Source organism: Lynx rufus, unplaced genomic scaffold (genome assembly GCF_022079265.1).
Source record: "Lynx rufus isolate CCGP_SWC_20201006 ecotype Redwood Valley unplaced genomic scaffold, mLynRuf1.p SCAF_6, whole genome shotgun sequence".
NCBI classification, from domain to species: Eukaryota; Metazoa; Chordata; class Mammalia; order Carnivora; family Felidae; genus Lynx; species Lynx rufus.
In genome coordinates this window covers 128,595,532-128,667,620 of record NW_025814878.1, presented here as the reverse complement: position 1 = coordinate 128,667,620, position 72,089 = coordinate 128,595,532, and the positions used below count along the sequence as shown (strand labels likewise).

General features: G+C 41.3%; 1 protein-coding gene across 2 annotated transcripts; it reads left to right on the top strand.

The window, feature by feature from the left end:
* The first annotated feature begins 20,414 nt into the window (after nt 1-20,414).
* On the top strand, nt 20,415-63,741 carry MAK (male germ cell associated kinase). Of its 2 annotated transcripts, XM_047102191.1 has the most exons (11): nt 20,415-20,468; nt 21,135-21,256; nt 25,702-25,781; nt 28,605-28,737; nt 32,184-32,355; nt 33,316-33,483; nt 39,760-40,065; nt 44,691-44,863; nt 47,818-47,966; nt 52,992-53,123; nt 62,183-63,741. In XM_047102191.1, exons 1-11 carry the CDS (start codon nt 20,415-20,417, stop codon nt 62,335-62,337), a joined length of 1,644 nt encoding a protein of 547 aa, XP_046958147.1. In that variant the 3' UTR covers nt 62,338-63,741. The 2 variants fall into 2 exon arrangements, 1 of the variants encoding a protein (XP_046958147.1); XR_006966178.1 differs by lacking the exons at nt 20,415-20,468; nt 21,135-21,256; nt 25,702-25,781; ... (4 more) ...; nt 44,691-44,863; nt 52,992-53,123 and having other exon boundaries at nt 47,878-47,966; nt 62,183-62,265.
* Nucleotides 63,742-72,089: the final 8,348 nt, after the last annotated feature.

The following is a 72,089-nucleotide window of genomic DNA, read 5'->3' as shown; positions in this document are numbered from 1 at the left end:
CTCCCCCGTTCATGCTCTGTCTCTCTCTGTCCCCAAAATAAATAAACGTTGAAAAAAAAATTAAAAAAAAAAAACGAAGTGGAAAGAAATCCAGCAAAATATTAAACAGCAAAACACAGGAAGATAATACTTATTTTCTCCTTTTAAGCTGGCCCCGAGTTTTCCAATTGGTTTATATTTGAGAAAGCGAACATAAATGTTATCTTTTTTTAAGATAAAATTTTAAGTGCTTCTAATGCAAAGCAGTTGCTCAGGAAAACAAATCCAAGAAACAATTTGTTAGGAATATCTCTACAAAAACGTAACTGAATCAAACCTAAAAGATGTAGCACTTACCAAACGGTACGCTCTTCTGGAAAACTGCAAATTCCTTTTTTAGAACATGCACTGCTCAAGGACAGAATCTGCATCTTTCATTCATTCATTCATTCATTCATTCATTCAACAAATGTTTACTGAGCAGGTACTACGTGCCAGGCACCCTTCCAGATGTTAGAGAAACAACAATGAACACATCACACGAAATCCCTGCCCTGTGAAGATTATAATCTGGCGGGGATGGAGGGCAAAACAAGCAATAGGCACAGTGAATAATTAATTATATCATATATTACAAGGTGGTAATGTGCTATGAAGAAAAATAAAGCGAGTGGGGTCATTCTTAAAATTATGACCATGTAGAATTTGCTTTGACTTTCGTTAAAATTTGACCATGATCTTATATAGTTGATAAGTTTCTTTAGAAAATAATTTCATTTAAATCTAAATCATTTGAGGTTAGCTGGATCAGAGTTGGGAGCTGAGAAAAAAGCTAAACAGGACAGCGTGGTAAAAAGCGTATTGAATCAGGAATGTTCTGATCCCTTTGTCATTCGTTGAACTTCAGGGCTACACACTTGGCATTGAGATTGAGGGAGGGATCGAATAGGGGGGCTGGATGTCCCCGCACGCTGAATTCCAGGGTGACAGGGGGAAAGCATGGAAAGATGGAGCAGCTAACTTCAAATACTGGCAGGGTCAACATGTGAGAGACAAAGTAAGTCTTCTCTATGGTCCTGTATAATTAAGGAATGCTTTCAACTGAAAATGGAAGTGAAAAATCAAGTGAGCAAGCAATATGAGGAATTTTCTGGCTCTTACAGTTGAAAAGACCAAGAATAGATTCAGGGAGAGCTTTCTGCAGGTGCTCAAATGTTGTTGTCTGGAAATGGTCTCATTCCATCTCATCTCTGCATTCGACTGTGTTCATTTTCAGCAAGGACACGCAGCAAAGATGGCCCCCAGCCAGTCTGGGCCCTCGTTTTATGCTAAGGATGCATCGCAGAAAGGGTACCTTTTCCCCAGTATCTCAGAATCATGTGCCCATCTACGTAAGCCAATCTCTGAGACTGAGTGGCTTCACATGACATCCCGGAAGCTGAACCACAGTGACAAAAGGATCAAGGTGTCTCCCCAGGGGGATATTGACGGATGCCTGACAGGAAGGAGTAAATGCTAGACAGGCAAAAACAAGGGATCCACTGCAGATCATTCCGGGTAAAATTCGGAGTATGGTCAGGAACTACAAAGTAACATGTTGCCATTCAGTAAAAGGACAATGTAAAGCATCGGAACCATCCCAAATTGAGATTGCAGGAGAGACTGAGTTCTGTCATAGGAAGTTCAAAGACTTGCATTTCTAAGGTTGCCAAGGTTTCAATCAATCCACTGAAGCAATCAATCCATGGATCACTTTGTTATTGGACACTGCAAAGTCTCCCTGTCTCTACTGCTGTTGCGCTTGTCCATTCTACCATCGTATCTTAGCCATTCAAGGGCAAATGCCTCCTGACGAGCCAGCATCCCTACTCCCCGCTTGCCCCCCTACGATTCATTCCCCAGAGAGAAGCCAGAGGAAATACCCGTTTACTCACTCAACAAATATTTATTGAACACCTGGTGTGTGACCGCGACTGCTTAAGGGACAAATCCATTGTTGGCCAAATACATAAATCTCTGTCTTCAGGGAGCTTCTGTTCCAGTGGGAGAGGGAGAAAGAAAACAACGTAAGCCAGTAAAATGTATATTAAATGGTAAGAGATGCTAAAAAGAAAAAATAAAGCAAAGTGCATGGAGTATTAGCAGGGAGGTAGTTGGGATGGTCCGGGAGCACTTCATGGAGAAAGTGATTTTTTTTTTTAAGTTTTTAAATATTTATTCATTTATTTTGAAAGAGAGAGAGAGAGAGATGATGATATGATGATGATGATGTTAATTGTAAGGGCCATGACAGATATTAAGGACTGACTAGCAGGAGCTGGGCAGTATTTGAGTTCCTCTAACAACTTTCAAAGTTATGCATCATTAGCCCATTTCACAGAAAAAAAAAAAAACAAAAACAAAAACATGGAGTATCAGAGATCCTACATACTTCGCCCAGAGAAAAATAATAACCATTGTCAGTTAGAGGTGGTAGAGAGATTAAAACAAAAGTGCATACCTTCAACCAAACCAGGCGTCTCCACTGAAATATTCATCCCTGAGGCCACCAGCAAATTCTAAATAACAATTCTAATGAACACATTTTATTCCGTCAGCAAGATGTATCCTAAAGTATCAGAAAAGCCTAACTAAGAAAGGTTATTTTTTTTTGGTCTGGGAATTCTTAAAAATTTTTTCCATATAAATTAATGGTAATTGTGTCTTTGTTTTATGCCATTTCGGCTTAACTTTTCAGGGGAACACTCTACCTTTGTATAGCAGGGGAAACCTGTATTGTGGGTCATATTTTCAACTCCAAAAATTATTATTACTAATTATGAATAACTGTTATTTTACACGGAGAATGCTTTTACATTTATACAGGCGTCAGTTTCTTTGCTCATATTTTCTTTTTGCAGCTGAGACACAGAATCGGAAGCAGACTCCAGGCTCCCAGCTGTCAGCACAGAACCCCACGCGGGGCATGAACCCAGGAACAGTGAGATCACGACCTGAGCCGAAGTCTGACGCCCAACCAACTGAGCCACCCCGGTGCCCCTGTGGATTCATGTCTTTAATCAGTTGTAGAAAATACTCAGCCATGATTTTGCAAAAGTTGCCTCTCTTCTAATCTCTTTATTCTCTACTTCTTAGACTCTAGTTAGATATATATTAGACTTTCTTGGCCTTTCCATCCTATCTCTTAGTCTGTCATTAAAATCTCCTTTCTCATCTCTTTGTGCTACATTCTGAGTGGTTTCTGCAGATTTTGGACCAGTTCCATAATTCTTTCTTTGGTTCTAATATGCTGTTTAACTCACTTGTTTGTTTGTTTTTTTTTAAGTATGTTATTAATGGTTATGTTTATTTTTAACTATTTTTTCCTAATATTCCGGCTCAACTTTTTGTTCATTTTTGTGATTCTGTATGCTTTCTTGTATGCTTTGCCTGCATAGCTATTCTATACTCAAGCTGATATCTCCAATGTCTGAAATCCTCGAAAGCCTAAATATATTATTGCTTTTTTTGCTAATGTGCATTTAAGGAGCTCCGTTTTTCATGTGGCTATTGGCTGGTATTTTTGTGAAAAACCTGGACGCCTAAACTGAAGATGCTTTCTCCAGAGAAGGTTCATGTCTATTTCTTCTGGGATTTAGATGATGCTACTGCCCTGGGACCATTTTGGCCCCTTCCCAGTTTCTCAGGTTGATTTTCTAGTGTCTGGTTCAGTTCAGCCCCATGGCCACTGGTCCACAGCTTCGTCGTCTTGTCGCTGTGCTGAAAGTGAACCTGCCTTCGGGCCAGTTTTGCCTTCACATATATTTACTGCTTCTAGTCGAGGATCAGGTACCTCTTAGAAGGAGTTGGGAGTGCTTGGTGATCTTCCATTCTTCCTACTGCAACGATGAGATAAAAGTTGTGTCTTAGGCATGATGGAGTTGTTTCAAATCAAGAGGGCTCTTCAGAGGATCTAGTCTACCATCCCGCCCTCTTCTTGTTTTCCCTCCTTGCTTCTTCTTTTTTTTTTTAACCTACCTTTTTTCATTCTGAAATATCTTTTTTTTTTTTTTTTCCGGGGATCTGCTACTTCTCTGAGTTTTCTTTTTCAGTCCTTCTCACTCCCTCACCTCCATTTCTCTTCCCCACTCTTTCAAGTATGGGGTTTTCCAGAATGCCAATTCTCTTTCCTTCTCAGTTGATCTCATCTACATGCTTGGACTTCAGCTGTACTTTTAGCTCTGACATAACCCTAAATGATACATCTATATTTCAAATTACCCTCTCATAACCCCCATTTGGATTTTCCTCAAACTCAAAATTTTCAAAACTGGCTTTATGATCTCCCTCATATTCCACCTACAAAGCTGCTTCTCTGCCAACATTTCTCAACTTACTTTTGGACGCCACTATCCACCACTCACCTAAGCCAGATGGTCCTGTTAATTTTAACTCCTAAATAGCCCTTGAATTCTCTTTCTCTTCTGTTCTTATCATCACTGCTGTAGTTAGATCTTCATTGTTACTTCCTGATGAGTTGCAATTGCCTCCTTTTCTTTCTCTTGCCTCCAGATTCACTGCTGAAATTTGCCTGACCCAATGCTGCTTTTGTGATCTTTCTGAAATGCAGATATGAATGTGTCACTCATCTGTGGAAGATTCCTCATCGGTTCTCCCATTAATGCATGGTAAATCTTAGGTTTCATAATCGGGCATGTGAGACCTCCATGATCTAACTTAAAAAGCTTTTTACTTTCCTGCCTATTTTTCTTTAAGCTGCAAGAAGACCGTGAGCATAAACAAGACCATCTTGTTTACTTTGGCTAGTGCCAAGCCCAGGGCTGATAACCTCACAGATAATTACTAAATGGGTACATCACTGCCTCATCTCAATCCATCTGATTCATGGACCCTTTTTCCTAGCCAATCTGGACATTTATTTGCTATAACAAAAGTCTGCCCTCCTCGCACAACTGTAGGCTAATTACTATTTACTCTTTTATTCACACATTCATTAGTCTATCTTGGAATCACCACTAACACTGTAACTGATACATCGAAGTTTCTCTGAATGAATAAATGAAAACAAACTTAGCAGTGTGGCCTAGGAGGTAACACATACATGAAGCATTGACTAATATAAAGGACTGTACTCCAAGAGCAACTTTTCCCCCAGGTGGTATATGCATAAACCAATATAACTACAGGCAACCTGTATCTTTCTCCTGCCCTCTCCAAGTCCGAGAACCAGATTTAATGAATCAAATTCTTTTCTGGAATGAATCCACACAAAACCAAGACAAAATAAAGGGCAAACCAACCTCCTACAAAGCACTGAAAAGGTAATCAAGACTTTCCCAAGCCCCAAATACAAATGGCAGAGAGCACTAGCTCACTCAATAGGCGCCCAGGTGCGGACGGAAGCCCCGCCCCAAGGGAGGCGGGGCCTGAAGTGCGGGGCGGGATTTGTCCGGACCGACCACGCCCTCTCTGGGCGGGGCGTAAGCAGGCAGACCGCGCAGAAGCCCGCGCACCCCCGCGGTTTCCTAGGAGACGAAACACACAAGGCGCCAGAGCTTCACAAGGGAGCCTACGAGGTGAGCGGCCGGTGCGGGCAGGTAATCCCTAGCGGGCTGCGGGGCTGCCACCCTCCGTCCGAGCCCAGCCCCAGTCTGTCCGGCGAGGCCTGCCCGGCATGTCCCCTCCGCGCCCTGTCCTACGAGGGCCAACCTCCGCCGAGAAAAGGGGCCTGGACACTGGTAGGGGGAGGGACGGCGGGGAGGAGGATCCGCGAGCGGGGGTGGAGCGGGAGGGGTCCTTCTGCGTCTGCTGCGATCCGTGCTCCCCAGGCCCCCCGGACCACTTTTCCGCGCTCCTCGACGGCGGGGAAGGTTCGGGGCGGGAGGATGACGGCGGGCATCCGTCGGTCTGAGGGACTCGGCCCCCAAACCTCTCCCTTACTCCCCCCCCCCACAACTCCCCCAGTCTCCACCCCCAGTCTGGAGGGGAAACTGCTTTCACGAGTGAGAAGCGGGATCGGGTCTCGGGAAGGCAGCCGAATTGAGTTCCGAACGACTAAAATTAAAAAGGAGGTAGAAGGAAACTGGGTCTAAATTCCGCCCTCATTCGTGCACCCCAAGGGACTCCCAGGTAAAAGCGGGATCCCGGCGCAGGGCCCCAGGACGGACCCCTTTCCCCGCACACCCGCAGGACCCCCGCCCCAGGAGGCTTTAAATCCCTGTTAGCGAAAAAGGACGAGACTCGGCTTAATGAAAACTTTCTTCCTGCAGATACGATTTTCAAATTTAGGGACAGAGTCGGGGGCGGGGAAGGGGGGAGCAACAAAACTGATTTTAGGGGCTTGTAGTTTCCGTTCTCAAAGGGATTCATTATATTCAAGTGATCATTTTTAATGAGCAGACACCTGTCCCGAGGACAACGAAATTCTCATAGAGTCAGAGTTATGGGACTTCCTTCATTCAGAAAACTCATTCTGTCAAAGCCTCGGAGGAGGAGCGAGTTACTCTCCAGCCTTTTGGTTTTCCTCTGTGACCCCATCCGCCAGTTCACCGCGGCGACTGGGGAAGGGAGAAACTCCCTCTTCCTCCTCCACCCCCAGGCGGCCACTTAACTGCCCCAGCAAAGCTGGCCTTGGGCAAGGATGCTCGATCTCCGCGTTGGGGTGGTTCTTTGTTTTGTTTAGTTTAATTTGGGAATACCTTGTGAATATTAGCACACGGCACGATTTTTTTTTTTTAACCCTGGCAGCTTTGTTTTCCCATTGTAAAACTCTCCTTTTAATTTCTGTAAATACGTGTCTTACTTTGAGATCCTTTCTTTTCCTTCCTGTTTTGCTCTTCAAACAAGTTAGTGATTTTTAAGACGTTATTATTTTTTTATTTATTTTTTTAAATATAAGTAATGCCAGCCTTGGAGTGATAGAATTACAGTAGGTTCTACAAAGACAAGTGGCAGACTTCCAAAGGTTATCTGTTCAGTGATTGGCAGACAAGTTTTACCCTCCATTTGCCCTCTATGTTAATCTTCTTTAATCCTATCTAAATCCCTGTTAGCTGTCAGAAGCTCCTGAGAATACAGCTTAAGTTTACAGTAATTGTACACTTAAATAACAATATGAAAACTATAATGGGAGAGAAATTATAAGGGTATTTACTTAATGTAGGTCTGTAATTGAGCCTCTAAGTCTTTTTCTTTAAATCAAAATATAAGGTTTGCTTAGCCGTAGAAAGTCACTAAATATCGTAGCCTTATTGTAAAAAATTCCAAGTTCCTAACAGTTCTGTTAAATAAGGATCATAGTTGTATTACATTTACTTGTGTTCTGCCTCGCTGTGTATATATATATATACATATGGAAATATATACACAGTTTAACCCTTGAACAACACAGGGATTAGGGGTGTGAGCCCCCAACAGTGGAAAATTCTAGTATAACTGAATCCCCCAAGACCTAACAGTCCACTGTTGACAGAAACCTTACTGGTGACATAAAGAGTTAATCAACACATAGGTTGTACGTTATATGTATTGTGTGCTGTATTCTTCCAATAAAGTAAATGAGAGAAAGGAAACCATTATCAAGAAAATCATAAAGAAAATACATTTACAGCACTGTATGGTATTGATCAGAAACAAATCTGCATGTAAGTAGACCTGTGCAGTTGAAACGTGTTCAAGAGTCAACGCTACAGATGGAAATATTCACATACATAAGATGTCGTGTTGATACATCTCTGTCTTGCAGGATTAGTCTTCTATAGATGAACAGAGAAGAATAAATGTAACCTACGGAGAAATATTATTGTGTGTGAACTGGGGACCATAGGCAATGTATGTTTCTTAAGTTATATCTATTGCTTTTGACTAGTAATTCGTTTAGGACCTTACTATGCTACACCGATGAAAGCAGTTGTTTACGTGCTATCAGTCAGTAGATACATGGGGGAAATTATTTTAAAAAACAAGAAAAACCTTTCGCCTTGATATCTGTGCCTCTTTCCATCAGGCCATTGTCTTTGTATTTTCAGGGAAGATAAGGGGACAGTTGAAATGGTCAGCCTCTGACTCTGGAGAACTATTTATTTTCCAATTCAAATGACCCAAAGAGGCCTTTCTAAAATTTTATGTAAAGGTTAAGCAGGGCTCAAACTGGACAGAGGCTCTGAGAGCCACCAATCAGACCTTTTGAAAATCGATGTGATAGCCATAATCTTCGTCACTCACCCCATGGCTGGGAAATGGCCAAGTCCCTTGTTCATTCTTCCCTGAATGTAAGCAGACCCTATGGGATAGCCACCTTCACTTGAAATAAACTGTTCCCAGGGCCGCCAGGGTGGCTCAGTTGGTTAAGTGTCCGACTCTTGGTTTGTGCTCAGGTCATGATGTCACCATCGGTGAGATCGAGCCCCACGTCGGGCTCCAAGCTATCTGCTTGGGATTCTCTCTCTCTCCCTCTCTGCCCCTTGTCCCACGTGCATGTGCTCTGTCTCTCAAAAAAACAAAAACAACAACAACCCCCACACACACAGAACCAAAACAAACAAACAAACAAACAGTGTTTCTAGTGTTTATTTGGAACGTGGTTGGTTAGGCTTGGAATGCAGTTTCTATAGCTTCCATTCCAAAAAACGGTTGGGGTTTCCAGGCCAGTGCAGAAAGTCATCAATGAGTGAATGATCTGTAATGCTAATAACACCGGTGATGGTGGTGGTGGTTGGTCTTAACAGTGGAAGACAAAGGAAAGGAAAGATTAATTCCACTTTTGGGGGTTAAGTCACCGCGAGGGAGAATTTTAACTATTGTTTCTTGCACACTCTCACCTCTGCCTTTCTGTTCCTACCCGGGCAGCTCCCTCTTTCATTCCCTTCTCATGCAATATGTCCTTTTCCAGAATTGCCTGCGTTACTTCCTGCCCATCAGACCTTCGGTGCTTGTCCTCAGTGAGGTATTAACATGAAAGAAAAGATGATGCTGCTATCCCATTGAATTTCTGAAGTAAGGAATTCATTCTCGTAAGGGAGCTCCACTTAGACTGTCTTCCTCCTGAACTCCTACTTTCTTTTCCTTCACTGTTTCTGGCCTGTTATTTTCCAGTGTCCTTCCGAGCATGGGGCCAGATGCAGGCTCGGGGTCTAGTAGGGTAGAGAGCACCACTAGCAATTTCCATTCAGTAGCATCTGGATGTTTTAGGGTAAGGAACTGGGTTAGGAATCTTCAGGTAGAGGTGGGGGTGGGCAGCTTTCATTGTGGGGCAGAGTCTGCATGGTTTTGAGGCAAAGAGGGGCAGGGGTGGTTCCTTGAGCTGCAACAGTGATTGTAAAAGCCAGTAAGAACGGGTTGTTTAGAAGTTGGGGACCACCCTACAAAGAACAAACAGCCTCAAGCCTAATGCAGTTACTAGACTGACTCCATCTTGGATTCTCTGATTATAGACACATTATTTTATAGATTACAATCCTACTGATACAATGAATATATTCTCTACATTGTTACTCAACCAGAAGCCATCAGTCAACTTACAGAGAACACTTTTCCTTAAAATAGAGAGAAGTGTATGTCTTCTTAAATAAGGTAACTAGAAAAGGTGTCAAGCAACATAACATAATGATATGTTGCTAATGATATGTTGCAACCGCTAATGTTCAGTTGATAATGAACTGCAAAATGCTGATTTAATAACATTCTAAATGATAAGAATAAATACATTTTAGTCCACGTTTTGTTCAATCATAGTACATGGTACAAAACAAACAACCTTGGAGCTCCCAGCTGGCTCAGTCAGAAGAGCATGTGACTCTTGATCTCGGCATTGTGAGTTCGAGCCCCATGTTGGGAATAGAGATTGCTTAAAAATAAAATCTTAAAAAAAAAAAAAAAGATCTTTCAAATATAAATTTCCTTATACAGATAAAGGAAAAATCAAGAAAAGCAAATACATGTTTGTGTCAGGAATTGTGCAGGAGTGTTCACTCTACATTAATGCCATAATTTTTTTTTTATTTGAGAGAAAGAGTGGAGTGAGGGAGAGGGGCAGAGAGAGAGAGAGAGAGAGAGAATCTCAAGCAGGCTCTAGGCTCAGCACAGAGCCTGACCTGGGGCTCAATTCCATGACCCTGGGATCATGTCCAGAGCCGAAATCAAAAGTCAGATACCCAACCGACTGAACCACCCAGGCTCCCCTAATGCCTTAGTATTCCGAATCCATGTATAGTATAATGTAAAGACCACTTACAAAAAACTTCATTTTTAGGCAAATGGGGAGTCACTTGTTGGCATCCATTAAGCCCAGTAGCTCAGACTTAAGCTGAGGAAGGACCTCTAAGTAGATATGGAATCTACCACTACTGCCGTGATCTCTTTTTTAAGATCCTGGCTTCAGAGTTAGCACGACCTACATTAATTCGCACGTGACTTTGAAGGGGTTATGATCTACATGAAGTAAGATAAATGGTAAACAAATACACACTCCCTGTTATTTAAAAGCCCCCCAGGGTTCTTCCCACATTTCCTGTGGACAAATACATTCCTGTCTTGGGAAACAACACCATTTTATTGTCCTTCCCTGCACATGTTTGTTTCTTTTTCCCAAAAGTCTTCTTTTGGAAGCCTTGGGTGCTTTGCCAACTATGACATGTCTCTGTGGGTCCTAAACTTCTGTACATTATAGAGAAATGATTCCTATGATTTTATTTGGTGGAAATGAAACAGTGTTACAGTGAAAGAAAAGGAATCTTTGAATGAAGCACCAAATTGTAACAGGCATTTTAACACCAACTATTTTAATGGTGCCCAGCATTTTATGATCATCTGCAACTAAGCATATAATATTCTGTTATACAAGCTGTATAACAGAATGACAGATTTTTTTAAGTGTTTATTTATTTTGAGAGAGAAAGAGAAAGAGCACAAGTGGGGGAAGGCCAAAGGGTCACAGAGAATCCCCAGTAGGCTCTGTGCTCTCAGCAAGGAGCCCTACACAGGGCTCGAACCCACAACCCATGAGATTAGGACTTGAGCTGAAATCAAAAGTCAGATGCTTAACCAACTGAGCCACTCAGGCGTCCCCAAAATGAAAACTTTTTAAATAAATTTGTAACAATGTCATGCCATTATAGCCTTCATTTATTTTAGTGGGTGTACTTTTCAGATATTTTTCTACAGCTAGATTAAGATGCTGTTTGGGAAGTGTTACATAACATATGGTATATTCACCATACGACTTAAAAAAAATTTTTTTTAATGTTTCTTTATTTTTTTTTAATTTTTTTTTTCAACGTTTATTTATTTTTTTTTGAGACAGAGAGAGACAGAGCATGAACGGGGGAGGGGCAGAGAGAGAGGGAGACACAGAATCGGAAACAGGCTCCAGGCTCTGAGCCATCAGCCCAGAGCCTGACGCGGGGCTCGAACTCTCGGACCGCGAGATCGTGACCTGGCTGAAGTCAGACGCTTAACCGACTGCGCCACCCAGGCGCCCCTAATGTTTCTTTACTTTTGAGAGAGACAGAGATAGAATGCAAGTGGGTTAGGGGCAGAGAGAGAGGGAGACACAGAATCCGAAGCAGGCTCCAAGCTGACCCCAGCACAGAGCCCGAGGCCATGCTCGAACCCACGAGCTGGGAGATCGTGGCCCGAGCCGAAGTCAGACGCTCAACCGACTGAGCCACCCAGGCGCCCCAACCATATGACTTTTCTAAAATGTGCAGATTCCTGATTCCGAGTACAGCTGGCCCAGGAGTTTCACATAAGGGATCATGGGCCAAGTAAATGTGATGCAAAAACTGATTCAAAGAATGGATATAGAATAGATGGTGATTTTCCGGTGCCTGATTTGGAATAATATAGGTTATATTCAGTAGAAAAGGAATCATACAAATTCAGCCAGTATTTACTGAATATTCATGGGATAAATAACACAGTGCCATGGAAATGAAGATTTTATAAATGAGTATTAGCAGTCTGCTTCCGCGAACTCCATTCCACGTAGCACAAAGGACTGACTGACAAATGGTTAGCATACTGGCATACATATTATAATTCTTCCCCGTGCTTAGGTTACCAGGAGATGTTTGAAGAGATTCTTTAATGAAAATTCCTTTTATTCATCTTGTTGTTTTCTTTCTTCTATAGGGTGTTCATAAGAATGAAAGCACCGTTTCCTTGCCAGATTCCTTATTCCTGTATTTCATGAACCTACGTAATCTTGGGCAAGAGCCTGTGTTTAACGATGACACAGCTGTCACCAGTGTAGCAACAACAGTCCAAGGGAAGAAGACGGATAAGGAAGCACTTACGTTTATATTCAACAAGGGAGTCGTCTCAGTCAACAAGTTGTGTTGCATGATTTTTCCGAGATGAACCGATATACAACCATGAGGCAGCTGGGGGACGGCACGTATGGAAGCGTTCTGATGGGCAAGAGTAACGAATCTGGGGAGCTGGTGGCCATCAAAAGGTACCGTGCGCGACGCGGCCGACTTTGAACGTCCGATCTTTCTTTGCCTTTTCTTTAGAGAGAGGTCTAGCTCGGACCCCATGCTTGTTTGGCTAATGCGGACTGCCATTCTGGAGAAACACTGCCAAACGGGATTCCCCACGCACATTGTTTCAGTTTTCTGGTTTGTCCGGCTGCATTAATGATCGAAAAATATAAGTGCTCTGCTTTTTATGCATGAGAAATATGAACTGAAACTGAAGGCAATGTTTGGAAAGTGTTTAGAATTTAAAGTTGAGTACAGAGTAGAGCATATGATTGCTTTAAATTAATAGGCCTTGAAAGATGGTATTCATAGGACCAGTCGAGTTCTGAATGGCGTATGGTACTTTCCTAAGCTTACCAATGAGATAGAATTAACTATTATTAACTTAATCATCTTCTTTTTTTTTTTTTAAGTTTATTTATTGATTTGGTGGGGTGGGGGCAGGGTCAGAGAGACAGAGAGGATCCCCAGCAGGCTCTTACGCTGTCAGCACAGAGCTGGATGCGGGGCTCGAACCCATGAACCGTGAGATCATGATCTGAACTGAAGTCAAGAGTTGGACGCTCAACCGACTGAGCCATCGAGGCGCCCCAACTTACTTACCTTCTTAAGCTATCATATTTCGTATCTATTATACGTAAAAAAATTACTCCAAAGCTTAGTGATTTAAAACAAGAACAAACCTTTATTAATTCACACTTTGTGTGGGTCAGGAGTTTCGGGGGAGCTTAGCTGGACGGTTCTGGCTCCAGGTGTCTCATGAGTCACAGTCATCCGAAGGCTGGACTGGGACGGAGCGTCCACTTCGAAGGTGGCTCACTAGATGAGATTCTTAGGGCTGCTATAAAGAAGGAGCACAGACCGAGTGTCTGAAACAGCAGGTTGCCTTCTTCACAGCTCTGGAGGCTGGAAGTCAGAGATGAAGGCGTCAGCCGAGTTGGTTTCTTCCGTCACCTCTCTTCTCGGCTCCCAGATGGCCGTGTTCTCCCTGTGTCCTCTCAAGGTGTCCTAATCTCCTTATAAGGACACTAGTAATATCAGATTAGGACCCACCCTAAAGACCTCACGTAACCTTAATTAATTCGTTCAAGTCTGTCTTTTAAATACAATCACACTCAGTTCCTGGGAGTTAGAACTTCAACGTGGATTTGGTGGGGGGAAATGTAGCCAATAAATAGGCTGCTGTAACAAAGCGGAAGCCACAGACTGTGCGGCTGAAATGAGAGAAGTGTACAGATTTTCAGTTCTGGAGGCTGGAAGTCTAAAATCAAGGTGTCAGAAGGCTTGGCTCCTTCTGAGGGCCATGAAGGAAGGATCTGTTCGCGGTCCCTCTCGTTGGCTTCTAGATGGCATTTTCTCCCTGTCTGTCTTCCACATGATCTTCCTTCCGTGCATATCTCTGTGTGCAGATTTCCCCCTTTTGTAAGAACACCAGTCACACTGGAATAAGTTCCACCCTAATAACTTCATTTTACCCTCACTGCCACTGTAAAGGCCCGTTTCCAAATCAAGTCACAGTCTGAGGTGCTGGGGTTAGGACTTCAGCATATGGGTTTGTGTGCAGGGGTGGGCACGGTTTAGCCCAGAACACTCACTCACTGGCTGAGAAGTAGCCTCTTCACATGGGCCTCCACAGAGGGTTGCTTGAATATTCTCATGACGTGGCCGTCGCCTTCCTTCAGAACGAGTCTTGGAGACCAATTGCCAAATCAGCCAAGTGATGGCAATCTGAAATTTAAATGCTTTAACAAATGCTCATTAAGCGTTAAAAACTCTAAAATGTCATGATCTAAAACATTACATGTTTAAGGAAATAGTTTTATAAAATATTGACAGTAGCCATTATTATCAAATAAATGTACAATGTACCATAACTGAAATGAAATATTTACCGAATGGGCTTAGTAAAATTCAATACCCATTCGTGACTGGGAAAAAAAAAACAAAAAAACAAAACAAAAAAAAAACCTCTTAGCAAATAGGAATAAAAAGAAACTTCCCTAACTTGATAAGACTTATACGCTGCATCATCTTTATGTCGAAATATCAGAAGCATTGCCAGTAGAGTTGGTTTTAAGGCCAGACTGCTTGCCATATTTCTACTAATTAAGATTGCATTGGTGACCTAATTAATGCAATAAGAGAAAAAAAAGGGGGGATAAGTATTAGCCAAAATGAGATGAAATCATCCCCATTTGTAGATTAAATAATTGTATGCACTCACACAAATACTTCATTATATGTAAATTTATATATAAAATGTTTTGAAAGACCTGGAAAGCAACACATACAACTCACGAAAGCTGTGGCCTCCGGGAAGTGGGTAAAAAATGAGGACGGAGATGAGGTCCGGTGGAATCATCCAACATTATTACCGGTGTTGGTTTTATTTTACAAAATGCTCATCGTGTCTTGCGGGTGGCAAAATCACGTGTGTGTCTCACGGTCCCAGTTCGTAAAATGGGGAATGAGGCCTCACCTGCGTAGATCTGAGTAGAGCCTTGAAAGCACTGAGGCGTCTAAAACTGTAAGAAGTCAAATTCATTTGAGGGCTGAGAAGAGGCCATATGCATATAATTTAGGAATGCTTTGGGGTTTGAAATAAAAAAAAACCTAACCAAATAACTTAAACAGGCATTTAACTTAACAAGTAACTTAGAGATTTATTTCTCTCACATAATAAAAAGTCTGGAGGTAGGCAGCCCAGGGCTAGTAGCTTGTGCATGCTGTTTTCACAGACCTAAGTTCTGTTGTCTTCAGGAAATAGGCGCCTCACCTCCATCCAGAAGACGTCTGGTTACTTCTCATTGGCCGGAAGCGTGTCACATAGAGCACCCGGCTATTCGGGAGGGAGGCTGGGAGGCTGAGTACTTCGCTGAGCATTTTGTACCCTGAGCTGTGTTAGTAAAGAGGAAGGAAAGAGCGGCTTTTCGATAGTCAAACCATGTGCTAGACCGTGTTCCTAACTTAAGTAAGGACACAGCAAAAATGAATGAGAAGGAGGAGGAGTCATGTGGAAGGCTTGAGAAAAAGTTAAATGTCCATTCAGCACATTAATTGTTAAGCTCCCACCACACTGGTGCTCAGGCCAAAATGGGAATGAGATAGATGAGTCACAATGTAAGTTAGGAAAACCAACAGATTGGACAAATTATGACATAAAATATGGTAAGTCCTCTGATGGGGGAATAACGGGTCCCAGGGGAGCACAGAGAAGTGATGCTGGAGAAATATGCTGGAAGCTTCCCATAGAAAATGAGATCTCAAGAGTGAGGGGAAAAAAATACCAAGAAAAAGAGGAGGGAGAAGAATGCTCTAAGCAGCAAGGATAATATGTATGATGGCCGGGAGGCAAGAGAATAGGAAGGCTTGTGTGGGCTGCATAGCTGGAAGAAGGGTAGGTGGCCCGAGTGTAGGTTCTGAGTGTGGCAGAGGAGGGTCATGAGGCTAAAGGGTGAAGTCACAAAGCCAGGGCAATGAGTTCGTGTAGCTTGACTAGAAGGCGATGAGGGATTTTAAGCAGGAGAGTCAATACGATCCAATACTGCTGTAGAACGGTCCCTTTGGCAAAAGAGCGGATACTTGATCAAAGAGGTCAAGGCTGGACATGAGGGGACCGGTCAGGAGGCTGGTGTAGTCCTCGTGGTTAGAGGTGGTGGTGACCTGATCTAGGAAGATAGCATTGGGTATGGACAGAAGTGGAAGCACTCAAGAGACATTTAGGAGCCAGGCTCTGTAGAAACTGGTGACTGGGCATGGCGGAAAGGAGGAAAGCATGTGGAAGAGTCCGGGCTCACTCCTGGGCTTCTTGCTGAAATGCCTAGTGGTGGTGCCATTCTCCATGACAGGGGAAATCACAGGCTTAGCGGTAAAGCTGGGTTCACTTGTGGACATAATAGTTTTAAGGCGCCTATAGGTAACTGAATATTTGCATTCAAAACAGGTCTGGGCTGGGGCACCTGGGTGGCTCAGTCAGTTGAGCGTCTGACTTCAGCTCAGATCATTATCTCATGGTCTGGGAATTCAAGCCCCGTGTCGGGCTTTGTGCTGACAGCTCAGAGCCTGGATCCTTCTTCAGATTCTGTGTCTCCCTCTCTCTCTGACCCTCCCCTGTTCATGCTCTGTCCCTCTCTCTCTCTCAAAAATAAATAAACGTTAAAAAAAAATTTTACATCTTATTGGCTAGAAATGGATCACATGTATTATGGATCACCTTGTATTATCTGCTGCCATTTAAGGAAAAAGAAAGCTGCAACACAATTCATTCTCGTGGTTAGCAGTAAGATCCTCTTATCTCGTTAAATGTAAACTATTTATTAAACTCTCTACTTTTTAAGGACTTGAAAGGCAATTCTATTTCTGAGGGTCTCCTGTTTGTGGGATAGTTCCTCATGAGTCCATCTGTGAGCACAGAAATTCATCCATTCATGTAGTAAATATTTATTGAGCACTTACTGTATGCCAAAAAACTGCTCTAGGCATGTGGGGGTGTCCCCAAGGAGCTTACATTTGAGGAGAGGGGAGGACTCAACATCATAAGTAAGTATTCGACAGTATGTTAGAGGAGATAATAAGTGCTATGGAGAAAAAGCAGAGTAGGAGCAGTGACCTAACAATAGTACCATCCTTTTCTTAAGAGGATGAGTTGGGCTGGGGCACCTGGGTGGCTCAGTCGGTTTAGCATCCAACTCTTGGTTTTGGCTGAGGTCATGATCTCACGGTTTGTGAGTTCAAGCCCCACATCAGGCTCTGTGCTGACAGTGCAGAGCCTGCTTGGGATTCTCTTCTCTCTCCCTCTCTCAGCCTCTCCCCTGCTTGCATGTGCTCTCTCTCTCTCTCAAAATAAATAAACTTTAAAAAAAAGATGATTAGTTGGGAATAGATGATTAGATGGGCATAGCACCTTAATGAGTATAAATGAAATTCTGATTCACTAAGGATATTTTAGAAATAATAGCAGTGATGCCATTCATGTCTTATTGTCGCTGATCACAGATATTGGCAAAAAAAAAGACCATCCAGTATTTACTAAGTGCTGAACTAAGCAGTTATAATAACCTTTTCATAGGCAGTGGTTTCTACTTTGCAGCTACAGAATTTGAGGCACAGAATCGTCAATGGGCCATCTGTACAAGGTCACACGATCCGTAAGCCACTGCGCAAGGATCTGAATCCAGCAGGGCAATGCCACAGCCCACATTCTTAAAAAAATTTTTTTTTCATTTTATTTATTTTAGAGAGAGAGAGACAGAGACAGAGACAGAGAGAGAGAGAGAGTTCACGAGCAAGGGAGAGGGGCAGAGAGAGAGAGAGAGAGAGAGAGAGAGAGAATCTTAAGCAGGGTGTACGTTCAGCACAGAGCCTGATGTGGGCTCAGTCCTACAACCCTGGGATCATGACCTGAGTCAGAATCAAGAGTCTGACGCTCAACCGACCTAGCCACCCAGATACCCCATAGGCCACATTCTTAGCTACCATGGCGTGCTGCGTTCATTTACTCATTTCCTTACCCTTGTGTATGACACTCTTGTAAGGGCTCTGAATAATTCCTACAGGAATTAGTTTAATCAATAAAGACGACTTAAGCTTCCTGAGAATCTTCTAGAACATATCAGTAGGAGATTATACTACTAAATGAAAGCAGCAAGGCATATAGGGTCTTTATTTTCATAATCCAGCCTTGTAATTTCTATACACGAGGAAACTTTTTTTTTAGAACGTGCTCTTCTTTCTCAGTCCCATTTTGCATGGTGACTAAAAATCTGTTCATATACAAATACAACTTCTACCTGCAGTGTATATAGTGGAATTATTTTGTTGCCTTTATTACTTTATTACTTCTGGTATATTTATCCCTAATGGTAACACTGGGATGGAAGAGGGAAAGTAAAGAACAAAATTCAAGAAAGCTATTTCTGGGCAACCTACTGAATGGGAGAAGATATTTGCAAATAGTATATCTGATGAGGAATTAATACCCAAAATATATAAAGAACTTATACAACTCAACACCAAAAAAACCAATCCAAATAAAAAATGGACAGGGGACCTGAATAGACGTTTTTCCAAAGAAGAAATACAGATGGCCAACAGACACACGAAAAGATGCTCAACGTCACTAATCATCGGGGAAATACAAATCAAATCCACAATGAGATACCACCTCACATTTGTCAGAATGGTTCAAATGAAAATGACAAGAAGTAATAAGTGTTGGTGAGGATGTGGAGAAAATGGAACCCTTGTGCACTGTTGGTGGGAATGTAAACTGGTGCAGGCACTGTGGAGAGCAGTATGGAGGTTTCTCAAAATATTAAAAATAGAGGGGCGCCTGGGTGGCTTGGTTGGTTAAGCGTCCGACTTCGGCTCAGGTCGTGATCTCACGGTCCGTGAGTTCGAGCCCCGCGTCGGGCTTTGTGCTGATAGCTCAGAGCCTGGAGCCTGTTTCAGATTCTGTGTCTCCCTCTCTCTCTGCCCCTCCCCTGTTCATGCTCTGTCTCTCTCTGTCTCAAAAAAAAAAATTGTTAAAAAAAATAATAAAAAAAATTAAAAATAGAAATACCATACTACTTAGGAATTCGATTACAGGGTATTTACCCCACAAAAATGAAAAACACTAATTCGAAAAGATACGTGCACCCCTGTGTTTACCACAGGATCATTTATAATAATCAAGATATGAAAGCAACCCGTGTCCCTTGATAGATGAATGGATAAAGAAGATGTGGTATATATGTATGTGTGGGTGTGTGATAATTATAGATATATATATATAACGTATATATATAATTTATATATAGTATATAATTTATATATATAATTTGTATATAGTATATAATATATATTTTATATATATGTATAAATATTATATATTAGATATAATTTTACATGTTATTGTATTTTATATAATATATATTATATTTTATATAAGCATATATTATTATATTTATGTATTTTATATATAATTTATATATTTTGTATAATAACTTATATATAAGTATACATAAATATACTTATATACTTATATACATATACTTACACTTACATAAATTTATATAAATTATATATATAAAGTGATAATTATACACACACACACACACACACACACAGAGGAATATTACTCAGCCATTAAAAAAGAATGAAATCTTGTGATTTCCAACGATGTGGATGGAGCTAGAGAGTACTATGCTAAGCGAAATAAGTCAGAGAAAGACAAATGCCATATGATTTCACGCATATGTGGAAATTTTTTAAAGTACAGCAAAGGGAATAGTCAATAATACTGTAGTTACATTGTATGGTGACAGATGGGGACTACACTTATGGTGAGCATTTCATAATGTACATAATTTTCGAATCACTATGTTACATACCTGAAACCAATACCACATTGTATGTCAACTGTACTTCAAGAATAAAAATTAAGAACAAAATCTTTTTGAAAAGAAAGCTATTTCTAAGGTTTGGTTACTTCTGAATTTTTATTGACTTGAATTACTTAACTTTATGGGCTTCCTGTTTAAAGCTGGGGTAATGATACAGAATTTGTCAGATCAAATTATTTTACTACACTTGCTCCCAAAATTTATGACTTCCTTCCCCTCTCCACCTCAGTGTTTCATATTTATCTGTTGAGTTCTAGAAAGAGATTTGGAAGAGGCTCTGTTAGAAAAACACAATCAACTGATTAGAGACATGCGAGAATTCACCCAGAAAGGAAGATTAATGGTAATACTTTCACCATTGTGTTTAAAGCAGAATTTCAGGTACGACATAAGTGTGAACCTGTACCAAACAGCCTTGAGATATACAGAAGGGAGGTGGCTCCCTTTTAAGGAGGAGGAAGAGAGAGATCATAGCTTGCCCAAAATGGAAACTAGAGTAAGAAAGCCAACAGTGTTATTGGTGTTGGAAATCCTGTCCCTGTACACTAAACTTGTCTTATTTTATTTCAGGATGAAGAGAAAGTTCTATTCTTGGGATGAATGTATGAACTTGAGAGAAGTTAAGGTAAAAAGCCTACGGATGGAAAGAACCCAAGGAGGCCTTAACTCTGCCTCACCCTGTCCCATTTCTGAAGATGGCTGCTGAAGGGGTTGTTCTGTTCTTTGTAGGAAGCAGTCCAAAGATAACTGTATTTCTTACGTTTTTTTTTTTTTATCTTCCTACGTAAAGTAATTTCTCATTCCCCATCCAAATGTCAGTGGAGAACAGAAAATAACTCTACCCTCATATTTGAAAGTATACACTCTCACTTTTAAAAGAGCACTTTCCTTCATGCTATCAAAGGAAAGACAACTTTTAACAACTACAAACCATTTCTTTCTATGTTACGCTGTATGACCTGGATACATTTTTGGAGACATTTGTATGGAATGTCACACAGTTAGGTCAGAAAAAAGTTAAACCTGTTGAATAGACGGGAGAGACAAAAGTGACAGATTGAAACGTTTGGTGGGTAACATCGACTGTTTATGTTTGCCCTTCCATTCATTACTGGAAACACTCACTGCTTACTTTAACTTAGTCATGTAAAATATTGTAGACACTGAAACTTAATTGATTAATGAGTTCAGAAGATCACTTAAGGTAATTATCATAGGTAGCACTGATGAGGTTTTGCCAACTTCTATAACTTGGCTTTAAGAATTTTATTGCCTATTTGCTGTGCTGCAGTCTCTGAAGAAGCTTAACCACGCCAACGTGATCAAACTAAAAGAAGTTATCAGAGAAAATGATCATCTCTATTTTATATTTGAATATATGAAAGAAAACCTCTATCAATTAATGAAAGACAGGTATGTCTTTATTTTACAAAAACCATAATTTTTTCCCTGTTACCTCCTCTCTGAGTTCCTTGGATCCCTTCAACACGTCACACTTTACAGCATGAAGGGTTGGTCACCCCGACAGTGAATCTAAACTAATTAGCTGATATCCTCAGAACTCGAAGAACCAGCTATGACACAGCCACCATTTTTCTGGTGTCATCTCGTAAAAGTCAAGGTAGGGACACCTGGGCGACTCAGTCAGTGAAGCGTCTGACTCTTGACTTCGGCTCAGGTCCGGATCTCATGGTTCATGAGATCGAGCCCTATGTCAGACTCTGTGCTGACAGCATAGAGCCTGCTTGGGATTCTGTCTCTCCCTCTCTCTCTGCCTCTCCCCGACTCATGTGCTCTCTCTCTCTCTCTGTAAAATAAGTAAACATTTTTTTTTAAAGCAGGTAAAATGGACATTAATCTCCCACATGTGACCAGTAGCTACCATGAAAATATTAACCTCCCCAAGCTCGTGGCACATGACTGAAGCTCTCTCTCTTCACACGTTTAGAAATTAAAATGAGGATTTCTTTGGAATTGGTAACACATCAAGTCTTATCATTCACTTAAATGTTCTAATAGATGAACTTACTAGATCCCTTCATGAAACCTGCTTCCTTCCTCCCTTCTTTCATGAACCTTTCACAAAGTGCTGGAGAGAGTAATGAAGCAAGAAAATTTTCTCAGTTTTGTCCAAGGCCAGCTTTATTACTGAGCATTCAACTGTAGACAGGTTTTGTTTCAAAAAGTATAGATAGTGTGTGTGTTTATATGAAATATTTATCTTGATTTTTTTTTTAAGTTTATTTATTTGCTGCGCTGACAGTGGAGAGCCCACGCGGGGCTCAATCTCACCAACCATGAGATCACGACCTGAGCGGAAATCAAGAGTCAGATGCTTAACCAACCGAGCCACCCAGGCGCCCCCATTTTACCCGCTTTTAAAGCCAGAGGTGTTCAACAAAAGATCCTATAATACTTTATAAACACACTTCCCAGTGGCATGCTGATTGCTATCTCTGTATCTCTTTCATACACACATACATACCCACTCAAAGTAATCCTTAAGGGTGGTGAGTGGATTTTTCTTTAATCACATTTTTCCTTCTTTCAAAACATACTTATTGAATGCCTGTTAATGTCCTATCATTAATAGCAGTTAAAATAATGGTAAAGAAAATTTCAACCCCTCAAATCAGTGTTTATTTTTCTCCAGCTCTTTCTGGCCCATGGAAACAGGCATGCATGGTTTTTTTTACTTAGTTTCAGTTTTAGTGGTGATAACTTTTTTATTTGATTGATTCACTTACAAGCGTTTTGTTTTGCTGATACATAATCTTCAGTTACTATTGTTAGTATGTTCTGTTAAATGACTATACCATGCTTCACTCCTCTCTTTTATTTAAAAGAAATAACTATCAGGGGGAGAATACATTAATTATACTGTATCATACTGATGAGATTATTTTGTAGTCATTAAAAGTGAAAATTATAATGAATATGAAAATGCCTATGAATGGATAATAAAACAAATAAAAATTATAATTATGTAACATTGAAACGTAATATAAAAGTTATACATGTAAATGGATTAGTATTGGACCAGAATACTGAAAAATCAAAATAGTTTTTTAATCAGGTGATGATGGATAGTCCTAAATGTTTGGCTTCTAATAATCATACTCTTTAAAATCGGGGCGCCTGGGTGGCGCAGTCGGTTAAGCGTCCGACTTCAGCCAGGTCACGATCTCGCAGTCCGTGAGTTCGAGCCCTGCGTCAGGCTCTGGGCTGATGGCTCGGAGCCTGGAGCCTGTTTCCGATTCTGTGTCTCCCTCTCTCTCTGCCCCTCCCCCGTTCATGCTCTGTCTCTCTCTGTCCCAAAAATAAATAAACGTTGAAAAAAAATTTAAAAAAAAAAATAAAATAAAATAAAATGTATGAAATGATATATTGAGATATAGTTGTGGAAGAAAAAAATATATTTAAAAAAATTTTTTTTAATGTTTATTTATTTCTGAGACGGAGAGAGAGCATGAGTGGGGGAGGGGCAGAGAGAGTGGGAGACAAAGAATCCGAAGCAGGCTCCAGGCTCTTAAGCCGTCAGCACAGAGCCCCACGCGGGGCTCAAACTCACAGACCACCCGATCATGACCTGAGCCGAAGTCGGACACTCAACCTACTGAGCCACCCAGGCGCCCGAAAAAGATATTTTTAAAAAAAGATATTAAGTAAATATAAATATTTAAAATGTTATACTTTCATCATTTATATATTTAAAAATATATAAATCTGTGCTGAGTGGATAATGCGATAGCAAAGGAACAATAAAAATAGTCAAGTTTGGAATTTCATGATTTAGTTCTGATTTAGTTCATGATTTCTAAATTAAGTGGAAATAAAAATGATACTGTTTGATGATTATTCAATGTAAAAGGGATAAATTTAACAACAGTTGTACATGGCAAAGAGCTATTTGAGGCTAAGTGGCTTTCTTACACTTTGTTTTTGGTAGCTTAACTTCCTGAAGCGTTATTTTGAGGATCAAGATTAATTTAAAAGCCTTTTTTATTCACGTAATCTTTTTTTCTATTTTAACTGAAGGCCAATATATATAAACCTTTGCTCTGATGCTATAACTGTACCTTTAATTTATAGCATTCATTATATAATTTAAATTGTTGGCAAGGATAAAAATATTTTGTTTCTTTTAAAATGTATTTTAAAAATATTTCAATAATATGGGGCTGGCTCAGTTGGAAAGACATGTGACTCTTAATCCTAGGGTCGTGAGTTCAAGCCCCATGTTGGGTGTACAGATTACTAACATAAATAAATAAATAAATTACTTAAAAAAATATTTCAATAGTATATGATCAATAGTATTTTCAAGCTTTATATAAGATCAGTGTGTATCTTTCTCTATTGTGTGTTTTCAGCCCATTTGGTGAGATATTTTAGAACATTACATAAGCATATAATATAGTTAACAATGCAATATTCAGAAATAGGCCATTTTCCATATGTTGAGAGCATTTTGAATAAACATTCGAATCCAGGGGCACCTGGGTGGCTCAGTCAAACGTTAGGCGTCAGACTTGGGCCCAGGTCATGACCTCACGGTTTATGAGTTTGAGCCCCACGTCGGGCTCTGTGCTGACAGCTCAGAACCTGGAGCCTGCTTCAGCTTCTGTGTTTCCCTCTCTCTCAGCCCATCCCCCGCTCACTCTCTGTCTCTCTCTCTCTCTCTCTCTCAAAAATAAACATAAAAAAAACCCCACTCTAACCCAATCAATCATGCTGTGATAAAGATGTTAGAAAATGTTGAAATTATGATGAGCTTTTAAAGCTTAAAATGAGGGGTGCCTGGGTGGCACAGTCGGTTAAGCGTCCGACTTCAGCCAGGTCACGATCTCACGATCCGTGAGTTCGAGCCCTGTGTCGGGCTCTGGGCTGATGGCTCAGAGCCTGGAGCCTGTTTCCGATTCTGTGTCTCCCTCTCTCTCTGCCCCTCCCCCGTTCATGCTCTGTCTCTCTCTGTCCCAAAAAAAAATAAATAAACGTTGAAAAAAATAAAAACTTAAAATGATTACTTCTAAAACACTGCTTGGTTTCAGGGTCAAAGAGAATTAATTCATGTTAACAACTAATATGTTTCAGTCTTAATTTAGGCTTTATTAGGGTCTTTATGTAAATACCATATAAAGCTGCACCGTCCAATACCGTAGCTAGTAGTCACATGTGGCTCTCGAACTCCTGAAACATGGCTCGTCTGGACTGAGATGTTCTTTAAAGGTAAAATAAAAACACACACCAGACTTTGAAAACTTGGTCCAAAAAAAAAAGTAAATTCATTAATAATTTTTATATTGACTACATGTTGAAATGATACCTGGTATAGATACTAAATGAAATATTGTTAAAAATTAATTTCACCTGTGTCATTTGTTTTACTGTGGCTACTAGAAAAAAAGTAAACACGTAAGTGTTTCTCATTTGTGGCTCTTAATATATTTTTCCATTGGACAGTACCAGTAGGCAATACAGAACTGAAGCAGTTATGCCCCTAAAACTCTTAAAGCCTCTATCACACAGATTTGCACACCTGGCTTACTTGACTATTAGGAGTTTTCCAATTTACTTTGCTTCTCTTGGGACAGTTTAAAATTTAGCTATTGAATATTCGTGCAGATACATTCATTACTGGGTTTGAGTTTTTACCGAACATCAACACAAACAAAAATTCTAATGGTCACGTTTCAAATTTACAACCTTTCAACAACTATAGAGCTACCTTTAACCAGTATCATGAGGCTAACAGGGGCTCCGAGGGAGGAAGAACATCTCCTTTCTTGTTTGTTTTGGTTGGTTGGTTAACAGCGTTACACGACTGTTTGACTGTTTATTTGTTCGTGTCTTCACAGAGACAAGCTGTTCCCTGAGTCAGTCATCAGAAATATTATGTATCAAATATTACAAGGACTGGCATTCATCCATAAACATGGTAGGTTTAAATTTCATTTCCCTGCCTCTTTAGATGACTGTCAAGGTCACGAGGTCACGTACAGGAATTGTACATAAACTGTTAAATAATATTCTATTGAGTAACTACAACTTTGGAGTATGTGCCTACTATATAAAATGGTATTTCTGTAATCTCGAACTGTCTTCCTCCAGAGCAGAATTTGTTAACACTTTGATCATCAGCTGTTAGTCCCAGTTACAATAAACCCATCCTATAATCGCCTGCCCTGATTTTACCTTGGAAATGAAAACAAAGCAAACAAAGTGCCCTTCTTTTGGAAAAGATCGGAATGCTTTGATCACATGACCCCTTATTAACGTTTAAATAGTTTAAAGCGCCCATGCTATGGTGTTTCATAGTTTTCCTTAGTATTTGCATTTAGTTGTTTCTGTTCTTTGTGTTTCATATTGTTGCCGGTTCTGTTCTTTGAATGAAATTAAGGAAAGTGCTTGGTCTTATTTTTATGAATGTCTCATTTATGTGATCTTCATTTATAGTCTTTTATATACCTATCAAACCAAAATAATTAGTCCAAAAAGTTAACATAATCAGTATGAAAGTTTTTAGCGAACATTTGTTTAGAATCACTAGATGTTCCGATATTAAATTGGAAGGGTTTGTGCCAGACCACCGCTGCGTTCTGAACGGAGGCATTTGGAAGTCACCAGCATCAGTCTCCTTTCACGTTTCATCCCATAGTTTATATGAGAAGATATGAAAGGAGAAACTTTCCCCTTTAACTGTTACACGAGATAATCTAATGTCTAAAAATGCTATTTAAGGGCACCTGGTGGCTCAGTCGGTGAGTCAGCTGACTCTTGATTTCGGTGCGGGTCATGGATTCACGGTTCGTGGGATCAAGCCTCGCATCAGGATCTGTGCTGATAGAGCAGAGCCTGCTTGGGATTTCCTCTCTCCCTGTCTCTCTTCCCCTCTCCCACTCACGTGAGCACACATTCTCTCTCTGTCTCTCAAAATAAATAAACATTTAAATCAATAGATAAAAATGCTATTTATGTATTCCACATAAGCATTGTCAGAACATTCCTGAATCCCACTTTTTGGTCCTTTAAACATCTAAAACCTACGGTAACATACTACAACCCACTGGTAAAAGCCAGTCATTTATTAATTACATGGAAATAGAGGACATATGCTATTTTAACTGTTCATAATGGACTTTCCATCTTCAGCCCATTTTGTAATACTGACCAGCATGGAAACTCGTGATATTTGCCTGAGTTAATTTATGCCAGTAGAAACCAATGTGCGGAAAAATCAAAAGCATTATGAGTTATTTGATTTTTGGAAAGACTTTTGTGATTTACTGATATTTTTTAGGTTAGGAATAAAATTGGTTTAGATTCCTTGGGTCTATAGGAGGAACTCCCAGCCACGTCAGAGCATAAGAGATTGCAGGAAGAAGTTGGCTTGGGGGTTGACGAATTAAAAGTAAAGAACACAAATGATGTGCAGTTGGCTCCACAACCGATGACAGTGACTGGGGACACCAGACTCCAAGAACAATAGATATTTTTACAGAAGCTACATTATTCTTGCTACAGTGGACAAGCATCTCAGATGTACTACTTTGAGCAAACATTTTTAACACAGCGGCTGTCCCAATATAACACTAATATTTTAGTTAAAATAGGACCACGTTACCAATACCCTTATATTAGTGAGAATGGGGAAAACCTCAACTGTACAAATATGTAATTGGTTTGATTCTCTACGATTTTACGGATTATGTCAGTCGACTCACCACCACCTGTGTTCCTGTTCTTGTCTCTGCGGTAAAAAAAAAAAAAAAGTGCAGTGTATTTCCCTTGGAAGTTTGTGAAATGGATCTCGACAGCTATTTTGAGTAAGAAGTACCAAAGAAGTACTGGGTACAAAACTGGTGTGATGTCACCAGTGTCGAGCCCGCACTGGCTTAGAAGGAATTAGAAAAGCTTAGGCTTAAAACTCGGCTTAAAAAGTTCAGGCTGAAGCTACGTGAAACCCGCTCCCACAATGGTCACCTACAGCGGATCCTACAAGGGACCAGGCCCCCTCTTGACTCTCCCGCCTCGCAAGGTCATTGGAATACAGGCCACCCGTGTGTCACCGGCGTGCTTTAGATGGCCCTTAGAAATGTACAAAGAGGGTTTTCATGTCCTTCTTCCTGGGTGCCTCGCGTTCACTGACCTGCCTTTCAGCTTCAGTCACCATTTATTTTACATACTGAACTGGTAAATGACCATTATAATTATTGGGCTTTTCAATAAAGCAGCTACCAGGGGAGAACTGAGCTGGTAAATAACACAACTGCAAATGAAAGAATTGGCTAAAGTGGGTGCAGTTGCGTTTTCGTTTAATGGACTTTTCAAATAAGTGACGTCAGCCTGAATATGCAGCTTTCCTCGGGCTTTGATTAGGCTCCTTCTCTTCTGCCCTCCCCCTCCTCATCTGCGGCACAGCAGTGACCATAATACGTCCTTAAGGTGGTTGTGCAAATTAATGGAGATAATCGTAATGTGGCCAGTGTCTAGCTCAGTGCTTGAACTTACCGGATTCACAAATAGAAATACGTGTTAAGTGGGAATTTTTAATGACCTTAGGTACAGTGGGAACTTTCTTGCCAATTTATTTTGAACGCAGGGTGCCTGCCACCATCACCTTTTAGAGAATAGTTAGGGTTTATTTTTTTCCTAAGTTCACATTCCTAATTACAACAGAGAAGTTCACTTATATTTTGTTTAGGTTTCAAGTATGTTTAAACGTGATGATCAATTATTGTTTTCCCTCTCTGTTCCCCAGGTTTTTTTCATAGGGATATGAAACCAGAAAACTTGCTTTGTATGGGCCCAGAACTTGTGAAAATTGCTGATTTTGGACTTGCAAGGGAATTAAGATCACAGCCACCATATACTGATTATGTATCTACCCGATGGTGAGTAGTTTCACGCAATTCTGTAGAGGTTTATGTCTGTGTTGAAGTTTTACCACAAAAGATCGTTACATCGCTTTCTGGAGGTTCCATATCGAGTATTTAAAACAAAATATAAAACTGACTTTTGCATTCTGTGGAGAAAGAAGGATTGGGTCATGACTATTCTGAAGGAAAAAGGATTTCATTAATTGATTCATTCACTTGACAAACATTTGTTGAGCACGTACTATGTGCTAGATTCTATCTCAGGCACGGGGAACACGGAAGTGAACATCACAGGAAAAAAAATCTCTGTCTCATGCTGCTTACATGACATCCAATAAACAAATAAAAACATCATGGGGGGGCGGGGCGCCTGGGTGGCTCAGTTGGTTAACCATCCAAGTTCAGCTCAGGTCACGATCTCACAGTTCGTGAGTTCGAGCCCTGTGTCGGGCTCTGTGCTGACGGCTCAGAGCCTGGAGCCCGCTTTGGATTCTATGTCTCCCTCTCTCTCTGCTCCTCCCCCGCTCACACTCTGTCTCTCTGTCTCAAAAATAAATAAACTTAAAAAAAAAAACAAAACCCTGGGGCGCCTGGGTGGCGCAGTCGGTTAGGCGTCCGACTTCAGCCAGGTCACGATCTCGCGGTCCGTGAGTTCGAGCCCCGCGTCAGGCTCTGGGCTGATGGCTCAGAGCCTGGAGCCTGTTTCCGATTCTGTGCCTCCCTCTCTCTCTGCCCCTCCCCCGTTCATGCTCTGTCTCTCTCTGTCCCAAATAAATAAATAAACGTTGAAAAAAAATTAAAAAAAAAAACAAAAACCCAAAAACCAAGAAACGTCATGCATTACCAACAGGAAGACATGCACATCCTCATCAGAAGACATGTAATAGTCCCAAACTGCAAGCTACCTAAACGTCCATCAGGAGCAGCGGAATATATTCACCCAGTAGAATGCTTTCCAGCAATGAGAATGAAAAGCCTACAGCCACACACAACAGTACGACTGAGTCTCACAGATATAATGCAGAGAGCAAGAGGCCAAACAGGAAAAAAGTACATATGGTAGGATTCCACTTATATAAAGTGAAACCCAATGTATGCTGTCAGCAGTCAGGGTAGCAGTTATGTGAATAGTGACAGTGAGTGCGGGAGAGGGACCTCCTGGGATGCTGACAACGCTCAGTTTTTCTTGAACTTGGTGCTGCGTCAGTAGATGTGTTCTATTTGTGGAAATCCATCAAGCTGCCCTCTTACAATACGTGCACTTTTCTGTGTGTGTGTGTGTGTGTGTGTGTGTTACATTCCAGGAAAAACAAGCATATTGGTAAATCAGGTGGTGATACATTATTATGGAGAAAAATAAAATATGGACAGGGACAGGGAGTTGGGTGGGTAGGGGAAGGACAGGGCATGTTGCTATTGTAAAGAGAGGCTCTCGCTGAGAAGGAGAGGCCAGGGCAAGAAGGAGCTTTCACGCAGACAAAATGCTGAGCGCAAAGGCCTTGAGACGGGAGCGCCATGCGTGAATTCTGCCAAGAGCAGAATGAACAGGGACGACTGTAGGAGGAAATGAGGCGAGAGAGTGTATGGAGTGGCCAGATCTCATGGGTCCTTACAGGTCATTGTAAGGACTGTGGTGGCTTGTTAATCCGGGCGGGCGAACTGGGGAGCCCCTGGAGGGTATTGAGAAGAGGTGTGATATGATCTGACATGCCTTCGAAGTACCACTCTCACTGCTGTATTAAAAACAGGTTTCCGAGGAGCTAGGGAAGAAGCAGGGACACCAGGCAGGAGGGTAATTGTTACAGTAATTCTGGCAGGAAGTGACAGTGGCTTGGATCTGGTGGCCACGGAGGTGGTATTTTTAAAGCAGCACAACCGTGACTTCCTGGTGAATCAGATGTGGGGTGTCAGATAAAGGAGTCAGAGACTTTCAGGTTGTTTTTTTCTTTTTTTCTTGAGCAACTGGAAGATTGGAGTCAGCACTAATTGATATGGGGGAACCTCAGTTCTGTTTTAGGTTGAGTATCTGTTTTCATCTGGGTAAATTTAGGTTCCATACTGAAACGGAATGAAATTGAGACTTGTTTTCAGCATCCAAACTTGGCAAAACATTAAAAACAATGAATTTTATCTCACAAAAAGCTCAAGGCATAGTAACAAGCATTGGCAAGGACACGGAGAGACCGGATCCCTCACACATCACTGGTGTGAGCGTGAAATGGTGCAAAAGAGTCAGTGGTTCCTCAGGGGTTAAACATCCAGTTAGTACGTGATCCAGCAACTCCACACACATTTCTCTGGTATGTAGCCCAGGGAAATGGAAACACACATCCACACAGAAACTTACACATGCATGTTCACAACCGCACTACTTATGATAGCCCCAAATTGGAAACAACCCAAGTGCCCGTCCACTGGTGAGTGGATAAATAAGGTATACTAGGGCCATATCATGGAATACGATTCAGCAGGAAGAAGAATGAAATACTGATACGTGCCACAGCATGGACGAACCTTGACAACATGCTAAGTGAAAGAGGCCAGTCACCAAGGACCAGAAAGCGTGTGGTTCCACTGGTAAAGCTAGAGCACTGGGAATACAGGGTTTTTGGGGAGGTATGGGGTTTCTTTGGGGGGCAATGAAAATGGTCAAAGTTGATTGTGATGATGGATTACACACTCCATGAATATACTTAAAGCCCCTGAGTCATACGCTTTGAAATGGAGAGTTGTATGTTATGACATTATGTGAATTATATCTCAATAAACCTGTCAAAGAAAGGTACTCAGGATAGAAGCAAAAAACACACACACACACTGTGACACATTTGGGCTGAAAAATCTACACATTTCAATATGGAAAAAAAGAAGTGAGAAGTGAGAATATTTCCTACCAGGTAGCTTTGCTCTCGTAAATAGCGTATTTTTCTCCATGAAAATACATGTTAGTTAAGGGAATGGAATCAGTTGAAGGAATCAGCACTTTCAAACTGATAAGTAAAAAGAAGGAAAAAAACCCCACACTACTTAGGGACAATCTTTGCTAATCTTTTGTTTTCTGTCCTTCATATAAATATAGCATGGATACAATGCTTGGTAAAATTATACAACTGTTCTCATTCAGAATGTATCTGCTTCCCTTCAGAGCCCTTCTCCCCGCCACCCCCCAACCGTGTCGTATAGCATTTATTTCCATATTTATTCGTTTGAGTTCCTATCTTAGGCCACTTGGACACTTCATTTAAATTTTTCTCCAGCTCCACCAACTGTTTGTGGTCAGGGAAGATATGTTACGTCCAACGTAACCCCAACACATTGTATAAATGCCGGATGCACAGAAAGCACTTCATACCGATCCCTTGGTTGAAATGCGTGACCAAACAGAATAGAACCTTACTGCCACACCATCTTTGAACCCACAGTCAAATTGGCCTGTTTTCTTTTGTTTTCCATTTTCATAGGTATCGTGCTCCTGAAGTTTTATTAAGATCTTCAGTTTATAGCTCTCCCATTGATGTATGGGCTGTAGGGAGTATAATGGCCGAACTGTATACATTAAGACCACTTTTCCCAGGGACAAGCGAGGTCGATGAAATCTTTAAGATTTGCCAAGTTTTAGGGACTCCCAAAAAAGTGAGTACTCTCGTCCTTAAGTTGTTATAACTTTTGGTTATTTATAACTTTTACCTTGGCTATCTGATATCTTTCATTTTCAAATAGGCTTATGTTTTAATGGTTATTTGTTCTTATAATCCTTTTTTTTTTTAATTGGGTGGGATGAGAAGCCAGAGTCCCCACCAGACTAAAGAAGAAAAGATTCTTGCCTTTAAGAACTTAAGGGAATACTCTATATTTAGCATTGCTGACTGCATAGATATCCTTGCTTAGACTCTCCTACTTGCTCTGTGAATGTTCATTGGCATCGCCTCATTAATCCCAGGTGTCCTGGACCATTTTCGCTTAAGCTTTTCCTGTTTCTTTCTATGTACCTCTGCCCTGGATATGTGATGTCTTGAACCGACTACTTTTCAATTAACTATTGCATTCAGCTAGACCTTACTTTCTGATACGTACTTAATAAATATATATCATTATCATTACATCCTAATTGTATTCACATGTGCCTTGTAGTTAACATCGGACAAGTAAACAGTTATCAGAGATTTACTGCAATTTGTCATTTCCCAGCTATGTGCAGTTTTTAACACTGGATGGGATGTATATAACATATAATAAGGGTCTTTGGGATGATCAGCCGCTTTGTATATCAGTTGTCCTTGTTTATTCAAAGTCACCTGGATATCATCCTCAAGGTCCAAACACCAGACAAGAGTTGGATATTCTGAAATTTATAGAAGTGCCTTCTCATTTTTTCCTAACAGTTCCATATTCCTTCTATACTCTCCGTAGCACTGAATTGTATACGTGGTCTGGTGTTTCATTCTTTCATCTATTTATGGTAGTCAACACTAACATTTTCATACACCAGTGATTTTATATTATTTCTGTGTTTTTAAATTGATTACTAAAAACCATTTTTCTTTTCTTTTTCTTTTTTTGCTCTCCCATCCCACCCACTTATATATTCCCTAGAGTGACTGGCCAGAAGGGTACCAGCTTGCATCCTCTATGAATTTCCGCTTTCCCCAGTGTGTTCCTATAAACTTAAAAACTCTTATTCCCAACGCCAGTAATGAAGCTATTCAGCTAATGACTGAAATGTTAAATTGGGATCCAAAGAAGCGACCGACAGCAAGCCAGGTAAGATGAATCCCCTGGTACAGTGTTTGTTCCTTTCCTTCCTTCCTTCTTTCCTTCCTTCCTTCCTTCCTTCCTTCCTTCCTTCCTTCCCTCCCTCCTTCCCTTCCCTTCCCTTCCCTTCCCTTCCCTTCCCTTCCCTTCCCTTCCCTTCCCTTTTTGTTTTGAGGGTTTACAATACCAGGAATATTTTCATTTACAAAGACAAGTCTATTCTCAACCAGGGTTTTACCAAGAGAAGTAAGCCCAAAACCCTAAGGCATCCAATATGTCATGAATTAATTTCTAGGCCTACAAGATGCCTGGGAGAATTGAGAAGACAGCCACACCAATGATGTTCTGTGTCTGGCGGTTCAAATGAGGTTGAGGCTGAAAGAGATCAATTTCTCTAATGATAAAAATTCAGGGGGCGCCTGGGTGGCTCAGTCAGTTCAGCATCCGACTTCGGCTCAGGTCATGATCTCACTGTTTGGGAGTTTGAGTCTCTCATCGGGCTCTGTGCTGACAGCTCAGAGCTGGAGCCTGCTCAGGATTCTGTCTCTCTCTCTCTCTTCCCTTCCCCCGCTCATGGTCTGTCTCTCTCTCTCTCTCTTAAAAATAAATAAACATTAAAAAATATATTTAAAAAAAATTCAGGCATGTGACAGAGAATTAGGAAGCAACTCATCACTGGTAGTAGAGAGGCATCTCTTCAGCTAGGAAACAGATTTTCTGTGCTCTCCTGTGGTTTAGAGGTGGGTCCTTGTTCACTCCACACAACAGTGTCATTCCTCCATAGGACTGGAATGTTGTTCACTCTGCAGCCCCCACAAGAGGGCAGCAGGTGGTACCCTCGCTTGGCTCCTCTGTGACTAGCCCTTCTACATCCTACAGGTGTCCCCTCGAGTCGCAGTCTTGAAAATGCCATGGTTGTGTTTGCAAAGGGCTTAGATTTAAAAAATCTAAGCTTTAGCGTATACTTATTGTTATTTAAATATAAATTCAGTATTAAAATTGCCAAAACAGGGGCACCTGGGTGGCTCAGTCGATTGAGCGTCCACCTCTGGATTTTGGCTCGGGTCGTGATCCCAGGGTCGTGGGATCGAGCCCCGCTTTGGGCTCCACAATGAGCATGGAGCCTGCTTAAGATCCTCTATCTCTCCTTCTCTCTCTCTCTCTACCCCTCTCGCGGCTCGCACTCTCTCTCTCTAAAATAAGAAAGAAAAAAAAAAACTGAATTACCAAAACATTATTTCAGAAATAAGGTTGAGAAATGTTCTCGAAAGGTGAACTGGAAGAACAAATGGGAAAGAATAGTCAAGACAGGTTTGAATAAGTAATTGGAGGACAGTGGTGGGGCAGACAGCTTGCCCTATCAAATATTAAAACAATCTGTAAAGTGATAGTAATTACAACAGTGAAGGTACTAGCATACGGATGGGCAGACAGCTCCGAGTTGCAAAAGCTGTAAGTCAGCAGAGGGTACATATGGCATCACAAATTGGGGGGGGGAGGGGTACCATCACTGGGACAATTAGTTAATTCTTTGGAAAAAAGTAAATTTAGGTTATTTCTCACCATACTTCTCAATTTTTCAAGTAAATCACAGAAGGTTTAAATAAGAAGAAGGACAAACGAAACTATTAAGAACTAGAGAAATTATAGGTGAGTATCTGATCTCAGGCTAAGAAATAGAGGAGAAGTCATAGAAGAAGCCACAAAGGGAAAACTCAGATTTTTTTTTTCCCATCATGATAAATGCACTCCTTAATCCCCTTCACTGATTTCCCCCGATTTCCTCCCTCCCCCCCGGGTGACCAACAGTTTGTTCTGTGTAGGGAAAGCTCAGATTTGATCACATAAAATTAAAATTTTCTCTTATAAAAATCTTAAGATTAGAAGGCAAATAGCAACAAATCTTTTTAACAAATGTGGCGGTGTATTTTCTAATGTTTCTAAATATTGGCTACTTTTGTAATAAAAATGCAATAAAACTCTTTAACTCTTACCTAAAAAAGAAGAATGGGCATGAGACATGTTAAAAAGTCACAGAAAGGGGTGCCTGGGTGACTCAGTCAGTTAAGCATCCTACTCTTGGTTTCAGCTCAGGTCATGATCTCAAGGTTTGATAGATCGAGCTCCACATCAGGCTCTACGCCGGCAGCGTGGAGCCTGCTTGGGATTCTCTCTCTCTCTCTCTCTCTCTCTCTCTCTCTCTCTGCCCCTCCCCTGTTCATGCACACACTCTCTCTCAAAATAAATTACATTTTAAAAAAAATTTTTTTTAACGTTTTATTTATTTTTGAGACAGAGAGAGACAGAGCATGAACGGGCGAGGGGCAGAGAGAGAGGGAGACACAGAATCGGAAACAGGCTCCAGGCTCCGAGCCATCAGCCCAGAGCCCGACGCGGGGCTCGAACTCACCGACCGCGAGATCGTGACCTGAGCCGAAGTTGGCCACTTAACCGACTGAGCCACCCAGGCGCCCCTAAATTACATTTTTTTTTAAAAATCACAGAAAAAGAGGGGCACCTGGGTGGCTCAGTCGGTTGAGTGTCCGACTTTGGCTCAGGTCATGATCTTGCAGTTCGTGAGTTCGAGCCCCGTGTCGAGCTCTGTGCTGACAGCTCAGAGCCTGGAGTCTGTTTCTGATTCTGTGTCTCCCTCTCTCTTTGCCCCATCCCCACTCATGCTCTCTCTTTCTCTCTCTCTCTCTCTCAAAAATAAACATTAAAAATTTTTTTAATAAAAAAAATCAAAGAAAAAGAAATAAAAATTACCAAAAATATTTTTTTGATGCTTCCCCCCTTGTTCCCCATGGTAAAATGCAAAAAAAAAAACAAAAAACAAAAAACAAAACCTTTGAAAAGCTATTTCTCTAAGTACTGGAAAATAGTTTTGCAACATAGTATATCAAGAACCTTAAAAACAACCAGAAAGTTGGATAAAGATTTCTGCACACAGATGTTAAAAGCTAATTAAAAACTTTCCATTGGCAGTATAAACCTAAATGTTTCCAAGGGAACATTTCAAGTTCAAACATCATTAAAATAGACTGTTTGCTACAATTAAAAAATGGAGACTGCTATTTGAACAAGATATTATAGCAGATATTATAGTAGATGCTGTTAATGCCTCACCCAGATCTCCTGTGCCAGGTTGATGCACCTGTCCTCCAGCTTCTGTAAAGTGCTGGTGGCTAATGCTCACAGCTGCTCCCTTTCCTGGACAATTGCTCCAGCCAGCAAAAACCAGCATCACTGAGAGGTTACGTACCCACACATCTGCTTTGGGGACAGTCTAGATCCTTTGCGTGGCTGACATAAAGATACCTTTGTTTTAAGAGGGCAAAACCCTGAAGCCAGATTTTCATTTCAGAATCCCCCTCCTTCTCTGTGGATCGGGCCAAGGTAGACTTGATCAGAGTTGGTATCCTAGGTTGACCCCTCCCCACCCTTATCCTTCACCCACTTCAGATTTTTTTTTTTTTTTCATGAAAAGCACTCCCTCAATATATCAGTGGTACCCACCAGATCTCCTTCTTAGGCTCTGTTTCTAAGGAATCTGAATTAAGGCAGACAGTATGAGCTCCTGAAGTAATGCACACTTTATACCTTCAGATAAATTATATAATCTGTGGGCACAGAACAAAAAAAAATGGAATTTTTAAAATGAAACCATTTTAGAGAATTCTCAAGTTCAAATGCTAAGTTTAAAAGCAGGCTAGAATATTATAATACAATATGATTTTCTTTTAAAAAAATATACGTATATTACATGACTAGAAGGAAGTTCTGAAAAAAACAACCCGTCACAATGTGAGCAGTAGTTTTCTTCTGATGTTGGCATTAGAAATCATTTTAATGTATAGAAATTTCTATACATCCTTTTTAAATCATTCTTTGTTCATTTTTTTTTTTATTTTGAGAGAGAGAGAGAGAGAGAGAGAGGGAGAGAGGGAGAGAGGGAGCAAGCAGGGAAGGGGCAGGGAGAGTGGGAGAGAGAGAGAATCCCAAGAAGGCTCTGAGCTGTCAGCCAGGAGCCTGATGTAGGACTCGAACTCACAAGAAGCCGTGAGATCATGACCACAGTGGAAACCAAGAGTCAGACACTTAACCGACTGAGCCACCCAGGCACCCCTCTATGCATCCTTATTGTATGCAATGCTCAAATATTCCCTGCATGAGCAGTAAAAAATAAATTATTTCTAAAAGACTCTCCTCCTCTGGAAGGACGGTAGCTGATATTAAAGAGGAAAAATTGTTACAGACGAAGCCGTGAAATTACGAAACGCATTTATAAAGGTTCCGGTTCCAAAATGTAGCCCATTTCAAATTCAGGAGTATTGACACACTAATTAATATGACTTAATGCAGAATTTGAGTGCCTTCTGTGTGTCACGCAATGCTGTATTTAAATTGTGTTTGTAGAGCTCCACTTAGCAATGTCAGTGTAATTAACACGGACACCAGCTGTGGTAGGGGACATCGCAGAATTAAAAACTCTTCTGCCTCCGCCGAAATCCACCTCCCTGCCCTTAACCTCTTTCTTGTCCACTATGTCATAGCCTTGCTTTTTAGTGGAAGCAGGGAGGCCTAGTTAGGGAGAGATGGAAGTTATAGGATACAGGGGCCATGCACAGAGCTACTTCTGTCCCCCCAAAAACTGCCCTTGCAGGCCTGAGAAGCAGCCAACTGTGGGTCAGGGCTGTGCTCACACACAGGTGGGGACCGGCTTAGGGCAGGATGTGCAGGGTAATAGGGCTGGGCGACCCCCTCACTTCAAGGACCCCTCCCACCTTCCCTCCCCTCCCCCCACCCCCCACACAGACACAAACAGCGGAACTGGGAGCCTTCCCCCTTAATCCAGGCACAGGCTTACTGGTAAGGGGCTCAGCCTCCACAGCTGAGCTGCACAGAAGACTTCGGACGTTCTCTAGGTCAATTTTCATCCACCTTGGTGCTGCCGACATTTGGATCAGATCACCTCTGTTGTAGGGTTGTCCTGTTATTATACTCGATGCCAGGAGCGCCTCCCACCCCCAAATTGTGACAATAAATAAATGTCTCCAGAGGGGACAAATCGCCCCCAGCTGAGAACCTCTACTGTAGCTCATGTCCCCAGACAGTCGTGAGGGGTCCTCCACTCCACCCGCCACCTCCATGCAGCAGCAGCGAGTGGCTGACTGAACTAGTTGAAACTCAGTGATCAGGGGCACCTGGGTGGCTCAGTCGGTTGGGCGTCCGACTTCGGCTCAGGTCACGATCTCACAGTCCGTGGGTTCGAGTCTCGCGTCCGGCTCTATGCCAACAGCTCAGAGCCTGGTGCCTGCTTCAGATTCTGTGTCTCCCTCTCTCTCTCTGACCCTCCCCTGCTCACACTTTGTCTCTCTCTGTCTTAGAAATAAATAAAAGCATTTTTAAAAATTTAAAAAAAAAACCCTCAGTGATCATTTTTTATTATTATTTATATTTTCTTTCCATAAATATCTGGTATCTTTCCATAAATATCTGGTATCTAAAACATATTCACTTGTCATCTCCTTTCTTAGAATTTTTTTTATTGCTAGTAGGTATGTAGTCATCCTTAGGCTAAGTGTAGGCCTGAATTTTATATAATGTGATAGTTAACCGTTGAAAATGAACTACATAGGTTTTCTTAACTCATTTCCTAATGCCTTTGGACCATGATCAGTATCTAGCATTTTAGTTTGAATGAATCGCGTCAAATTTGGCCAGTGCTTATAAGCTAGATTTTTTTTTTTCATACAGAATCTTTAAATACAATGGTTGTGTTGCCTGGATGTTAAAATTACATGTGAGTTTGACATTCTTCCTACTATGTTGTACTTTGCTTTTTTTTTTTTTTTAATTTTTTTTTTCAACGTTTATTTATTTTTGGGACAGAGAGAGACAGAGCATGAACGGGCGAGGGGCAGAGAGAGAGGGAGACACAGAATCGGAAACAGGCTCCAGGCTCCGAGCCATCAGCCCAGAGCCTGACGCGGGGCTCGAACTCACAGACCGCGAGATCGTGACCTGGCTGAAGTCGGACGCTTAACCGACTGCACCACCCAGGCGCCCCTGTACTTTGCTTTTTAAAAGAAATTTCTTTCCTAAATCGTTACTTCCCAGTCCTCTTTTTGAAGGTACCACGTAAGGGGAAAACTGGATGCTTTCTGAGTCTTTGAAGCTTATCTAGTCTAGTTCTATACGCTGAGCTCGCCGCCGGTCGGTGGTTCGTGTGCAATACATGTCGGTGAGACCGTTTTCCATTTCTTATTTCCCTGCTTTTTGTAGGCACTGAAGCACCCGTATTTTCAAGTTGGTCAAGTATTAGGCCCTTCCTCACATCATCTGGAATCAAAACAATCTTTAAACAGGAAGCAGGTGCAACCACCGGAGCCGAAGCCATCTTTAGTTGATCTAGAACCTGAGCCTCTGCCGGACATAAACGAGCAGACTGTCAGACAGCCGCAGACGAAGAACAGCCACCAGCCACTGCGGTCCATCCAGCCGCCACAGAACACGAGTGTCCTGCAAGCGCCCAAGCAGCAGAAGCAGCCACAGACGCTATTTCCGAGCATCGTCAAAAACACGCCGGCCGTAAGTAGCCCGTGAGGATCCTTTATGTGCAGTAGTTTGGTGCGGTTAGGCTTCTGTTTTCTAGGCATTCCTAAAAATGCCTAGAAATGTTTGTTTATTTTTGAGAGAGAGAGAGAGAGAGAGAGTGCACACAAGTGGGGAAGGCAAAGACAGAGAGAGAGAGAGAGGGAGACACAGAGCCCGAAGCAGGCTCCAGGCTCCGAGCTGTCAGCACAGAGCCTGACGCGGGGCTCGAACTCACTGACCGCGAGATCATGACCTGAGCCGAAGTTGGACGCTTACCTGACTGAGCCACCCAGGCGCCCCCGAAAAAAAAATTTTTTTAAGATGTAAAATATGATTCTATGTTAAAGTCCTTGCTTCCTCTGGCCGGGGCTTAGCATGAGATAACTTAAAATTCTAATATGGTTTATGAAAAGAAAAACTACCAAAACTAATGTAATAAAGTTTTGATGTTACAGACTTTAACAGTTACTTAGATACAGAAGAACTGAAAGCATTTAATAGAATATGGGACTCAAGAGAGCTGACCCTAAAATCTTAAGGATTTTAACAGTAATTTTATACTGGTTTTAAATACTATTGAACATGAACAGATTTTTTTTTTTTTTTTTTAAGTGTCAGGCATAGTATAAAAACTTCCTCTTCCGACTTCGGTTGTTTGGTCGGTTCAGGGAGCTCGTCATGTGCCATATTACTGGCTCCTCAAGATGTATACTCCCAAATGCACTGCGTTATGGGCATTTTAGGACTGAGAGATCTCAAAGAAAACTGCCTAGTTCCTTATTCATTCCTGCCACCCCTATAGAAGCAAGCTCTGCTTGCAAAGCCCTGACGTATTTTAACATACAATTAATTATTTGTATCTTATGTGTATTGTTTATTATTTGGCTCTTCCTACTGGAATGTAAGTTTCATGAGGTCAGGGATGTTGTCTGTTTTGTTTATCAGTACAGGCCCCAAACCCAGAATGGTGCCTGGCACACGGTAAATTCTCAAATATCTGTTGAACAAATGAGTGAGTAATTGTCCACATTACTTCTGTCCAGCACCCCCAGGGTCCTGAGGAATCCACATCACCTTTGGCGCATTTCTGACTATTAGAAAGTTCTTCCTTATACTGAGCTAAACTCTGGTCTTCTTTAGCTTTTATTTATTTATTTTTTTTTATTTTTTTAATTTTTTTTTTCAACGTTTATTTATTTTTGGGACAGAGAGAGACAGAGCATGAACGGGGGAGGGGCAGAGAGAGAGGGAGACACAGAATCGGAAACAGGCTCCAGGCTCTGAGCCATCAGCCCAGAGCCCGACGCGGGGCTCGAACTCACGGACCGCGAGATCGTGACCTGGCTGAAGTCGGACGCTTAACCGACTGCGCCACCCAGGCGCCCCTTTAGCTTTTAATAAAAGTTCATCACTCTTTGAGAAAGGCAGCCATTCAGATATTTGAAAATAGCCCTTATACTGCCTGCCCTTTTCTCTAGGAGAAACATCCCCGGTTCCCCTATGTGCTCTGCACATGACATCATTCACCAATGACTGAGTAATCCTTGGTTCCTGGGTAGGAAGGAGCTGTTGAGTCCCCCTTACCATCCTGCTTCCCCGTTAGAATGAGGCTACCAGAACCAGAGGTGAACAGCAGGCAGGGAGTATAAACCATGGTGAATCACCTCCAACATCCCAGAACCAGAGGTCCATCCACTCATGCCACCAAAGATTACATTTTTGTTTTTTTTCTTGGAAGGCGCATCAAATGTTGAGTCATACTGAGAGGAAAAGAAAAAGAATTATTTACTGAGTATCTACTAAGTGCCATGTACTATGCCCAGCCCTGGTATGCACTAAGTTAAAGTACCCAATACCCTAGCCCTATACCTTCATGATGAACAGAACGGCAGCGAGCCCTTGGGCAGGCCACTAGAACTTTCTTCTAGATGGACATTGATCCACTGGCAGCACTCTTGGTCAGAGTACCGAACTACGTACTTAGTCTGCTATAACAAAATGCCATAGACTGGGTGGCTCTAAGCCAGAAATTTATTTTATCACAGTGCTAGATGCTGGGAAGTCCAAGATCAGAGCGTTAGCCAATTTGATTCCTAGGGAGGGCCTTCTTCCTGGTTTGTGGATGTCACCTTCTTGCTTTGTCCTCATATGGCAGAGAGAGAAAGCAGGCTCTCTGGAGTCTCTTTCATAAGGGCACTAATCCCAGTTACCTTCCAAAGGCCACTTGTCCAAATACCATCACATTAGACGTGGGTTATAAATTGGGGGGGGGGGGGGTGGTCAGCAGTACTGACCCTGCCTTGTTGTCCTTTTGTCGCTTCACTGATAGCCTCAAAGACCCTGTCACCCATTTTGTCGAAGGCCACACAGACTACATACGTTGTGTGCTTCTTATAAAAAATGGTTGCCTACGTGGTCTGCCACTCCTTTCCCTTGATGCTCAAAAACTTTCCCTTTAGTAACTGATTTTCGAATCTTTGTCCTCATCCTATAAACGTATTACAGTGGAGTTGGCAAAACTCCACCTTCTACGTTACAAAAATTACGTACATTTGCCCCTTTCCGTCTTCTCAGGCATACGACTTGATGTTACTGACACTGTTCAGAAGCACACAGACTCAGCACCCTAAAAAACCATTCCACCAAAACCAGAGCCTTAAACTCAGCTAAGTGTAACCTTTGATCAGCTCTTCTTATCTGGGACCTGATAGCTTTTTATTCTCCTTAGTCTAGAGCTCATTCTCCCTGGCAAAGAAAACAATAACAGAAGTCGGCAAATACCATTTTCGTCATGGGCCATCACTGTGACACCACGGGCTCCAAGCAATAGTATATCCATTCTTTAAACATCGTGCTCCAGAGATAACTGTATTTGCTGACCTTGCTTCCAAATTCCCTAATTTTCAATTGCCTTTTGGATTCCTCGGTTCACAAACCCCAAAAACACCCCAAATAAATTTGAATAAAACCGCTCTCTGATCCAAGCCAAGTCTTCCTCCTCGTTCCTTATTTCTGTTGACAGGGCCCCCATCCTGAAATGATTCCTGCCTTTCCTTCTCTGCATCCATTAGGATTACACTCAGTGACTTACGACGGAAACCCGACCACTGAGGCTCCAACAGTAATGGGTTGTTTTCCCACATGACAAGAAGTCAGTGGTGGGCCAAACCAGGGCTGCGGCAGCTTGTAGAAGGAACCAGACCGCTTCTGCCTTCCTGTTCTACCATGCTTAGCAAGCGGCTTTCCTTCCTATGGCCACAACATGGCTGCTGTCCCTTTGGGATGGCATCTGCATTCTAGAAGAGGGAAGAGTGATGGGGCCCCTGGGTGGCTCAGGCCGTTAAGCGTCCGACTTCCGCTCGGGTCATGATCTCACAGTTTGTGAGTTCGAGCCCCGCGTCGGGCTCTGTGCTGACAGCTCAGAGCCTGGAGCCTGCTTCGGATTCTGTGTCTCCCTCTCTCTCTCCCTCTGTCCCTTCCCCGCTTGAGCTCGCTCTCTCTCTCTCTCAAAAATAAATAGACATTAAAAAAACAACAACAACAACAAAACAAAACTCTGGCATGTCATGCTAGCTGTCCCAGAAATCCCTGGTAGACTTCCACTGACAACTCATTGGCTAGATTGTGTCACATGGCTACAAACAGCTGCAAAGGCAGCTAGGACTTCAGGTATTTAAGCATACTGCTGCAACGAGTGCTGCCACACTCTTCTCTCACATCTGTTCACATAGATGCAAAGTCCAGGCCTTTAATTCCTTGTTAAGGGCACACGTGTTCTTTCCCGAGCATTCCAACGACTAGGAATCTGTTGCCCTTGCCACTGCATGCCAGTATAACTGCAAAGGCCTCCTATCTGAAGAGTCTGACCTTCGGGAATGCTGCCTGTATCTCCTCACTTTTTAGCTCAAGAAACATCCAGTGTTTTCCACTGCTCACAGGAGAGCTGCAGCTCGTTAGGCAGACGCTGGAAGGCCTTCAGACTCCAGCATCAGTCTGTCCTTGCAACCCTGTCTTTCACTACTTCTAGCACCAACTATCTGCCTTGATAAGCACCAACCACCCTTCCTTCCCAGAACACACTCTGGCACTTTTCTATCAGAAAGTCACCCTCTTTCCCTCTTCCAAACTCTGGAACAACAACAATAATAGTAATAACAATCGTACCACCTAACTCAGTGACTCTCATCACGCGTTAGGCCCTAACCTAAGGACTTCCGATGTATTTTACTATTAAATTCAGAAACACTAATTAGATAAACATTGCATATCACCATTTAAGGAGGAGGAAACCGAGCCTTTGAAACGTTCAGTCACTTGCCCAAAGAGATAGTCACACATGGCAGTTTTCCAAATTATACAGCGATGAGCAGTTCTGATCCTTAAGTATTCGAGTCCTCCCCCAACCCAATGTCAGAGATCTCTCCTTCCTCGGAACCCCTATCCTGTTTTTAGCACGTGCTACCTATCTTTGTTAACACTTTTCAACGTGTGTACGTGTTATCTTAACGATATGGAAGGCCCCTCGAGATCAGGTACTCTTAGTATAAGGTAGAGTAGCTTGTGCATAAAAGGCATTCAGCAAATGATTAGAGATGATGATGACTGATTTTCCACCACAGAAGCCAAATGGTACCCTGGGGCACAAAAGTGCTAGGAGGCGCTGGGGTCAGATGGTGTTCAAGTCTGGAGACAGCTGGGAAGAGTATGAGGATCACGATCTTGGAGCCTCCTATTCCAAGCGGCCGAGCATGGGTGTATTCAAAGAAAAGAGGAAAAAAGATACCCCATTCCGGTAAGATTTCACATCCCTCAGGAAAATCTACTTTTATCATGTATCAACTTTATGTCACTCAGGACATACAAATGCAGGGAGACATTAAAGGCAATAAGTAGCTTAATATTGTTCTCTTCCATAAACCCCAAATCTGTACACGTACCTCTGGGAAGGTAAGAATCTTGGCTTCTCACGGTAAAGATGCTCAGTATTAATGGCTAAGTGCTGCAGGCGCGTGGAGGGAAGGGCTCTTGTTAAGTTTTGAGCGTACCCTGATGAAATACGATCCCACGATTCCCATCTGAAATCCGCATGCCTATTTGAAGAAAGCAAAGCACAACCTACAGAGGCAATGATTTCTTCCGATGGCGTTCAGGTTCCCTTATTTGTTTGTTTGCTATTCTAAACCTTTGGGATCACTTCCTAAACTCTTCCTGGAAGTTTAACGTCTCCAGCAGCCCCCTGTCTTTCTCTAAGCCCAGTATTCATAAGTGCACCATTCACCTTTGAGGTGAAGGTGGGTTAAACGTTGTGAACCAATGTGTGGGGAAATACTGTCTTTCTCTCTCCCTCTTTCTCTCTCTCTCTGGAATAAAAGAATAGGGAGAAAAACATATTGGCAGGAGGCAGGGAATTTTATCTAATAGCTATCTGGCATTCCCTTGGGGTCCACATATCTCTGAAGGTACATGGAGATTCTGTGAGGGGGACCTATGCTTGGATAATTCTCAGTCAATATGTTTCTAGTTTCTCAAATTCCATAGGGACCCTTCCCTAAAATACATGAACTTGAGAATAAACCTGCCTAATCCCCCTGCGGAAAGTCACACCTCTTAGCATTTTCATATGTGAGTGGCAGGAAGGCCAAACAACTTTTGAGATGCTAAGCAAAAGGAGAAGTCAGAAGACCAACACCTTCCACTTGGAAGGCTTTGTTGTCCTATAGTATTTCTCTTCAAGGGAAAAGCCCACATTAGAAATAGGGAATTTTAGCCTATTTGGAAAGCACGTGTTGGAAAGCACGGAGATTCAGAACCACTAAAGCACCAGGACCCAGTGATGCTTATTCTTTTAAGTGTACCAGAATGTTCTGTGAAACTGTCTGATTTTTCAAAACCTATACATTGTACATATATACATTGTACTATATACAGTTGTACTATATATAATGTACTATATACATTGTACATAATTTGTTGAAGATTCAGAGTGTTTATGGAATAAGGGTAAGGAATAAGGGAATAAGTTAAGACTTATTTTATCAAGTCGTACCATGAAATACTCCAATTACAGTCAATCCTCATAATATTTCACTTTATAAATTATTTACTGTTTTCCACCTATTGTTAACAAGAAACAAGAAATAAAATGATTTAATTTACGATGGGAAATTATAGATGTCAGCTTAAAGATGTCAACATCTTAAAGACGTGTAGAGAGCTATATAATTCCTTTTTTTAAAAATAATTCTTCGCGTCTGCGTTGGCCTAGTCTGTAGATGACTTGAAAACTTTTTTTTTTAACCCATGACGTTCTAATTCCAGCTGAATTTTATCACGTACTTTTAGGGGTAGAAGAGATTTGAATCCAAACCTATAGATCGAGTTTGTAGTCCACATACTTAATTCTGGCAAGGAAATGATTGATAAATTTCAGCCTCAATTATTCCTTTTCTCTTGAAATTCGTTCGAAAACCTGTATGACAATCAATTTTTAATGTATTTCTTCCATTTTTTTATTTTTTGGTATCTTCAAATGGCTTTATACGATTTAGACATAACAATAATGATTAAGATACTTCCATTTATTAAGCGCCTACCTAAATTTTAATTTGTAATCTTCATACTCCAGTACAACTGTCTGCAGAGTAGACTGCTGAGAGTCAGATAGGTTGAAGGAACAGGTTGCCTAAAGTCAGACGAGGCCTAATCCCAAACTAGACCTCTGTCTCTTTTTTTGCACCACACTATTTCTTAAGCAGTAAGAGCTCAAACACTCGGCGCACTGAATGGACCCTGCTATTGTCTGCTCAGTTCCTCTGGCGGCCTAGGCTTCCTCATAAAGAATACAGAAGACCCAATGCCAAAGTGTGCAACTTTTACTGATGAGGTGGTCTCTTTTAAAGTCAACAAAAGCAAGATGTTTATACTTGCGCGCACGCTCGGTAGACGTTTACTAAATACAGAGATGTATTAAGCCACGGCAGGAACAGGATGTGGTCTGTCTGCAGCCCATCAAACGTATAGCGGCAGAAATAAGACCTTCGAGTCAGCACGACATCAGAGCAGAGCGTGCACGGAGTGCTGCTAACGAAGGAGCTGCAAAGAGCTCAAAAGTCCTGTTTACGGGCAGCAGAGCACTTCGAGGAGAGGAGGCTTTCTGGAATGAGCGGTCTTGAAAGTGGGGCGAATCTCAGCGGCTGGCATGACTACAATGGGCTGAGCCAAAGGGAAAGGAGGCAGGAACGCGTGGGGCCGTTTGGAATGAAAGGGGCCCCCTGCCTGTGTCTAGAACTACCCCTGAGCGGGTGGGGGCAGCCAGCAGCTCAGAGGGCCAGCCAGGCCAGCGTCAGCCTCCGAGGGGGACCCAGACGGCCTTACTGATCAGACGTTACGTGAGTAGGCAGGGACGGTGGCCACGATCCAGGGACGGTGGCCTCCCAGGATAAACCCACCACCGCAGCCGGGGCTGGGGAGCCAGAAACATTATACGCAGGCAGTTTGCTGCTCGGCGATAAAGCTTTCTGTCACATCATGGCTGGTATCAGAAACGATTCCAGAGGCTGCCTGATACCTTTCGGGGGAGAAGTCGTCCCTCGGTGCTCCCGTCAGCAAAAGGACTCTGACGGGAACCGTGTTGAGTGGGGTGGCCTTGCCCGGTTTGAAGAGACGCGCAGGGGGCGGGTGGGGGACGCCGTAGCTGCCGTCGTCTCATTTTTCAAGCAGTGATGCTACCTTCTGTGGACTTTCAAGGCTTCCAGAGTCGGTGCCCTCAGCCTCGCACCACTCAGCAGGGGAAAACAAGAGCTTACCCGCTGCCGTTTCCCAGAAATCGGATTCTGAACTGTCGACTGCTTCCACCGCTAAGCAGTACTACTTGAAGCAATCCAGATACCTTCCAGGTGAGCAGAGAACATACAACGTTAATGCTAACTAGGGGAGGGGTCAGGCTTAAGCGTCCTGGAATATTTGCAGAAAGGGCACCACTGAAACAGCGCTCTCTGCCAGCTCAGCCTGGTCAGTGCTTGTTCCCAAGTACTTTCTGGGTCCCCTGCCTCGGGGAAGTCTGCTCAAGAAATGCCTGGCAACCGAAAAGATGAGAATAGGCTTCAAAAAAAAAAAAAAAAAAATACCTCCCTCTCCCGCCAAAGCTCTGCCTTAGTAAGCGCTAAGTTTTATTAAAACAATTCTGCACCCCCGCGACACCGTTTTATAAAATGTAGCATTTTACACTGTTTCCTAAATGATCGGGATTGTGTTCTTGAAAGATCATTGTGGGTAGAGCATATTAGGGGCTCAAGAGGCCACTGCACGTGTCTGGAACGAGAGGGTGATGGCTTGTTCCAGAATGGTGAACGTGGACACAGAAATGGGTAAAATCTCCATGTATTTGAGTAGTGGAAAGACAGGACTTGCTGACAGATGGGCACGGGTGGTGGTAAAGAATGGAGGAATCAGTGTTGTCCCCTGGGGGGGGGTGGTGACTTTACTCGAGAAAGGGGGAGATCAGGAGGGGACAGATGTGCGTAACTAGGGAATCTCGGGAGTTGGGGTCGGGATGTCTAGTGAACATCTGAGTTGATCTATCTAGGAGACGACTCAATATATGAATCCGGAGCTTAGGAGAAAGATCTAGACAGATGGTGGGTAGTTTATGTCATACCTGCAGGTAGCATTTTCTCCTCAAAGTCCACTTTAAAAAGTTTAAATTCAACCTAGCCTAAAAGGGAATCAATTTTTAAGTGACCATATATCTATACAGATTTATCTTTAGTCCAAAAAGAGGGAAAGATGAAGAGCTGAGAAAAGAAGTTTTAGGTGGAGGGAAAGACCCTGGCTTCTCTGAATAAACAACAGGCTGCACATTTAGATTTTACAAGAGCTTAGGAGAGAGTGAGGAGGGGTGAGGTGGGGAGAGCCAGCAGTATTCCGGTAAGACAGCACCGTGAGGGCAGGGGAAGGAATTTTGGGTTTATTCCAGCTCCGAAGGAGGCCTTTGGGGGGAACCTTGGGAGGTGAGTGGTGACATGTGACATACGTGTTAAAAAGATTGTGTAAAGGGTGGATCGCACAGGGCAAGACCAGAAGCAGGGAGGCCAGCTGGAAGCCACTGTGGTCCCCCAGGGAAACGAGGATGATGACTGAGAGGGAGCAGGGCTCCTGATAGATTTTGGAAATGGTCTTGCTGATGGATGTTGTAGAAAAGAAAAAGACAAAAGCCAGTTTGTGGCTTGAATCCTAGGTGGATGGTGGTGCTATGCTCTGAGATGGGGAAGACCAACGGGGAACAGGATTGGGTGGGAAAGAGGTGGTCAGGCTTGCATGCGGGCGGTTAGAGTCGAGATGCTTGTGAAACATTCCAGTGTGGAGAGGCCATGCAGGAGGGGGGAGGGAAGAGCCAGGAACACTGAGGAGGGACCTGGGCTACAGAGAACGGCGACACCCAGACAGTATTTAAGTCCATGCATTGAACAGGATCACCTACAGAGAGACTGTGAGTGGGAACGATGGTAGCGGTAGAGGAGGAGGAGGAGGACGACTCGAGAGAGAGGAAAGGAAGGAGCCAGGCAGCTGAGGGGGAAAAACCATGAACAGGGGGTTTGCAGAAGCTGAGAAGGAACCATTTCCCTGAAAGAGTTTGCTGCTTAGCGGTTATGAGAAGGGACAGAAATGCCTGATTAAACTGAACAGTGGGGAGGTCCCTGAAGGACCTGAAACTTGGCGAGCAGTTTGTCTGGAATGGTGAGGGAGAACGAGGCTGGAGTGGGCTGCAAAGTGATGAGAGGTGAGAAGTTAGTGACTGAACAGGTAGACAACTCTGGAGATGCTTCGCTGTGACATTTTGGTGTTGATACCATGAGGAGTTCCGATCCTGCTGCAAAAGCAGGGATGTAACAAAATTCCCAGAACACAGATTCATGGGGGATATTTTCCCCTGTTTAAACATAAATCAATCCTATAGCAAATCGATATTTTCTTATCTGTACAAGGGAGCCCTCTGGCGGTGGGAAAGGCAACTGTAAGTTTTTATCAGGATAAAGGGATCGAAAGCACTCTGTTTTCATAGTTCTGCTCCCTAATGTGGTTTTCTGGGACATATTTCAGGATACCTGAAACTGGTCTGGTCATTTCCTTTTTAACTAGAAAGATCTATCCGATCCTGCAAATTACTGTGGGTCAGAAGCATGGCTATAATTGAGACGCTAAATAGACTTGAAATTAGAACTGCTTGAAATCTAAACTTGAGTCTTCCTGTTCCCCTGTTGGCATTTTTTTGCCTTGAAGATGCCCCTCTAGAGCCGGATGAGATTTGAAACTAGAATTGAGCTCAATTCAGTCACTCAGACAAACATTTACTGAGCTCCTGTCATGAGCCAGCGATGACTGCAGAGGATAGAAACCGAAATAAGAAATGATGCTTGACATTTACAATCCATAGTTATTTTTATAATTAAGTATCTTTAGGAATTAAAAAAAAAAAAAGAATATGTTTGGGGGCTTTTTTTTTTTTTACCATAAAGCCAAGCATAAAAGCATCAATTGATTCTTAAGCGTCAATCTTTAGGATCATGGGAGCTCTAGAAATGTACCATATACTTTCAGGGCAGCATGGCATTATTCTACAAGACTTGGCAGATCTGTGACATTGGCCTGCAGGGAGAGGGACGCAAGAGTCCTAGTTATTGACCTGCTACTGACCGGCTGTTTACTGGAGCAAGACTTTGAGACTGTTTTCTGTTACTTACAGTGGGACTGCACTCACCTCTCCGCTCACCCTGTAAGCCTTAGGTACTTAATTATCGCATAAGGGAGTCGCAGAGTGTGCGATGGAAGTGAAAACCATCTCTGGGGGTGCCCTCTGGTCTCACTCCCTGCTCCCAGAACTGGGCTCTCTGGCACAAACCGATGCCACCTCGCAGGCGGGGAGGGCCGCTCCTTCCACAGCACTTTTGAAACCCTGCTCCTTCTCAAGTCCCGTTTATCGCCTCTGTCCTTCCTTCCACCCTGTGTATTCAACGTGCTGTGTTATTTCTACACTTGCCTTTCCCACTGCATTTTAAATTTCTTAACCTGGCACACAAATCCCTACTTGATTTGACTCCTGCCCCCTTCTCCAGCTTTATTTTGTGCCAGTCCCACTTCTTTCTCCATCCATGGAATGTCTCGGGGTTCCTTCCCATCTTGGGTCCCCAGCCTACACTGTGGCCTCTCCCAGGAGCACAGCTCCCACCCCCTCCCGAGTCCTAATCAGATTCACATTTCAGCTTAAAATTACTTTTTTTAAAGAAAGACTGGTGGGACTTTTAAAGTTTCTTCTGTTATTTGCCTGCCTTCTCGGCACCAGATTCCTTTAAACAATTTATATACCATTAATTACCTATTTGTAACTGTTAATGTTTCCCTTCCCTTAGATTATTAAGACCCAAAAGGGTAGACACTATTTTGTTCACCACTTTTTGTCCAATGCCATACACAATGCCTGCCTTGTGATAGGTGCTCAGTAGATATGTGTTCACTGATTTACTTACCTCTGAGGCAAGGGGTGATGGTATATTCATTTCTACCTCTGTCTATCAGTGTTTGGTATATAGAAGGTGCCCAGTAAAAGCTTGTAAACTAATATGTAAATGACTTCACATTCTAGATTGTGTCAATTTCCAAGAAATCTGGAATGTTCAAAAAGACAAAATTAAAGCAATTGTCTTTGCTAATGGATATATTTACTTAAAAAAACAAAAAACTAGGGATATCCGAAGGCTAACTGGATTAACAAAATAATTTAACTGCTCAGGGCCCATTCTTTGTTGAACTACATTTATGAAAACTGTTCATTTAAGGAGATTAGTTGTTCCCCCCTACCTTGCCTTGTCTTTGGGGGTAAAGGATTTTCTTGTATTGACTTCTTCGTATGAGTTATTGCTACCTTTTTAGTAAGTGCATCTTCTTTACTGTCAGGCAAGTGCCTATGATATATAGTTCTACTGGTAGGTCTTTTATCAGAATCCGAAATCCATAAGGAGCTCTATGCGATAAGAAAGGCAAATTATTTACATGGAGGAGTGTTTCATTAGAGTACTGATGACTGGTAACTTTGAGGCTCAGTACAGAGTAGCCTGGCCTTTTTATGGCTTCAAAACAAGGGATATTATTATATGTCTCATAAATGTGAAACCTTGCTGAGGAGTTCACTCTCTGAAGAGCCAGAGCTCATCCTGTCCGGAAAGAGGTGCTAACTTCCTACGTTAATGGTAGTCCTTGGTGAGGATTTCTCTTGTATTTGCTAACGAAAACACATGTACGACCCAGAGACGTAGACTGTGTGATGTCTTTACCTTCTCGTAAGTTGCATCCAATTTATTATCAGTGAAAAGAAGTCAAGTTCAGGAAGTTTTCAAATCTCTTAAGAATAAGTTAAAACACCACCCTTTGACCATTAGTACCAGTGTCTAAAGTTGCCTCCACATTTCACAGATTTCAGAAAATCATAGTTTAGATTTTATTATTGTCTAATATGCAATAAGTTTCAGAGATCTTTACACACGCACCACATGCAAGCTCTCAATTCTCCTGGCTACACGAAGTGTTCCTCAAGGGTCTGGCGCATATCCATGTATTTTTAAGTACGTACTTAAAACAAGTCAGTTTGAAGAAAATTTTTGTACCACCTCAATTTTTATAAGACATTGAGCCAGAGATGTCCAATGTTCGATGATTATTACTTGTATTATAGAAAATACCTTGTGTTTGCAAAACACACTGTGAGGATTCCACATTATTGAAGGAACTGCTACACTGTAACATAAATTTATTTCCATTCGCCTCCAACTTATTTCTAGTCTTCATTTGAATGTATTATGTATTTATCTGTCAAGTTAATGACCACACCCTAACTTTTCAAATGACTACTTTGATTTTGTTCTTCTAAGGTGTAAATCCCAAGAATGTGTCCTTGGTAGCCAGTGGAAAGGATATAAACCCATATACTTGGAGTAATCAGTTATTTCCTAAGTCATTGGGACCCATGGGGGCAGAACTTGCTTTCAAAAGGAGTAACGCAGGTAAAGTAAAAACACACTTAAAGTATAAATTTACATTGTTTTCCTTCTGCAGATTTTGACTTCTAACTATATTGCAGCTGCCTTCTTCCAACTGAGATAACCTTGGGGGTTTTTGAACTGGTACTTGAGCACAGGTGGTTTTAAGGCAGTCATGTGCCAGATCTCAACTTCCATGTGGATTCTTTCCTAAAATGGATCTCCCTGAGCTGTGTCTCTATTCTCCTACTTTACAAAACAAAAGACAAATTGCCTGTTTACTACGGTTGTTTCCTTTTTCCCCAAAGTGTAAAAATATCACCTATACCTGGGGTGCCAATCCAAGAGACAGTTTCGTAAGTTGGGAACAATGTTGAGGGAGTAATTGTGATAACTGGGGAACAAGTCCTGTTGAAGTCAAGTGGTTTCCAAATTTTGTGGTAACCTTCACAAAACTGAAGAGCCTAATTGAATTATTAGCTGACAGACAGTCAAAACTCGTTTTTAAAATCACTGTATGAGTTTTGGTCTAGAACTCTGAATAGAATTCACAGAATGTGGTGACAAAGCTGTAATAAAACACCTTTCATTCCCAACTATCTGTTTATGTTAAACAAGGTTTCTCAGTGCTTACATTTCCAAAAAGGAATAAGAAAAAAGGAACAGAATTGGTCCTGAAACCTGATTTTAGCAATAAGCAACATTCATTTGTGGACACGTAGACAGCTTGAATAAGCTGCCGTCTTTCTCAATGAGATGAATTTCCCCCCAAAATAATGCCTTTTAATGTTCAGTAATCAAAATTTATACTACTCAGCTTTTTTGATTAACTACATACAATGAATTGTCATAATTATAACTAACCTAATCCAGGAAAAAAGTATTTTAACATACTTATGGTTATAAAAAAATTTTTAAAGGTTTCAGTTTATACATACTTTTGAGTGGTCAATTTAAAGACTTTTAAGCCTAAACTTATATTTGTTTTTCTTAACCTAAAATTATATTTGGATAAAATCTGGGCTTTGACATGAATGAAAATAAAATTTTAGAGAGAAATGGGATTAATATGAAATTTCCAGCTGTTAAAAAGGAATATGTTCATGTATTTTGTAAGTCAATATTGGTGGGCATAAAATCACCACGGTATTGGGGCACCTGGGAGGTTCAGCTGGTGAAGCATCTGACTTGGGCTCAGGTCATGATCTCACCATCCATGAGTTGAAGCCCTACACTGGGCTCCATGCTGACAGCTCAGAGCCGGGAGCCTGCTTCAGATTCTGTGTCTTCCTCGCTCTCTGCCCCTCCCCCACTTGCACATGCTCTCTCTCTCTCAAAAATAAACAGACATTAAAAAAAAATTTCCTTGGGGCGCCTGGGTGGCGCAGTCGGTTAAGCGTCCGACTTCAGCCAGGTCACGATCTCACGGTCCGGGAGTTCGAGCCCCGCGTCGGGCTCTGGGCTGATGGCTCAGAGCCTGGAGCCTGTTTCCGATTCTGTGTCTCCCTCTCTCTCTGCCCCTCCCCCGTTCATGCTCTGTCTCGCTCTGTCCCAAAAATAAATAAAAAACGTTGAAAAAAAAATTAAAAAAAAAAAATTTCCTTAAATCACCATGGTACTTAGATTCCATTGGTTACGGTTAAAGGAGAGATGGAATAGTTTTATTTTTAAATGTCTATAATTATAATATGCCACAAAGGACAACTTTTGGAACTATAAAACTTATGCTGAAGGATCTTACATATTTGAAAATGTGTAAAGAAGTAAAGCATTCTTTTTAAAAAATAGATAGATAGTTTTCTGGTATTGGACCCAAAAACCACCTGAGGATCACTATGGTAATCTATTGGGATATTCTTTTTTTTTTTAATTTTTTTTAAAATGTTTTTATTTATTTATTATTTTTTTTAATGTTTATTTATTTTTGAGAGAGACAGAGACACAATGTGAGTGGGTTAGGGACAGAGAGAGAGGGAGACACAGAATCCGAAGCAGGCTCCAGGCTCTGAGCTGTCGGCACAGAGCCCGACGCGGGGCTCGAACTCACGAGCTGTGAGATCATGACCTGAGCCGAAGTCGGATGCTCAACCGACTGAGCCACCCAGGCACCCCATGCTTTTATTTATTTTTGAGACAGAGAGAGACAGAGCGTGAGCAGGGGAGGGGCAGAGAGGGAGACACAGAATCCGAAGCAGGCTCCAGGCTCCCAGCTGTCAGCAGAGCCCGACGCGGGGCTCGAACTCACGGACCATGAGATCATGGCCTGAGCTGAAGTCGGACGCTCAGCCGACTGAGCCACCCAGGCGCCCCATCTACTGGGATATTCTGATGTGACGTTCATCTTAACACTGTGGACATTTTAAGTGTCAAACACTGCAGCACTGTAATTCACTTATTTTTGCCAGTATTTTAAAATAATATCCACCGAACCAATACAAATGAGTTATGGTTAAATACAACTTTGAGTCTCGGGGGAATCTATACTTGGCTGGCATCAGATGAAAGCTGAGACCACACATGAGAATGCTTTCTCATGCTAAGGGTTCTTCCTGATCTTTTCATTAATCATCTAATCAATCCATTTTTTTCTCTGCTTTTCCTAAAACATTCTTATTATTCATTCTTTCTTTCTACCTGCCTTCTCTTCAGAGGAAAGCATAATTAAACCAATCGAAAAACTATCATGTAATGAAAGTTTTCCTGAAAAATTAGAGGACCCACAAGGTAATTTCTGGGCATTCTAGATGAGTGCAACTTGTTCTTTGAATTCCTTGTCCACTTTTCTTTCCCACATTTGCTCTGAATCCTGTCATACAAGGCCACTATGAAGGCCAAGGTCACCTTGTTTGAGAAGTCAGACGAGGACTAGGAGAAAGAGAAGCATTCCACATCATCAGAAACACCATTCTTCAGTAGTTGGAATTCTAAGACTAACATGCTCTCAGGAAGTTCTATGCTCATCTTCTTAAACTAATTATGACAATTTATATAAGTGAAGCAAATCTGCTGAAAAGAATTAAAAGATTTCCTTATTTCGTAATCAGTGTTCCTGCAAAACTTCTTTTTAAGTTCTGAAACTCATTTTTGAAGTGCTAACAATCATTTAACATTAAAAGCTAACCAGGTTAATAGAGGCGGTAGATTTCCTAGGGGTTCAAGGTCGCTGGTGTCAACAGTGCTATTGACTCCAGCCTAAAGATCTGCAGCTCACAAGGCACTTCGAAACTACGTAGCCGAAGTAATTTAAGAAAATTTCCTTTTCTGTGCATTTTTCCGTAGCAACTTCTTCTTGTAATAGTAAGATGCAGCCTATTAACTCTTCGGCACACGACTTTTAGAATCGGACATATCCCCATACTATCACTCAGTAGGCCTTGTGACTGTGGACAAGTTCCTTAGGCTCCCTACGTCGGTTTCCCCACCTACAAAATGGAGGAAATAATATTTACCAATGTATTATTATATAACCATACCTAGGATTCTTGTCACAGTAAGCATTTAGTAAGTGTCTGCTCTGGTGAGAAGGATGAGACCAAGAGCAATGTTCTGAAGCTGCTGCTGAACGTGATCACTGCCTCGAACTTTCTTTCAAAAATCTTTCAAAGTAGAGGGCTGACTGCCGATTCTGAATGGGCACTCGAGGGAGGCGATCATGCTCATATTCAGTAGTGTTAAAACTGTATAAGCTGATAACGTGCTCACTGTGTAAAATCCCATTTCTGCGACAACGCTGCTGTTTGACGTTTGTTGGTTCAAGAGCAGACACTTACTGGGAGCCTACTATGCACAGCGCTGTGACAGACTCAGGGACGAGAAGTTCAGAGTCCACACTTGCGAACAAGTAACACTGTGAAAAATGCTTCAGTCATAGCTGCCAAGCAAGCAGTTCTTGAAACCACCACCATGATCTGAGCCCCGTTTCACCTCCTTGCTGACACACCTGTCTCCTCTCCTGCACGGCTAGGCTCTCGAAGGAGAACTTACATCTATTTCTTCCCTTATTTCCAGTTTGCTCTTCAGCTCACTGTCCTTTGTCCTCAGATGGCTTCAGGCCACTGAAACAGCTCCTGCCAGGTCCTGACATTATCCTAGTGGCCAGATCCCAAGGGTGGTGCAAATCCATCAGACCTCTGCCTCTCTGGCCTCCCTCCTCTCTCTGCACACTGTATCCTCTTGGCTATTCAGACCCTGCTCCTCCCATCACCTGCCCTCCCTACTCCCTCTTCTCCACGGGGTCCTTTTCTGTCGTTTCCCTCAATGCTGGTGCTCCCTGGGGTTCCATTCTGGATCTTTGCACATCCACGGTCCCTCTGAGCTGGCTCCTCCAAGCCCATAGCCCATAATTGCCATAGCTTGATAATTCCAAATCTCCAGGCCTGCTCAACACTACAACTCAAATATCCCATGGCCATCATGTCTTTCCAACAAACCTGATTCTCCTGTACTGCTGTTGTTAGTCACCTAAGATACAAACTTAGGGGTTTATATTCCTCTTTCCCTCCCCCTCCTACCCCATATACCCACTCCGTTCTCTTCTGCATTGCCTCTGTGACTCCCTGAATTCAGGTCCTCATACTTACTCATTTCAGCTATAGCAATGACCTCCTGTCTTCTGCCTCTACATTTCCCTCCTTCAGCCCCTCACTCTACTGCCCCCAGGTTGATCATTCACTAATAGCTATGAGGATGATGATGATGACAGCTGACATTTATTGAACACCGGATTCTATGCTAAGTGCTTTGCCTACATCTCATTCAATCCCTACAACAACCCTATGAGAGTAGGTGCAGTCATGGTAGTGATTTTGCAGAACGAAGACAAAGCACAGAAAGCAGTGCAGGGATGGGGGCTTCCTGGCAGGAGACATACTCTCAGGGTGAGAGTGGAGTCATAAAAAAAAACCTGGTGTGTTCAGGGCAAACAGCCTTGGGTTCACATTCTAACCTGGTCACTTACCGTGATAACTTAAGCAAGTTCTGAGAGCCACAAGGTGTGGGTAAAATATACCTCCCAAAGGGTTGTTATACGGACTGAATAGGATGGTCTCTAAAGCCATAGCTCAGTGCTTAAAATAGAGTCAGTCCTCAAAAAATAGAATCTAGAATTAGTAGGCGTGTAGTATTCAAGTTACTCTCGGGTGCTTTAAAATTTTCACCTTCTGACTATGAAACTTTATGATACATCACTAGGAAGTCTTGGAAGTTATGCTACTTACAATCAGTCAGGATACATTCCTTCCTTTCTCAAAAAAGAAGTGGGGTCAGCTGGCCAGAGGATACACTTAGCACCTCTTGGTGCAACAACTACAGGTAAGAACTTTAGAGTTTTTAAGATTTCTGACCAGAAAGGAGCTTTTTCTAAGTTTATACACTTTGCCCAAGTGGAGACTTTTAAATTAGTCTCACTCACCTTGTTAACACAGTTCTAATGATTTTTGGCAAAATGCCCCTTCTTCTGAAGGTGCGGTCTGCGAGTCTCTTGTAAGAGCTGCCTTTAACAAAGTGGTGACTGGCAAGGCATACGGATTATGCCATTGAACCTGCACAAGACTGGATGAGGTAGACCTTTTACAGAGGAGGAAAGTGACATCAAGTAATTGACCGAGGGTCACCCAGCTCCTAAGTGGTGGAGCTGGGAGAGGAGCCGGTTTGTGAAATTCGAGAACATGCTGTGTGACCCAACGGGATGTAAAGAAGGTGCATTTTTCAGAGCTGCCCGCCCGGTCGGTACCTGGCACAGGGTGGGGGCTTCATAAACACGGACATGCTGTTCCTGTATCACTCCACAGGCAGTTCCTGTGCAGAGTGAAGGGAGCCGTGGCAGAACTTTCCCACCCTGGCTCTGGCTTTGCACCGGTAGTAGATGGTGGAGGCTTGGCTTATTCCCCCGCCCTCCGGTTATGACCAAGTAGGCTGTGTGCCCTGCGGTGGCGTGGTGGTGATTCTGTACTTGAGCTTGACCAGGTCTGACTATGAAGGCTCTCAAAACAACTCTAAAATAGAAGTCCTCAGGAAGGCACTTAAAATAAACATTAAGGCAGACAGTCAGAAGTTCGGGAAGATAGGGAGTTGTATAAATTCCCTCCGAACTTCAAACTCCTGGTTAGAATTCACACTCTAAAGTTCTCTGAAGTCCAACCTCTCAAGTTCACACTGCTGGAGCTAAAACTGCGAGAAACACGGGACTTCTGTAATTTATGATTTCGTACCACAGTAGCACTGCTCAAACAGTACTTAGTTACTTTATCTGTGAAAAGCATTGATTCATTATCTCTCTGCGGAAACAAAATATGTAAGTAAACACCTTATACACAGCAAGTGATTTTTTTTTTTTTTTTTGAAGCCTCAGGTATTTTAAGCCAGCCTGACAATGAGTCAGCAGCCATGGCTTAGTAGCAATTTTTAGAAGAGGAGAAAATCAAAATGTTTCAAACTGGTTTGTTATCTAAGTGTCTGCTCTTAGAAAGTGAAAGTGGGCATTTTAGAAAACGGTTTTTGTAAGATATTGAAGGCCTTTGTATATTAAGCATTCTGTCAGATTAGCATGCATGTTCCTGTTTTCTTTTAAGTAAATGCTTTCTCATAACTTTTCATCTCTTCATTTGCTCTGCTCATCAGATGTTCCTACAGATGGTGATAGGAGGAAAGGTAAAAAAAGAAGTAAATATTAATCATCCTCAAGTGGTCAATGCCAATCCTTAGGAAAACACTGTTCTGTAAGAGATGTGTCTTTCAGTACTCCCACTGGTGTGAGAGTTTCCCACAAAAGAATAAAAGCAGGTCATTACCGTATTTCCTCGACTATTTCCCCTTCTCTCATAGCCTTCCTCTCTGCTCTTCCCCAGCCTCGCCCCCAGGATTAGAGAAGAAAAATCGAATTAATTTCTTCCAGCTTCCCCTTGTAATCTCTCACCCCAAACTTCCCAACACCTCCTCCCCGAATCCCTGCCTTGTGGTAATCAGGGTGACTTCTTCCCTACACGGCCGGCCGCCCTTTGCAAGGGCAGGGGGGGCCCTGTTCTAAGTGAGCTATGTTCATTAACTCTACTCCAGAAGGTACTATTATTACGGTCTTCATTTTACACGGGTTTTACTTCTTGCTAAAGGTTACATAATCAGGGCACGCATCACAGGCAAACATCTTTCCTTTAGCAAATATTTTCTGCAGGAAGTTAAATGCCCTTGATAGGACACGTGCTGTTTTTAAAAAGAGGGCACAGCAAGCGTGAGGGCTGCCTGCCCCACTCTAAGGAGGTGCGGGGCAAGGTCCGGCTGACACAAAAGTGTTTCTTGCCCTGCCCCCAGATCTCAGCTCCTGTGGCAGCTGCTGAGTTCTTCACCAAGGGTGCTTGAGTCCTGAAATTATTATTTCTCAGAAAGGAAATCTTGGCAAAATGATTCCTCTTCAGCAGTTTTAAAAATGTTTTCCTGGACATGGTTTCCCTCAAATGCATTCAGGACCTGACGTAGCTAGGTCATGAGCTGGGAAAAAAGTTCTGTTACTCCCCAAATCCCTCATGTTGCAACACCAGAGGCTCGCCCAACTGTTAGCTGAAGACTTCGTCCCCTCTCCTGTCCCCTCTCCCGTCTCTGAAATCACTCACCAGGGGACTCTCTGCCTCTCTCTCCTCCTCGCTCCACTCCCTCCCTCTCACCTGCTCTCTCCTCCACCCACAGGCCCATTAGGTCTGCAGCCTTCACAAATTTAACAGACTGGTGTGTGTCCACACTCCCGTGGGATAGAACAAAAGGGCTGTTCCTGGAAAACCTGGTTAACTGTTTAACCAGTTCTTCCTTCACAGTTCAGGGTTAACTGGCTATTAACCCACCTTGTCAGGTCGCTTTCTATCGCCTTGAACCTGGAGAATTTTAAACCTGGTCAGGGCGGGATGATAGGACCAGGTGACTATCCCCAGGGCAGTTCCTCACTTAATGCTTTATTCCCATTAAGCTGAGGTCAGCAGCACACTGGACCCACGTGCTCCCATAATTTCCCCTCCACTCCCAGTTTTACAGAGAAAGTTTAAGAAAAAAACAAAAACAAAAACAAAACCGGGAAACCATGCAAGTGAATAGAGTATGGGTAGTGTTCAGTGTGCAAAATGGTCAGACTCGTCTCAAAATTGACACTTAGTTTAATCCAAGAGTGTCAGCCACCACACAGTGTGAAACGATACTTAAATCCCAAATTGAAGGATCAAACATCCCTCTTCAGATAGAACATCTATGATGCTCAGCCGTAAATATGAAGTGAGGGCAGGCGAAGGAAGGACTGGAGAAGAGTCCAGTCATTAAAGTTCTCTGCCAAATGATTTACTGCTCTGTCATTTGAGATGTTTAAGCAATTTTAGCTTGTAAGCTGTTCAGATAACAAATATTTAACAAATCAAAATTTCACAAATATTTAATCAGTCAAATTTATGAATAAAGCAGACCCTACGATGAACGGTTTGGGATCTTAGGACTGGCTCACCTTTTAAAGGAATTCTGTTATCGCCCTTCATTTTCCCAATTAAAAAAAGGAAGTTTCTTGCTTCTAAAAACCACATTTTTATGGTTAAAAGAAATCTACTATGGGATCCCATCTGTGGAGCTCCATGAAGCCCAAGCTTTATAGGATTCACAATTACAAATAAAGTTTCCGTAGTGGGTATTACGCTCGAGTATTATTCAGATGTAACCATTGTGTGATTTTACAAAGTCACTAATAACACTGTGGGTTATTGCCTGTTCAACCTGAACCAAGAATTTTCTTGGTCATCCTAATTCATGTTGCCAACCTAAATGTGATAGGCATTTGAGTGAACCCATAAAAGCAGCAGCAGTAGTCAGAACTGTAAACCAGAAATACTGGCTCTTGAGCTACTGAGAATTCTCTATGAACATCACACCACACTAGAATTTTTCGTTTTACTATTAAAAAAAAACACACAAAAAACAAAAAAACCCTTAGAGACCACAGAACTAATCTTTTAAAGATAAATTCAAAACTCCCCCATGAAATGAAAAGATTTAAACTGCCTTATTTTCAATTTGACAATCCAATGAATAAAGTTCTAACTTCCAATTCTGATTTCTTCCAGAATACACCTGGAACACAAAACCCGGTCGGGGGCAGTTTTCAGGACCTACTTACAATCCTACGGCCAGGAATCTTAACGTTGCGAACCGTGTGCAGCCGGTTCCCTCAGTGCACGGAAGGACAGACTGGGTGGCCAAATATGGCGGCCACCGGTAGGAGAATGGTGCAAAGCCCCACAACATTCTCCACAGAGTCCATGCAAGTCCCCGACCCTGGGGAATGTGTACAGATGTCTATTTCTACTGAGTTCTGGAAGCAATACGAAGTAGTGGGTACTCTGCAGAGCAAAAATCATCTCCTACTATTTTCTTTCTTTCCTAGAAATGAAATCCAATTTCTTAGCATCAATTGCCCACAGCGCTGACACGCGTACGGGTAGGACTTTACAAAGTATTGAATAAACTATTTGCCAAAGTATCAAGTGTTTGATCTACCAATTAATAGTTACTAAGTATAAGACACTTTTTTAAAAAAGCCTCCAGAAAGTGTTTAGAATGTTTTCGTTTTCATCTGTTATTTGCCTAAATTAATTAATATTTTGATTGGCCTCAGAGGTGTTTTTGTTTTGCTTGGTTTTGGGTTTTTGTTTTTTTTTTAATGGCAACCTCGGTGGTCTGTCAATCAGAGCTCGTATTTGGCTAAGGCTCTATATTACCAGTTTGGCAATGGCAGAGAATGCTGATTTATCATCTGGTTTTCTACTCTGAAATTATGGAAGCAGTGGTAATTCTTGAGCAGGGCATCTTTCTTCGGAATAAATTTATCTTTAACATAAAGATTTCAAAATTATGACACCCGATGTTAGTGGAGAAAGAGTCTATTGTTTGACTTTGACCAACACAACTCCTGTGAATTCGTGGTGACTATCAACCTCAATGGCTTAATGACTCCCAGATCAACCAAGGTTCTCATCTTTACATCATTAAGAGAGTTCTTGAAACTGTGATGTTTGCTCATCACACTTTCAAAATACCTTGTTTCCATGTTCCTACCAGACACAAAGATGAGGTGCGCCAGCTTTCGCCCAAAGCAAACTCTTGCTGCGCTGCAGATCGCTGACCTGGCTCCGACCTTGATATTTACTCTCAAGAGCAAATGCAATTCAGTTGCTATAGCAGTGATTCACTTAGTACAATTTTTTTTTCTCAGTTCTGTTTCTAAACTGGTACTTAAAAGAGACATCTTGAACTTGGGACTATATTTAAATTTGCCATTTTATGGACTGAACGTTAATACTGTATATTCTTTTTAAAGAATAATACTGTTATCAACTGTAATTTTTATGTGTTTTTTGACTTTGTAACAAATGCTAATGTAATTGGCATCATCTTGTGGACATTATCCAAAGACATCATAAAATAATAGTAATACGGTATTTTTGTATAGAAGATTCAGCTCACCTTGTTGAAAACTGTTAAAATCTGAAGAGTAATTTATGATGATGGTAATGGCTATATCTATTTGTACAGTTTTAATTAGTGTCTCAAAGCTAAAAAAAATTATTTTGTGTTGCTGGAAGATTTTACACTTCTTGATAGACATTAAAATTAATATAGTTCACTGGTGTGTTTTCTTTACACTTTTAAACTTTATACTTCTACTCTGAGGCCTATTTGTTCTTTTAATTATAGACTTTTGTTTTTCTAGCGGTTTTAGGTTTATGGAAAAATTCATTGGGAAGTAGAGAGTTTCCATATACCCCTCCTTAAGGGCCCCTCCCCAATTTTCCCTATTAACACTTTGCATTAGTGGGGGACATTTGCTGTAACTGATGAGCCAGTATGAGTACATTAAGTCCTTCGTTTATACTAGGGTTTCACACTTTGTGTTGTCTATTCTCTGGGTTTTGACAAAATACATAATGGCATATATCGACCGTGACCGTATCATAGAGATTAGTTTCACTGCCATAAAAAATCCCATGTTCCACCTAGTCATCCTTCTCCACTGCCTCTTCGCCCCGCCAAACTCTGGCAAACACCAATCTTTTTATGGTCTCCACTGTGCTCCTTTTCCAGAATTGTCATGTAGTTGGGATCATACAGTATGTGGCCTTTTCAGACTGCCTTCTTTCAAAATTTAAGTTTCCTCCATGTCTGTTCTTAGCTTATCTCATGTCTGTTTACTGCTAGCTAATATTTCATCGTATATATGCATCACAGTTTATCCATTCACCCACTGAAGATCATCTTGTTTTCAAGGATGAGCAATTATGAATAAAGCTGCCAGAAACATTCATTGCATACTTTTGTGTGGGCATCAGTTCTCACCTCATCTGCATAAATTCAAGAGGCATAATTACTGGATTATCTGGTAGGAATATATTTAGTTTTGTAAAAAAGCAGCAGGCTACTTCCAAGGTGGCTGCACCATTTTGCATTCCCAGCAGCAGTGAATGAGAGTTCCCACTGCTCCACATACTCACCACCACTTGGTGTTGGCAGGTTGTCTGTTCTAGATTTGGGCCATTCTTATAAGTGTGCAGCAGTATGTCATTTTAATTTGCAGTTCCCTGACAACATAGGATGTGGGCTAGCTTTTCATATGCTTATTTTCCAGCTGTATATCTCCTTTTATGAAGTAGTATTCAGATCTTCTACACATTTAAACACTGGATTATTTATTTTCTGTTTTGTTATTGAGAGAGAGAGAGAGAGAGAGAGAGAGAGAGAGGCAGAGAGAGATGGAGGGAGAGAATCCCAAGCAGGCTCATCACTGCCAGCACAGAGCCTGATGTGGGGCTTGAACTCATGAAACCGCGAGATGATGACCTGAGCTGAAACCAAGAGCTGGGTGCCTAACCAACTGAGCCATGCAGGTGCCCCTTCTTACTGTTGAGTTTTAAGAGTTCTTTGTATATTCTGGATAACAGACTTTTATCAGATTATGTCTTTTGCAAATATTTCCTCCCAGTCATTGGCTTATCTTTTCATTCTCTTAACAGTGTCTTGTGTACTGCAGAAATTTTTAATTTTAATGAAATGCAACTTGTCATTTTTTTCTTTCACGGATTATAATTCTGGTGTTGTATGTAATAAATCACCAAACCCTATGTTACCTATGATTTTCTCTTGTTAGCATTGGGAGTTTTATAGTTTTATATTTTACATTTATATCTGTGACCCATTTCACGTTTGTTAGGTCTATGTCTAAATTTTCTTTCCATTTTTTGCATGTTTATCTCCAGTTGTTCCAGCACCATTTCTTGGAAGAAACTATCCTTTCGCCACTGAACTGCCTTTGCTAGTTCACCAAAGATCAGTTGACTTTATTTCTGGGCTTTCTATTCTGTCCGATTGATCTGTATCTATTCTTCCACCTATCCCACAGTGTCTTGATTACTATAGCTTTACAGAAGTTTTAAGTCAGGTTAACATCAGTCCTCCAACTTTGTTCTTCTCCTTCAATTTTATGTTGGCTACTTTGGGTCTCTTACCTCTCCATATAAACCAGAGTCAGGTGCCAACATCCCATAGAATAATTTACTGGGATTTTGGTTGTATTGGACTGGATCTAGACCAAGTTGGAAAGAACTGACACCTTGAAAATATTCTCTTCTTGTAGTGCATGGACCATCTCTATTTATTGTCATCTTGACATCTTTCATCAGTGTTTTGTAGTTTTCCTAATATAGATCTTATAAATATTTGTTAGATTTATTCCTAAGCATTTCTTCTTTAGCGTTAATATAAATGGTATTGTATTTTAATTTCAAATTTAAATTGTTCATTACTCATATATAAGAAGGCAAATGACTCTGTGTATTAACTTTGTACCTAATACCTTTTATTACCATTTATTAAGTCCAAGAGTTTCTTTGTTAATTCTTTGAGATTTTCTACATAGACAATCATGTGATCTGCAAACAAAGTTTTCTTTCTTTCTTCCCAGTTTATCTTTTATTTTCTTTTCTTGTCTTATTGTACTACAAGGACTTCCAGTAAAATGTTGAATAGGTGAGGCAAGAGTGAACATCCCTGTCTTGTTCCTGATCTTAGTGGGAAAACATCTAGTTTCTTCCCATTAAGTACGATGTTAGCAGATGTTGTTTATCAAACCGAGGAAGTTTTCTACTCCTAGTTTGCTGAGTTTTATCAGGACTGAGTTTTAGACTTTGTCAAATGCTTTTCCTGCATCTATTGCTATCATCATTGGTTATATATATGATTTTTGCTCTGTAGCTTGTTGATGTGATGGATTACGTTAATTGCTTTTCGAATGCTGAATCAGCTCTGTATATCTGGAATAAATTCCACTTGGTCATAATATGTAATTCCTTTTATACACGGTTGGATTCAATTTGCTAATATCTGGTTGAGGATTACTATATCTATGCTTATATTTTATATTACATATATAAAAGGACACTATAGAGACTAAACAAACTCAATGCTGAGACAACTGAATGGTTTATATATATAAAATATAGGCACATGTATAGATACAGATAGAGTGAGAGAGAATGTACCTAATGTTAACAAGTGAATTAAAATTAGGTAGAGGCAGGGGCGCCTGGGTGGCGCAGTCGGTTGAGCGTCGGACTTCAGCCAGGTCACGATCTCGCAGTCCGTGAGTTCGAGCCCCGCGTCGGGCTCCGAGCTGATGGCTCAGAGCCTGGAGCCTGTTTCCGATTCTGTGTCTCCCTCTCTCTCTGCCCCTCCCCCGTTCACGCTCTGTCTCTCTCTGTCCCAAAAATAAATAAACGTTGAAAAAAAAAAATTTAAAATTAGGTAGAGGTTATGTGAGTAATTATGAATATTAATGAAACTTTTCTGTAGATTTGAAATTTTTCCAAATAAAACTTAAAACAAGATAAATATACGAAGCAAGATTTATCATAAATACAAGAAGAAACGGATATAAAAACAATCAGAGTAGCACGCCTGGGTGGCTCAGTCAGTCTAGAGTCTGACTCTTGACTTGCGCTCAGGTCATGATCTCACGATTGTGAGATCAGTCCTGCATTGGGCTTGTGCTGGGCATGGAGCCTGCTTAAACTTGTAGCTCTCGCTCTCCCTCTGCCCCTCCCCCACTCACACATGCATGTGTGCACTCTCAAAACAAAAACAAAAACAAAAAACAACCGAATCAGAGTAAGAGGCTTATTTCTCAACAGATCTAGAAGCCTAAAATAAGTAAATAAGTATTTGGATAATACAGTAAACAAAGTTTATCTGATATACATACCATATAGAGATACTTCAACCAATAAGGAAAAAATTCATGCACTTCTCGAATATATATAGCATTCACAAAAAGTTGACCTTATATTAGATCACAACGAAAATTACAATCTCCCAAATAAAGAAATACATAAGCCACATTTTCCCACATTTTAATAAAACTAGACTATAATAATAAAAGGGTATATGTCTCCAAATTTTATCCACTTAAAAATGTATTAAAAATATCGTTCTAAACAATGATTCAAAAAGGAAAAGTAGGGGCGCCTGGGTGGCGCAGTCGGTTAAGCGTCCGACTTCAGCCAGGTCACGATCTCGCGGTCCGTGAGTTCGAGCCCCGCGTCAGGCTCTGGGCTGATGGCTCGGAGCCTGGAGCCTATTTCTGATTCTGTGTCTCCCTCTCTCTCTGCCCCTCCCCCGTTCATGCTGTGTCTCTCTCTGTCCCAAAAATAAATAAACGTTGAAAAAAAAAAAATTTAAAAAAAAATAAAAAAAAAAACAAAACAAAAAGGAAAAGTAAAAAACACTCTTTAGAAATGAACAACATGCCTCTAAAACTTGCAAAATTCAGCCAAAACAGATCTCAGAGAAAAAAAGTATACGATGGATCCATTTATGAAAAAAAAAAAACAAAAACAAAATAAAACTAGGAACACTGAAAATATGCTGAATTTGAGCATTTAGCTTAAGAAATTAGAAAAAATAACAAATGAAAAATTAAAAAAGATTAAAGATATAATTATAATCAAATAAAAGATTTCACCCCAGTAGCAACAAGCATATCTAGCTCCAGATCTTGATTTCTGATACCATTGTCCAGTCTGGAGAAATGGTTGATTCTAGTGCTGAGCATGAAATACACAAGATGATACTGGAGGATCTTACAGTGCTAGAAAGGAACAAAGTTCTAAAAAAACAAAAGCAAAAGCAAGCAAGCAAAAGAAGCCTATGTTGACGGGCTATGTCAAAGGGACACAGGAGCCAAATGAAAGAGCTCCCGACGGCCAAAACTGCAACAATTTGAGAAAGAAACTTGATAAAGAAATACTGTATTATAACCCAAAGTGGGAAATACATATCCTTGAGTCCATACTGATATAAACAAGTGAATAATTAAGTAGGGGAGAAGAGACAAATCTCCCAAACAGCAGAATTCAAAGTCATTTATGTAGATACTCTGCCCTCAAGGAGGTAGAGTACAACTCCCAATCCTTAAGTACAGAGTATGTATAGTGACTTCCTTTCAAAGAGTACAGTAGGGGAAGGGGGAAAAAAGGAGTAACTTCACAGTGGAGAAGCCTGACAATACTACCTCAAGCCAGATGATCAAAGTCAAAATCAACAATAATACTATATCCATATATGTGACCTTAATTGGATGTGATGAAAATGGCACTTGACCTCTGTGGCCTTCCTCCTAAAATTTTAGAACTCCAGTCTAACCGTAAGGAAGACGCTAGACAAATTCTAACAAAAGAGCATTCTATAAAACACTTGATCAAAACTATCACAGTCATCAAAAACAAGACAAATCTGAAACAATCATAGGCCACAGGAGCAGAAGAAGACATGATAACTAAATGTAACATGCGGTCCTAGGTGAGATTCTGTAATAGACAAGCAATATTAGTTTAAAAACTTAGAAAATCTGAACAAAATATGGACTTTAATTAATGTACCAACATTGACTCATTAGTTGTAACAAATGTATCATGCTAACATAACAAGGAAAACTGGATGGGGTTGGGGTATATGGGAACTCTGTACTATCTTCTCAAAATGGTCCTAAAAAATCAAGTCCATTTTTAAAAAGAAGATTGGATCAGTCTATATTTTCAGCAAATATTTACTAAGTGCCCATTACGTACTAAAGTGTAGCATATACGATGGTGACAGAAGGGTCATTTGTCCTGATCACATTAAATAAGCAGGCATAAAACTGTATATTGGCAAATTATTATGGGTGTTAAGAAAAAGAAAAGGACATTCGTGAGACTAAAGAAGAAATCTAAATGTTGTGAGAGAACCAAATGGTTTTAAGTCTAGGAATCTAAATATACTTGAAATATACTTCTGCCTCCTGGCAGAAGAGAAAGAATTGTTGGGCCAAATCATGAAAACAAAGAGTTCTACTAGAAGATTAAAAGATGGTGAGGCTTAGACTTCAGTATTAGCAATTGTATGGGAGAGAGCAGAGTATGACTGTTAACAGACAGTTGCTGGATTTTAGTGTTTATCTTCTTTCTTGCTGCTTTATAGAACTTTCTCATTAATTTATTATGTTTTGAATTGTTTCTCTTGGATTTTCTAGATAGACATATATTAACCATTTAAAATGTTTAATTTCTTTTTCCACTATTAATTTAGACCTCATTTATTTCACATAGTTTTACTGCTTTATCTAATGTCTCCAGAACAATGTTGATCTTATCAGTAACTCCAAGTATGTTATTTCTAACTTAAAAAAAAAAAAAATTTTAATGTTTATTTTTTCTGAGAGAAAGAGAGAGAGAGAGAGAGAGAGACTACAAGCAGCGGAGGGGCAGAGAGACAGAGGGAGACACAGAATCCAAAGCAGGCTCCAGGCTCTGAGCTGTCAGCACAGACCCCGATGTGGGGCTCGAACTCACAAACTGTGAGATCATGACCTGAGCCGAAGTTGGGACACTTAACCGACTGAGCCACCCAGGCATCCCATAGTATTTCTAACTTTAACATAAAGCCATAGGACTAGATAAATGGTAGCTAATAAAACCTAACGCAGGTAATGCTTGAGTGGATCAGCAGAGGCATTTATAGTAGTGTCAATTCATTTTGTTCAGATTGCTACCTAATTTAAAAAAGTTACCATTCATCAAAACTCTACAGTATCCAACAATAATCTTAATAGAAATACAAGGAACTAAAGGAATATATGAAGACATTAAAAAAACGAAATTAACAACCAGAAAACAATGAACAAAATGGCAGTAAGTCCACATCTATCAATAATTTCTTTAAATATAAATGGCCTAAATGCTGCAATCAAAAGACACAGGGTGGCTGAATGGTAAAAAACAAAACCCACCTATATGCTGCCTACAAGAGACTCATTTCAGATCTAAAGACACACACAGACTGAAAGTGGAGAGATGGAAAACATTTTCCACGCAAATGGAAACAAAAAGCTAGAGTAGCAATACTCATCAGACAAAACTGACTTCTAGGGGTGCCTGGGTGGCTCAGTCAGTGTCCAACTCTTGATTTCAGCTCAGGTCATGATCTCATGGTTTGTGAGATTGATTGAGCCCCGTGTCGGTTTCTGCACTAATGGCTTGGAGCCTGGTTGGGATTCTCTCTCTCTCCCTCTCTCTCTCTGCCCCTTCCTTGCTTGTGTGTGCACGTGCACACTCTCTCTCAAAATAAATAAGCATTAAAAAAAACAACAAAAAAACCCCCTGACTTCTAAAAGAAATACTGAAACAAAAGACAAAGAAAGAAATTACAAAATGATAAAAGGGTCAATCCAAGAAGAAGATAAAACACTTGCAAATATTTGCATACCTAACACAGGAGTACCTAAATTTATAAAACAAATATTAACAGACATAAAGAGGAAAACTGACAATAATACAGTAATAACAGGAAACTTTAATACCCCACTTACCTTAATGGACAAATTATTGAGACAAAAATATCAGTAAGGAAACACTGGCCTTAAACAACACAGCAAACCAGATAGACTTGTTAGATACATACAGAGCATTTCATCCCCAAAATGCAGAATACACCTTTTCAAGTGCACAGTGAACATTCTCCAGGATCACATTAGGCCACAAAATAAGTCTCAATAAATTTAAGAAGACTGAAATCATATCAAGCATTTTTTCCAAGTACAACAGTATGAAACTAGAAATCAATTACAAAAGTAAAACTGAAAAAAAAAAACCCCACACAACACATGGAGACTAAATAATATGCTACTAAGCAACAAATAGATCAACAAAAAACTCAAAGAGAAAATCAAAAAATATCTTGAAACAAATGAAAATAGAAACAAGACTTTCCAAAATCTATGGGACACAGTAAAAGCAGTTCTAGAAGAAAAGTTTATAGCAATGAGCAATAAACATTTCAAATAACTAACTTTACATCTAAAGGAACTAGAGAAAGAACAACAAATCAGCAATAATAAAGCCCAGAGTTAGTAAAAGGAGGGAAATGATAAAGATCAGAATGGAAATAAATGAAATAGAGATAAAAAAGAAAGGCTCAATGAAACCAAAAGCTGGTTCTCTGAAAAGATAAAATCGATAAACCTGTAGCCAGATTCATCAAGAAAATATTAGAGAGGGACCAACTAAATAAAATCAGAAATGGAAGAGAAATTACAACTGACACTAAAGAAATACAAAAGATGATAAAAGACTGCTGCAATTATACACCAACACACTGGAAAGCCTAGAAAAAAATGAATTACCAGAAACACCTTCCAAGACTGATAATGAATAAAGAGAAAATATGAATAGATCCATTACAAATAATGAAATCAAAACAATTAAAAAAGCCACCCAAAACAAAAATCCAGGACCAGACAGCTTCACAGATGAATCCTGCCAAACATTTAAAGAGGAGTTAGTAACTATCCTTATCAAATTATCCCAAAACACTAAAGAGGAAGGAACACTTCCAAACTCATTTTATGAAGCTAGCATTACTTACTACCTAAATGAGACAAAAACATTA

Coding starts and splice junctions, on each gene's coding strand:
- MAK (XM_047102191.1), top strand. CDS start 20,415: ATGAAGAGAAAGTTCTATTCTTGGGATGAATGTATGAACTTGAGAGAA. Junction 20,469..21,134: donor TGAACTTGAGAGAAGTTAAG/GTAAAAAGCCTA, acceptor GCTGTGCTGCAG/TCTCTGAAGAAGCTTAACCA. Junction 28,738..32,183: donor GATTATGTATCTACCCGATG/GTGAGTAGTTTC, acceptor CCATTTTCATAG/GTATCGTGCTCCTGAAGTTT.